Genomic DNA, 72,089 nt, shown 5'->3' on the forward strand with positions numbered 1-72,089 from the left:
GAAAACTTTATACAAGATCTTTATTTATTTTCATGTATATCTAATATTAAACAAATTAATACGCGATAGCCTAAAACATGTTTCTAAAATTGAATTCAAAGAGAAACAATGAATAGAATACTTACAGTATACGCAGCAGAATGAAACAATCCTTCATTAAGTTTCTTTAACTCTTGTATCCTCTCTGTCGCAGAGTATTATTAAGAAACTGAATCGATCTTCTATTTTCTTCACAATCTTCCAATGTATCCTTAGAACCACCTAGACTAGTGTGGGCAATTATCAACACATGATATAGATATAGAGAGAAGAAGAGAAAATAACAAAGAGGCTTAGAAAATGACTTGAGTTTAGAGAGAATCTAAAACTATCAGAAAACCAGTGATTAAACTTATCTGTCGTCTAAGAAATCTAAACTGATGACTTCTCTCTAAGCACTCCTTTTATAGAATCAATTAGGCCATTTAATTTAATTAAAAAATCAATAAAATAATAGCCATTTTAAAGCCCTAGGTCGAAATTATCATGGGCTTTAGGCCCGTGAAATTTCCCATTTGATTATAAGCCCATTGGACATAAAATCAAGGCTTGTATTATTTTCTATTGATTTAATTAAATAAATAATTATTTAAATTATTTATCAAATTAATTATTTATAATTTGAATCTTTATTTAAACTTATTTATTAATTTAGATATCAATTTATCTTAATTAATAAATCTACCGTAATTTCTCTTTTCTTCTCAAAATTACATAACTCTGTGAAACTATCCAAAATTGACCTGGTCGACTTTGATAATTCTAATTGATAATTAAATAAATTAATTGAGACTATCTAGATGATTTTATCCAAGGTACAATGGGGACCATGGGCCTATGAAATCAAGCTCCAATATGTTATCATAAATCTAACAAATAAATTTACTAACTTATTAATTTCTCTTGACTCCACTATAGACTCGGCATTGCACTCTTGAATTCATAGAACGCTCTATAACAAATATAGATACGCTATTAATTATCCATTGTTACAACAATAATTGTCACTCAATCCTCTATAGATGGTCTACAATGAGATATGACTAAAATACCGTTTTACCCCTCATTGTATTTTATCCTTAAAACACTTAGTTCCTTGTAAATGATATTTCAGTAAACTAATTTAATTACTGAAATGAGATCTCTATCATTTAACACCTTGAACCAAACTAATTTCACTTCTTCATCAGAAGCTATAGATGTTCATATCTATGATTAACACTCCCACTCAATTATACTACCGAGTTCCCAAGATGTAAGTATGGGCTAGTCCGTAGGGTAAGCTGGTAATGAACAAGTCAAAGAACTCAAATAATACAATCAGTTAGAATACTAACCACTCAGAATTGAGATTGAATTGACCTATGGTCAACTATATGATATGAATAGAATAGATAATAACAGTATGTTTACTTATCTTATCAACTGTCAATATCGGTCTAGTCCGATGTAACAAATACATCCGATCTTATCTACTTTGCTAATGTTCTGGAAAGAACATAACACTGTAATGTGTAAGTAGATCATATCGTAGATTGTCAAGTCAGTGTAAATCCTATGCACTGACTAATCTTAGGACTAACTTATTTTGAACATATAATTAGATTTATATTCCACTGTGATTACATCACTATAAATAAGATTAGCTATATGCTCGGGATTTAATAGAAGTTTATATTAAACAAATAATCATGAAAATAAACACATGTGAGCAAAGTGATTGACCAAGTCAAAAAATGATTTCTATTATTTTATTGATAGTAAAATGAGATTACAAAGAATTTGGGTTTTAATTAGGGCATAAATCCCCAACATAAGGATGTTCAGAGCTTAACTGGACGGATGGCGGCACTAAGTAGGTTTATTTCGAAATCTACAGACTGTTGTCTTCCTTTTTTCAACCTTTTATGAGGGAGAAAAAAGTTCGAGTGGTCAAAGGAGTGCGAGCTTGCATTCCAAAACCTAAAGAATCACCTCGCCGAACCACCAATCTTGTTGAAACCTATCGCGGGAGAAGTCTTGTATTTTTACCTCGCTACAACCGAGCACACCATTAGTGCGGTGCTCGTCCAAGAAGAGAAAAAAGTACAAAAGCCTGTGTAGTATGTTAGCAAAAGGTTACTGGGGGCAGAATCGAGATACCCGTTAATGTAAAAACTAGCTCTTAGCCTGATACATTCTTCTCAAAAGCTCCGACCCTACTTCCAAGCACATCCTATTCACGTGCTAACTGACCAGCTACTACGACAAGTTTTATCCAAACCAGAGGCATCCAGAAGATTGTTAAAGTGGGCTGTCAAACTCGAAATATTCGAAGTCACATACCATTCGAGAACGACCATCAAGGGACAGGCCCTGACGAATTTCGTTGTTGAGTGTACTGGGATTTTGAATGACGAAGTTGTAACCACAGCCCACGAGTTATGGAAACTTTATGTCGATGGATCTTCCAACAAAAATGGATTGGGGGCAGGCATTATACTGATCACCCCAATAGGAAATCGATTCCACTCCGCTTTAAGGTTCAACTTCGAAGCGTCAAATAACGAGGCTGAATACAAAGCATTACTAGCAGGACTCCGAATAGCCAAGGAACTCAAAGCAAAAGCTATACACTGCTATAGTGACTCACAACTGGTAGTCAAGCAAGTTTTAGGGGATTACCAGGCTCATGGCGTAAAAATGGCTGCATACCTAGAGAAAGCAAAGGTTGCGCTCGGATAGTTCGAATTCTATGCTATATAGAAAGTTCCCCGAGAACAAAATTCAAATGCAGACGCGTTGGCTAGGCTCGTTACAACCAGCGAGACTGATACATTGAACGTGGTCTCGGTATAGTTTCTATTGACCCCGAGTATCAGCGAGCCTAACGAAGAGGACGTATGCATGATTGATTCTCAACCTACCTGGATGACCCCAATAGTCGATTACCTCAAAATCAGAATTCTCCCAACAGAACGGAACGAGGCTCGAAAACTGATGTATTAGATCCCAAGGTACACTATTGTGGTATCGAAAAGGGTATTCTATACCATTACTCTGATGTGTAACTCCACCCGAGGCGAAGAAAATTTTGGAAGAAATTCATGAAGGATTTTGTGGAGATCACACTGGGGGGCATAGTCTATCAAAAAAGGTGATAAGATAGGGGTATTTCTAGCCCACAGTCAAGGCAGACACATTCAAATATGTCAAGAGATGTGATAAATGTAAGCAATTTGCTTCAATTCCATGAGCTCCACCTACCGAGCTTACTATGTTGACCTCCCCATGGCCATTTACGGTGTGGGGAATCGACCTTATAGGCTCGCTGCCAACAGGCAAAGGTGGAGTAAAGTACGATGTGGTTGCGGTCGATTATTTCACGAAATGGACCAAGGTTGAACCCCTAGCCACTATTACCTCGAATTTTTTTTTAGGCTTTGTGGTAAAAAATATCATTTGCTAATATGGGATGCTTAGAAAGAGAGTGTCGGACAATGGTACTCAGTTCGACACTGACTTGTTTACCCATTTCGGCGAAAAAAATGGGATAATAAAAAGCTTCTCCTCCGTCGCCCATCCCCAATCAAATGGTCAGGTCGAAGCAGTCAACAAAACCCTGAAAAGCTCCATAAAGAAAAAGGTTAGAGGAGGCTAAGGGAAGGTGGCCTGAAGAGTTACCTTACGTTTTGTGGGCTTATCGAACCATAGCTCGAAATTCAACAGGGCATACTCCATTCTCCCTATCATATGGATGCGAGGCCATGTTGCTGATCGAAGTTGAAATACCTACAATATGGATCCATGCCTACAATCAGGCCTCGAACCAGTCCTAGCTCGAAGAAAGTCTAGACCTCAATGAAGAAAGACATGATGAAGCTCAATTGAAAAATGTTGTATACCAGCAACGAGCTACTAGATATTTCAATAAGAGGGTTTGAGATAGAAATTTTGAATTGGGAGACCTGGTATTAAGACGTGTATTTCTGGATACACGAGACCCATATGCTGTTGTACTTGGACCTAATTGGGAAGGACCTTACCAGATCGAGTCTGTCATCTGGCCTAGGGTGTATAAATTGGTGAGATTAAACAGGGAGTTGGTCCCGCGAGCTTGGAATGTTGAACATCTATGACCTTATTATCAGTAATATAGGAATGATGCTTTCATTAGAACCAAGCATGTTTATTTTTTTTTTCTTTTGACAATAAAGTACTAAGTTTTGTTGAAAAGTTGTATCATTTTTCAATATTGTATTTTTTCCAAACTCTCTTAATTCAATAACCTAAGGTCACACTCATATGATATTAAGGGGGCATCAGTTGTATACAATTATACCATAAGTTTGAAAAAAATAAATGACATAATAACAAAAATGTCTGGATCTAACCTGGCATAAATGTCTAGATCTAACCCGACCTGAATGTCTGGATCTAACCTGACATAAATCTCTAGATCGTTGACTAGATTATAAAAATTACAACTGTATGGATTCATAACCAAACACGCGAGCTAAGATGGTCTGGACATAACCAAATTATAAGATGGTCTAGACATAACCAAATTATAAAAATTATAAGTGTATGGATTAATAACCAAACATGCAAGCTAAGATGGTCTGGACATAACTAGATTATAAAAATTACAATTGTATGGATTAATAACCAAACACGCGAGCTAAGATGGTTTGGACATAACCAGATTATAAGATGGTCTGGACATAACCAGATTATAAAATTATAAGTGGATGGATTACAAACCAGACATGAGCTAAATAAGTTTGGAACAAACGAGATAAAACTAATCGACAGAATGTTGGAATGTAAATAAACCTACTTCGAATTAAGTCGAGTCCGAGGCTGGAAAATTTTGCGAAAATTAGTTTCGACCTCACAACCTCGAGGGCCTACTCGAGGATGAGAAAAGTAACTAGAAAAGCAAAATATAACTAAACTACTAAAATTACATGCCATATAAGTACTTTCAAGTACATGGTAAAAGTAAGGTTCGACCTTGACAATAACGAGATCGGACATGGATATATCGAGTAAACTGCGCATGAATGCATTGAAACTCAAGCTTAAATCCAAAAAATGTGTTTGTACATATAAACAAACATAAAAGCAAGCCTTTAGTATAACATGCTTGAAATATTTTGACCCAAAAAGGTAAAACAAAAATATTAACGCAAAAGCTGAATGTAAAATCAAATGCATAAAAGTTTTCGAGCAAGAAAATCATGTGCATAAAGATTTAAATTACTATCTCAATAATAATAAAATAGCCCTAAAATGAGCTATGTATTGTCTTTTCCCCAAGGGCATATATATTAAATAATGTATTATAAAAATGTTGATGGGACGCAGCCTATGACCTCGCTTTCATGAAGCAGACACCTCCCCCTCGGTAGTTATGGAGTTTCCCGCCACCTTTTCTACCTCATCCTTGGCATCCTCTTCATCAAGCTGATCCTGCCACCTCTTAAGGAACTCATCTTCGAGGTTGTCCAAAAAGTTGGTGTCGAGATCAGCGTTGTTGACCCAGATGCGATACATGGCCATGTCAACAGCGTGATCCTTCTTCTGCTTGAGCTCCTCAAGAAGGCGAGCCTTCTCACCCTAAATTTTATCAAAGGTCGCCTTCTTATCCTCCTCAAGCTTTGCATTCAGCTCCTAAAGTTCCTTGATTATGGAGTCTTTCTCCTTGATTTCAGAATCCTTGGTCTCCATCTTTGACTCGAGTTCAAACATCATCGACTTCGTAGCCTTGAGCTCGTCTGCGAGTTTTATCTGGAGGTTCTTTGCCTCCTAAGCGTAGGACTGGCTCGCGTAAAATTCGTTTTTAAATTGAAGTTAAGCTGAGCAAACGCGGCGATAGCCTGTACACATAAACAAAAGTGGGTTATTAAACATACAGGATAAGTTCGTATAAGCAACGTTATAGAGTAAAAGGACTTACCGAGGTGAAGAGCTCGTTGCCCTTCTCAAAGAGGGTGTTTTTGTTGTGGAAGGAGGTGAGGAACTGCCATTGAGGAGCACCAAGGTTGTTGAGACTTCGCCCAACTCAAGATAATATATCCTTGCCTAGATAGACCCCATGTGTCCCCGCAGCATTATCGATCACATAGTCGGGGACGTGGGTCGAGACCGACAACAGACGTTCCCGTGTGGGAACCTGTTTCTTTGAGGCCGGAGTAGTTTGTTGGGAAACCTAGACTTCAGGAGGAGTCAGGGGCTGTAAGACCTCGGGAGATACCCTGATCTCGGGGTCTGCAGCAGTTGCTTGGCTTGGGCAATGAGTATCCGAGGCAGGAGGAGTCGCCTAAGATTTCTTCAAGACTTATGAGGGGCGCCCCCCTCTTTGCGACGCCGTTGGGCGTTTACTTTGCTTGGCTCCTAAGCGACGGTTGAGCATGTTGTCTAAGTCAGATTCCATGTTGCCTACAGATACACAATTTAAACATTTGTGATCGAGCCTAGACTACAAAAAGAAGCAAGGCTAAGGTCAAAAGAAACCTAACTGGTACTCTCTACCGAGCTTGTGCTCGGCGACCAAGAAATTCTCCTATCTTCAGAGGATGCTGGGGGAGTCCCTTTTCTATATGTAGGTGACAGCCTCGAAAGGTCTCTATAGATGTTGGTTCCATATTGAATGATGACCCCATCCCAAACTTTTTTTAAACTATACATGGTTTGGTACTGACCTAACTAGCTATCAAACCTACGTACCCTCTCATCTACCCAGGACCAAGCATGAAAGTTATCCCTAGGATTCGAAAAGAGGATCAGTGTGTCGGGCTTATGCTTAAGCAAAGAAGGGGACCATATGGAAGAGCTAAGTATTACTTTACCTTCACCACCCAGGCTCGAGGCCTCGTCTTGGGCTTCATTTCCCGAGCTAGGTCGATCATAACAGCGAGTCACAGGGGGGCAGGCCAGTGAGCTCGAAGACCTCCATCTTGGGGGAAGTTTCTCAGTGAGAAGTGGCACATGCCCCCACTTGAAGTCCTTGCAGTAGACAACATTGTCTGTCGACTAGTCTTGCTCCAAGAGGCCACAAACTCGGAGCCATTCTTCATGAAGAAGATAGAATAAAGAACGTTGGTCGTATGGTAGTTGGAGCAGAGCTATCTTGTTCTCCACCATCGCTCTGAGGGGTTGGGACGGTGATAGTTGGCTGAAGAAAAGGTTACATGTTATTATTCCGAGCCTAGTCATTAAACGAAAAGGAAAGGGATAAGTGTGAGTACTTACGGATGCGTTGGAATGAATAGAATTTAGAAGGAGTGAGGCCATTCGTCCATAAGAATGCCAGCTTGAAGTTTGGGGGATGGTTTGGCATGTCCTCAAAAATTTTCTTCTCCTTTGGATAGCTCGACAAATAATAGAAGCCATCCCTTCCACGAGCTTGGGATGGGTTTCTTTTGAGACATAAGAGATACATAATCTCTTGTGGTGAGGGTCCTTCCCACTTCAGTTTGTGGTACAGGGACTTAAGGGCGGAGAGAACCCTATATGAATTGGTCTGGAGTTGGAATGGAGTGAGCCAAAAACATCCTTAAAAAAGGATTTCAGGGGAAGTAGGGCCCCTGCCTTCATGTGTTTGTGACTCCAAGCTGTGAGCTTAATCTTGTTGTCAGGGTTGCCATCACTCAGGGCGAAGCAGCTCCGCTCGTTTGGAGTTGCAGGTCGACACATCAGAGCGCCAAAAAGTTTTAGGTCGTGGCAAGATATTATCTTAGAGATTTGGCTCATTGAGGTGACTGAGCTCCAATAATGCTTAGCCTCGAAAAAACCCTCTTGTAGTGTCGGAATAGATACAGCTCGAGAAGTGGAGGGGCAGTTCGAAGGGTCCTCCATCAGCGAGAAGGAAAGTGCACCAAGCTCGTAAGCAACGATGACTTTGAGTTTGGGATCGAACGAGATAGGTCTGAGCTCGGGGTCCAGATCTGGATAAATCGCAACCCAGAGTATCTTCCTTTTTCTTTCATCGACCTCGTCAATCTGACGTCGAAAATGGTCTTGGATGTCCTCTTGTTCGCACCTCTCATGGTGCTCACGTATCAACCGCTGGTTTTGAGTGAAGGGAGACTCTGGACTAGGAGTTGATGGAGAGTAAGGAATTGCGAGCACTGACCCCCACTGATTCTTAGAGTTCTACGACATCTAACAAGAAAGGAAAGGGTGAGGGCCAGGCATGCAAGAAATCACAGAATACAGTTTTGGTGATTCGAGCTCGAAAGCACGAGATCACGGAGTAAACTCAATCGAGACCGAGGTCTCGAGAGGATAAATTGAGTTCGAAGTGGAACCTCGAATTGTTGTAAAGTTCGGGCTTCAAGCATGTACTTAACACGAGAGTGGGGAAGTTTGGATTTATTTTAAGGATCCCAGATTTTCAGGGATATAGCTGACAGTTACCCAAAAGGGTGATAGTTTTGGGATTTGTGCAGTTGAAAACCCTAATTTAGAACCCCCATTTCTTGGCTTACACGATATGCTATTATTCAAAAAAATCCTACCTTTGCATTTTTTGCACTAAAATTTGGGTTTGGAACCCATGATCGAATATTTTTTAATCCTAATTTTATGTAATATCAGCTAAGCAATATTACTAAAGCTACTGACTAGTGCATATATTCATACAGAAAGGAAGAACATAAAAATGCATGAAGAAATAAAGATTGAGAAATCAGAGAATGGAACTTACACACACAAGCTTGCGATTACAGCGACGTTATCGACTGAAGGACCGGTTGCAAAGATGATCTCACAGAGTCAAAAATACAAAAGTTGTTTTATCTTCTCGGTTTGGAGAACATGCAAAGAAGAAAAGAGAGTTTTTTGCTCTGGTTTTTTCTTTTTCTCTGAAAATTCGAATGTGGAAGTCGGGAAGATGAAGGTGATGCGACTATATATATGTCCCAGATGGAGGTCAAGGGTCGAACTAATCAAGGCCTTTGGTTTGATTTGGTGCTTGATCTAACGGATGGGTGCAAATATGACAATGGTGACAAAAAGTTGAAACGTGTAAAGACGTGGGCATGTAAAAAAAGTACTCAAGTACTATGATTGAACAATCTGTGGCTGACGCGTGTCCACACTCGAGTGTGGTAGGTGGCTTGATTTATGAAAGTGGCAGTTCAAAAGTTTCCTTCTCATAGGATTTGAACTGATACTTTTGAGAGGGCAAAATGTTACACCCAAATTTTGAGAATAGAAGTTTTTGAACTCGAAAGTTAGGCTCGTAAGGTGCAAGCTCGAAATAAGCCAATTCGTCATAATCGACTTTAATGAAAATATCAAAGACAGTCTCGCTGAGCAGTAAATGCGACAACATCGGAATTGGGGAGCTTAGAATCTATGTGGTCTCAGAGGAGTTCCAAGGTTATAAGTTAGGCTCGAAGCCACAATGGCAATAGTTCAACACTTGTATAAATCTCCTACCATCAGACAAGACGGTTCGAGCTTGAGGATTGTGAGCTCGGAAAGGATGATCTCGACAATGTTACTTGTTAAGAATATAGGTGAACTGAGGTATCTGTGATGGGTGAACGGTCTTGAAGACATGTAAGTCTAGTATTCAAGCTCATAAGCTGTGTGTGAACATGTTTATTGTTATAAAATCCCTATGTTTAAGGAATCAAATGTAATCTGTATGAACAGGCAGACATATATATATAGTTACATACACACACATACATATATGTACACATAGAAACACACACAGAGACATATATATAGTTGTTACACAAGACATATTCATATATATATACACACACAAAAAGTCAGAAACACACAGACATATATATAGTTATACACACACATTAAAGAACACACTAAAGAATAAAAGCATAAACCGATTTATAAAAAAAGGAAAAACTAGAAAATTCAAATACTTCTTTAGACTTTTTTATGCTTGATTTTTCAAAAAATATCATAAAAAGAACAAATCTAGGTCAAAATCCATAAACTAATTTACAAAAAAATCATAGAAAACTTAAATTCTTAAAACAAAATACACATGAAAAAATTTAAAAAATCAAAGAGAGAAAGAGAGATACCATTCCTCATGTTCGAACCATGGGATGACCCACGACAACACTCAACACCTCCACGGCTAGAACCACGGCGATACCCACCACCACCATTAGGGGGATTGGGGTTGTGGGTGGTCCAGGGTCATGAGTTTGGGGTTGTGAGGTCAGGGGGATTTTGGAGTTGGGGTTGTGAGCAACGAGGCTGGGAGGGTTCTGGGTTGGGGAATTTTTTGTAAAAATTTTTTGGGTTAGGGGGTTTCGGGGTTGGAGTTGGGAGCAATTTTCTGGATTGGGGCTTTATGACATTAATTTTATTTTGTGATTGTAGATAATTTTTTACTATTGTTTGATTTAATTTGGAGTCTGAAATGGTAATTTAGTTTTATTCTTTAAATGATATACTTTTTAGGGCTATGAATTGGCCTTTAATTTGGTTTACTCTACATGACAGGGAAGGTTTCATTGATGACCAAGAAATTGAAAAACAGAAAAATGTAGAATGAAGATGAAAGTTATTTTGTTTCTTCTATTTTAGACTTTATGTGTATTAGATTATTATTTGTAAATTTTGTGTATATGGTTTTAAATATTGTATTATGGGAATATTGAATTTGAATATGCTATATTATTGGACTAATATGTGTGAGTTTTTGAATTTTCTTGAACTATATTTTGGTGTAATGGTTTTTTTAATTAAAATTTTGTTTTAGAGTTTTATTTTTATTTTTTTAATAATATTTGTGTTAGTGCAAAACTGACACAAACGATGCCACAAATGTTAAGGTAGTTTGCGTCAGTGGAGAACAGCCACAAATGCCACACTTGTGATAGTTGCACACTGATGCAAATGTCAAGCAAGTTTGTGTCATGGAATTCCGCGTCAATTTTAAAACTGATGCAAAAAATCGATTGCGGCAGTTGGGAATTGTCACAAATGACCATTTTTGTAGTAGTGTGTTTCTCTCTAGAACGAAAATAGCAGCTTGGAGGCTCTGAAAAGTGTTTGAAAGATGACGAAAATGACTGACTGAAAGGTCCTATTTATAGGCTTCAAGGACTGAAACTAACTTTCATTTCAATGAATAAATAAATGATTAAAAATAACATTTTCCTCTCAACAAATGCCCATAACTTAGTCAAAATCGTTCCAGAACAAGTCCAAGCTGTTGAGGGTTGTTTCTAACTTCAGTTTCCACGAATTTTCAAAAGTGACCACAGGAGTCGATATATTTCCCCTATAGGCGATATATTCTAGTATAGGGCTCAAGACGATCCTAGTGATCGGATTAGCGAAATAATCACAACGGGGGTTAAGACCCGGCTCGAGGGAGCCTTGGGGTATTTTGGGGATTTGGAGAATATTTTGGGATTTATTGAGTAATGAGAAAGTATTTGTGTTGACCCTTGTTTTGGTCAACTGACACGGAGTCAAATGATTGATGTGATGGAAGGTATTGAAATAGATCTAATGGAAAGAACAATAAACGACACAACAGATTATAGTGGTTCGGCCCCACGAATTGGTAATGAACTACGTCCACTTAAGCTATTATTGATATTGATTCTCAAAGGAGTGATCAAAGAACTAGGGTTCTCCGAGTTTCACAAGCCTTAGAGGGATAAACAATACAATTGAAAGATAATAGCTATAATTCTCTTGTAAAGCACAAACTCAAATCAGCCAAAAAGTCAAAAGTCCCTCCCTTGAGCTATTTCTTCTCTATTTATAGGCTCAAGGAGGATTACATAAATTTGTTACAGATATTCTTTCCTAAATAATCAGATACTCAGGAATTATGGGAGATAATCTCAGATATGATTACAATCGCATAAGATCTTCTCAAAATATACGGAGTATACGACCAAGCTGGTCGTATATAAAATCCAAATGTTATGCCAGGGGAACCTCCCTAGTCGATAGTTGAACAGAACCTTTGCCAGGTGTCAGCCACGTGTTAAAAATGTCTGCCACGTCATCCACGCCTATTTTTTGGATAACATTTGCCCCCCAAGATTATTTATTGCGACCAGCAATAAGTAAACTTAGGAAAACAACCTTTCACATGCCCCACGAAATCTGTCAGAACCCTCGTGCGTTTTTGAAAACCGTGACCTAATCACATCTAATCAAGCCTTTTCAGTTTTCAAGAAACCACTCCGACGGCTGTTACACTCCCCCATGCTTCGAAAAAGGGAATTAATGATTACTACTTGTTGTCACACTTCGGCTTCTATAAGTAACCCCCTCATTCACCTTTTAATCTTTTACTCGCCATTTCCTGCCAAGAACTCTCAAGAACTCCATCCCAGAACTCAGAACTTCGAAGGTTTCCCGTCATTTTGCTTAAGGGTTCTTTGTTTGCAAGCCCAAATTCGTCCCGTTTCAGAGTCTTCAACCTTCATCCAGGTAAATTTCTTCGTCTTTTAAACTCTTTGAGATGCCATGCATACTGCTTTTGAGTTCTGAAGCCTTTTGCATTCATGAGTAGAAATTTGTGAGGATTCTGTATATGCCTTTGATGCTTGATAGGGTAGTGTAATTTTGCTCTATATAAGTTAGGAATTAGTTTGATAGTTAGGATCATAGGTTTAGGGTGTAAAATCGACGTAAAAATTCGATTTTTAGGCTAGTTGAAAAACTGAGTTTTTCCCACTCCTTTGGAGTTGAAAAAGCTTCTTTTCAGAAAACTTTTTACTTTCACTTTTTGATATGTTTTTCAAACTGTTTTTCAAACTATTTTTCAACATAAGCTCCCAGATTGTGCATCTTATCTCCTCCTTTGTTTGTTTGCAGTTCATATGTAAGACCCGTGGGGAGGAGAAAGACCCATCAACGACGATCTCTTAGTTCAACTGCTTGAAGACGAAGAACACCCTTCGACCTTGATATCAGATTTTCCTTTTTCTCGCGTTAACCTAAACACTTCCCCAGTTTTGAATCAAAATATGGCTCGTACCAAAACCAAAGCTCGAAAAAGAAAAAATCCCAACACTTTTCATCAGCCTACTGCTGATGCTCCTTCGACCAGTGGTCGAGACGAAAATGCCCTCGATCCAAATGTGCAAAGGCATGCCCGCCTTCGATACGCTACTCAGTCGAACGTCGAGTGGCATGTAGTTTCTGAAAGTAGGGTGACGATCAGAATGATCGCCAACTAGTTAAACAAATACAATGTGACAGGGGTGACCCTAGTTAAATCTAACCCAAACCAAAGGGCTAATCTGCCTGGAGGTGCTTACAGCGCCTGGTCGCAGTTTCATGTTGAGGCTGGAGCCACGTTGCCTCTTCATTTATTCTTTCAGGGGGTGGCCAACTATTTCGGAGTTACCCCCTTCCAAATTACCCCAAACGGATATTGAATGCTTGCTGCACTCTATATCCTGTATAGCCAGAAAAAATGGCCTGTGCCGTTGCCACATGAGGTCAACTACCTGTTCGACCTCAAGTCTAACCCTAACCAAGAAGGCACGGGGTTCTTCCATTTTTGTCATCAGGAAACCGGGCGCACTTTCCTAACTGACAAAACTCACATCTCGAACGTAGGGAGGTACCACCAGGAGTACTTCCTTACTCCCGACCTGGTCGCGGACAATCTAGCCTTCGCTCGTGGAGGTAAAATTTTTTTATCACTAGCTGAATTCTTCTTCTTGGTGTTTTCCTCCGCTATATCTTAAACTCTTGACGTATCCCAAGCCTGTGGCTGCGACCAGACCCAACTCTGGCAATGATGTCGAGGGCGGCACTCTTAGCTGGCATGCCAGATGCTGAAAAGAGTGTCAAGGCTCTGGTTACTGAGGCTAACCTTAGGTTGGTCGGCCTTTGGGCCCCCCAATCAGAGATGAGGGGGCCTTCGATAGGGAAAGCTCGCGCCGAAGGGGAACCCAAGTAGCAACCTCAGGCGTCTCCTCCGCAGAGGAGACCAACTGGGGTTACAATCAAGGAACCTGCTAGCACTCCTCGAGTAGAGAGGCCCTCGGCTTCCAAAGGAAATGGAAAGCAGAAGGTCGCTGAGCTTATCGAACTCTCTGACGAGTCATCGGATGATAATGGTATAGTAATTTCGCTTTTAAACAATTTGCCAATTCCCTGTCATCTGTTCAACGGGGATGGCAACTTTAAGAATGCTCCAATCTTAAATTCAGATTTCTTCCAGGCAGTAAGTAGTTCAATAAATAATGTAGCGACCAATAGTTGTAGCGTGGGTACTTTACTTGTAATCTTTTCTCTTTCATTTTTTGGCCCTGTGTGACTATCTTGTCTTACTGCTCACTTTGTTTCCTTTGTGTAGATATGGACTCTGAGGACGTGTTCGAGCACTACAAGGCTGCTGCCGCCTCTTCTGGCCAAAAGAAAAGCAACAAGAGGGCTCGGGGGGAGAGTAGTAAAACTGCCCCGAAGAATGCTCGAACTGACGACCCTCCGGTTACCACCCCTTCGATGGAGAGCTCACCACCTCCATCGCCTCTCGAGCAGCCAGCCTCAACTCCTTCGATTGGCCAAGCTTCCAATCCTGCCACATCCGCTGACCAACAGCCTTCTCCTAAGGCTCCTAGCAGCCATACATTGCGTACTCCGCCCGAAGGCTCCCTGCCCAGCCTTGAGGTCAGTTCTGCCAAGGAGAGAATATACAAGCTCTCCAAGCATAGATGCAGTCAGGCAGCCATTAACTGAAACTACCTCTATGGAGGCTGTTCAAGTTCTCAATAGAGGACTGAAGAAGATAGTTATCCTAAGTCAACTCCTGCTGATGTAACATTTATTTTCGATTCCCTGCCTTTACTTTATCTTTTTCTATTTGACTTCAGGGACTACTGACCATAACCGCTGGCTGGCGCCGTGCTGGGGAGTTGGTGTCTCGGGGCAGGAATTTCGATGTCAGGCTTGCCGAGGCCAAGAAAGCACTCGAAGCCACAAACAACGAGCTTACCAAATAGAATGGCACGTTGCTTGCGGAGAAGACGGAGCTGTCCAAGCAGAAAGATGAACTGCTCGAGGACAAGGCTACTCTAACCAAGGAGCTGCTAGAAACCCGGGACGCCTTGAAGAAAGCCAACGAATCTAGGGAAAAGTTCAGGGAAAGCGCCAAGCTCAACTATCAACAAGATGTACAGCTCGAGCTTTATCTGATCGCCACCAGGCAGGAGGCGGAGGAACTCGGAAAACGAGTGCAGGAGCTTGAGGAAGCTGGAGCTAAGAACTTGGAGAAATACAAGGAAGCCACTCATCTTTGCTTCTACGAGTTCTGGAAGCACAACTGGGAGGCTAACTTCAGCTATCTATCAGAACGCTTGAGGAGGACTTTAATGACGCAGTGTGCCATTCGCCTGGAAGAAGAACAGAAGGCTGAAGTGCCTGCTTCCCCAGAGATTTCCCTGGCAGCAGGGATAGATGGCGCAGACACAGAAGCTGGCCCAACCATCGACCAAGGCATTCCTCAAGACCCTCCAGCTCCTTAATTCTTTTTTTCTTTTGTTTATCTCAACTACATGACCCATGGGTCGTGATGTAAAGACTATTTTTTACTGCTACAAGGGCAGCTATTTTACTTTTTTTTGAACAATTACATTCGAGCAGTACTGCTCGCGGTGTAAAAGGATTCCATTGACATTATAATATGTCTGCTTTATTATAATATATGTTTGCATGACCGAACCTAGCATAGTACTTTGGCTTGATTTAACAAAATATAAATTTTGAAAAATACTCTAAGTACCGTAGTATGCTTTCACTTATTTTGTTCATGTGCTTACATACCTCTTGGTATGCTTTGCTCTCTTTATGCCTTATATGCCCCCTAAGTGATCAAGGAGCTTTAGGTCCTTGGTCACTTGCCTTGACCATGACCTGTACGAACATTACTGCTCGGTATAAAATGTAAAACTTATAATACAACAAAACAACACACGTAATGAACAAATACTTGTAAAAAATTACAAAGTTTGTCAAGAATGACTGGCTGCGCACAGTCCTTTATAATTCTCGTATTTGAATGGACTAAACATGTCTTTACGAGTGATCTTTGAAAGATCTTACACTTATAAGTGATCAGCCATATAACATGACTAACCCTTTTTCCAAACTTGTAAAAAGTAAAAATTAATACAAGCCAGTCCTTTAAGAAGGACTGTTTATTGATAATACTTGCGCAGGTGTTCTCCATTCCAATAACATGGAACGAGATCTCCATTTAAGCGTGCAAGTTTATAGGTGCCTGGATGAAGGACTTCTTCAATCTGGTAAGGTCCTTCCCAGTTTGGTCCGAGTACTCCAGCAGCTGGGTCGCGGATGTTTAAGAAAACTCTTCAAAGCACTAAGTCTTCGACGCTGAACTTTATTTCTTTTACTTTGGAGTTAAAATACCGATCGACTTTTTGCTGGTACGTAGCTACTTGGAGTTAGGCTTTTTCTTGTTTTTCCCAGATCAAGTCTAGGGACTCCATCAACAGTTGGCTATTTTGGTCTTGGTCATATGTGATTCTACGATGTGAGGGCGGATCTAACTCGACAGGCAACATAGCTTCATACCCATATGCCAAGGAAAATGGGGTATGACCTGTTGCTATTCGGTGAGAAGTTCTATACGACCAGAGTACTTCAGGCAGCTGTTCTGGCCATGCTCCTTTAGCTTCTTCGAGCCTTTTCTTCAGGGTATCCTTCAATGTCTTATTTACTGCTTCGACTTGCCCATTTTCTTGCATATGAGCAACTGAAGAAAAGCTCTTGATTATGCCATGCCTTTCGCAGAAGTCTGTGAACATGTCACTATCAACTTGGGTGCCATTGTCCGAGACAATCTTTCTTGGCAATCCATATCGACAAACAATGTTCTTGATGACAAAATCAAGTACCTTCTTTGTCATTATGGTTGCGATTGGCTCAGCCTCGGCCCATTTGGTGAAGTAGTCGACCGCCACGACTGCGTATTTCACCCCACCTTTTCCGGTCGGCAAGGACCCAATTAAATCGATACCCCATACTGCGAAGGGCCATGGACTTTACATTTAATTTAACTCATTAGGAGGTGCCCATGGGATCTTGGAAAATCTCTGACACTTATCACATTTTCGCACAAACTCCATCGAGTCTTCGTTCATTGTTGGCCAGAAATAACCTTGCCTTAGAATCTTCTTTGATAAGCTCTGCCCCCCACTGTGGTCTCCACAGAAGCCTTCATGTACTTCCTTCATCCGCTCTTTAGCCTTTTATGGTGTAACACACCTGAGCAGTGGCATTGAGTATCCTCTTTGGTAAAGAACACCATCGACCAGTATATACCTAGTAGCCTGCTTTGAAGGGTCTTGGCTTTGTTTCTATCTGCTGGTTGTATACCGCTCGTGAGATACTCCAGGTATGGTGCGATCCACGTATCTGCTAACCGGACCTCCATATTGGTTTCGTCTGCTCGTATGCTTGGCTCGCGCAGCCGTTCAACTTGCACTATATTTAAAGTGTCAGCATCCTTTACACTCACGAGCTTGGCTAAGGCATCTGCGTTTGAATTCTGATCTTGAGGTATTTGCTAGAGGGTATATTTTTCAAATTGCGCCAACAGATCTTTGGTTTTGTTCAAATAGGCCACCATTTTCAGACCTCGCGCTTGATACTCCCCTAAGACCTTATTCACTACCAGCTGTGAATCGCTGTAAATATCCAGCACTTTAATGTTCATGTCTTTGGCTAACCTTAACCCAGCGAGTAGGGCTTCATACTCAGCTTCATTGTTTGAAGCGGTGAAATCAAACCTAATTGTGTAGTGAAATCGATGCCCTTCCGGCATTATCAATATCACTCCTACTCCTGCGTGAGATTCGTTGGACGATCTGTCTGTGAATAACTTCCACGAAGGAGCTTCAACTTGAGGCTCAGGCGCACTAGGTTTTTCACCCTGCTTGCTGTCTGGGAGTTCAGTGAATTCAGCAATGAAATCAGCCAAGACTTGTCCTTTTATTGATGCTCACGGTGAGAATGTGATATCAAACTGCCTGAGTTCGACTACCCATTTCAACAAACGACCAGCAGCCTCTGGCTTTTGCAAAACTTGCCAAAGGGGCTGATCAGTCAAGACTGTGATTGGATGGGCTTGGAAGTAAGGACGTAACTTCTGTTAGGCCAAAATTAGGCAATAGGCTAATATTTCGATGGGAGGATATCTCAATTCGGCCCTGATTAACCTCTTGCTTACATAATACACCGCCTTTTGTATGCCTTCTTCTTCCCTTACTAGCACCGCACTAGCAGCATATTCGGTGATCGCCAAGTATATGAACAAAGTTTCCCCATCTATAGGCTTTGATAAGATGGGAGGCTGCGCTATGTGGGCTTTTAAGGCTTGGAAAGCCTGTTCGCAGTCCTTAGTCCACTCGAACTTCTTATTGCCCCTAAGTAGATTAAAGAAAGGGACGCACTTATCCGTCGATTTTGAAATAAATCTACTGAGTGCGGCAATTCTTCAAGTCAAACTTTGCACATCTTTGATCTTTACTGGCGATTTCATATCGATCAGGGCTTTGATCTTTTCAGGATTAGCCTCGATTCCTCTCGAATTAACGATGAACCCCAAGAACTTCCCTGATCCTACTCTGAAGGAACACTTGAGAGGATTTAGCTTCATTTGATATTTATTCAGAACATTGAAACACTCTTGCAAATCCTTCACATGTCCTTCTGCCTTTTTTGACTTTACCATAATGTCGTCAACGTACACCTCCATGTTTACTCCGATTAACTCCTTAAACATATGGTTAACTAGTGGCTAGTAAGTCGCACCAGTGTTTTTCAGTCCGAAGGGCATTACTTTGTAACAGTATAGCCCTGTATCGGTCCGAAAGCTAGTGTGATCCTCATCAGGGGATGCATACTAATCTGATTGTATCCTGAGTATGCATCCATGAAAGAGAGGATCTCATGGCCTGCAGTTGCATCGACCAGCTGGTCAATCCTTGGGAGTGGGAAACAATCTTTAGGGTAGGCTTTATTCAGGTCTGTGAAATCCACACATGTTCGCCATTTTCCATTCGGCTTGGGAACCAGTACTAGATTAGAGACCCACGATGGATAAAACGCCACCCTGATGAACCCATTCTCCTTTAGTTTTTCAACTTCTTCTTTCAAGGCTTTCGATCTGTCTTTATCGAGCAGCCTTCTTTTCTGTTGCATGGGTGGAAAGATTTTGTTGACATTCAGGACATGGCTGATTACTGCAGGATCTATCCCAGCCATGTCTTTATGTGACCAGGCAAAAACTTCCTGGTTCTTCCTCAAAAATTCCACCAGTGCGTGTTTGGTTGTTGCTTCTAAATTTTTGCCGACCTTTACAACTCTGGTCGGAAACTCTTCGTCAAGCTAGACCTCCTCAATGTCCTCGACAGGTCCCACATCTTCTTCAAAATCCTCAAAGTGAGGATCTAAGTCTCTATCCTCAATTTGGGCAACACCCTATTTGGTGACTTCATCACCTGATTGGGCTTGTACATCAATGGCCATCTGCAACTTTGCTGGGGGAGCACTCCTCGACATACCCTTCTTGGCCTTAGTGATTAAGGCATTGTAGTACTCCCTCTCTTCCCTCTAGTTTCCCAACACACGTCCTACCCCTGCATCTGTTGGGAATTTCATGGCCAGGTGCCATATAGAGGTGACGGCCCAGAGGTCAACCAGTATGGGCCTTCCAATTACAGCATTGTAGGCTGAAGGACAATCGACTACTATGAAAGTAGTGAGTAATGTCCTGGTAGCGGGCGCTGTACTTGCTGTTACTGGAAGCTTGATTGACCTTGTTAGAGCGAGTCCCTCACCAGAGAAACCATAAATTGTTTGGTAGCAGGGCTCCAAGTCCTTGACGGACAACTTCATTCGTTCCAGCGAAGATTTATACAGGATGTTAACTGAACTTCCTGTATCGACCAGCACTCTTTTCACCATCATGTTGGCAATCTTTACATCCACGACCAGCGGATTGGAATGTGGGAACTAGACATGCTAGGCATCGCAATCAGAGAAGGTTATTTCACCATCCTCTGTCCGAGCCTTTTTTGATGCCCGGTCGTCCACAGTCATCATCTCGATTACCTGGTCATGGTGTAGGGTCTGAGCATATTGTTCCCTTGCCTTTCTGCTATTTCCTGCAAGGTGCGGGCCTTCGCAGATGGTGAGTAAGGTGCCAGCCACGGGGTCAGGCTGTAAAGGTGGCGAGCGTTGGCGCGTAGGCGCCTGCTCTTTGCCACTTGGAGCCTCTCATTGGGAAGTTCTCGAGGCCTGCACGTATCTTCTTAAGTGTCCTTGTCTAATAAGGAACTCGATTTCATCCTTTAGCTGGTTACACTCATTTGTATCGTGTCCGTAGTCGTTGTGATAACGACAGAACTGGGTGGTATCCCTTTTCTAAATATCCTTTCGAATGGCAGCGGGTCTTTTGTATGGCATACTGGAACTTGTGGCCTGATACACCTCTGCCCAAGACTTGACAAGGGTAGTGTAGTTGGTGAACCGTTGCTCATAACAGTTGCCCTTAACGTGCTTGCTCTCGGAAGTAGAGGGTTTGTTATGGGGCCTCTTCCCCCCATTCTTGTCGTTTCCATTCCCATTGCCTTTGCCGTTGGGCTTTGACCCATTGGCGGCTTTGGCGGAGTCTTTAGTCCCCTTATCTTTATTTGGGGTCTTTCCCTCGCTGGCAATCGCATCCTCGAGCTTGATGTATCAATCAGCTCGATCAAAAAATTCTTGGGTAGTTTTAACTCCATGCTTCCTGAGGCTACTCCACAGAGGCGTACGGCGCCTAACTCCTACAGTTAGGGCCATCATTTTGCCTTCATCACCCACTATTTTGTCCCTAGCCGTGGCTCGCATAAAACGCTGGACTTAGTCCTACAGTGGTTCTCCTTCTTGCTGGAATATCTCGACCAGTTGGTTTGCCTCAGTTAGGTGCACACGACCCGCATAGAATTGTCCATAAAACTCCTTTACGAACATCTCCCAAGATTCAATACTTGCAGGAGGGAACTTAAAGAACCACTCCTGTGCAGCATCAGAAAGTGTTGCAGGGAAGATCCTGCACCGAGCATCTTCAGATACCTTCTGAATGTTCATTTGTATCTAAAATTTGTTGACATGAGATACCAGGTCACCATACCCGTCAAAGTTCAGAAGTGTGGGTATTTTAAACTTATTGGGAGTTTCTGCCACAGCAATCCTCTGAACGAAAGGAGTGCCCCTTCTCCTGTCGTACTCAATGTGAGACGTTCTTCCCCCGACCAGTTGTTGCACTGCTTGGTTCAGAGCATCTATTTGGGCCTGAACGGCTTCAGGAATTTATGGGGCCTCTGGTGCTGGGGGAATGTACTCGTCATGCCGTTCTCGGCGGTCATTGAGTACATCTCTTAAGTCATCGTCTCTCCGCTGTTGCTCGCTAGCTCCGAGATGGCTAAAGACGTTGTTTTGTCTGGGCTGCCCCCCAACATTACGTTTCGCTTGTTGGTCTTCTCTAGGTGGTGGGATTCTGCCTCCACCTCTCTCCTCATTCAACCGATCGGCATTCCCTCTAACCTGAGTCGGCCTCATTGTAGCAATGGCCATCCCTGAACCTCGATTTGCTATGGTGGGACCGACTATCTCCTCGGTTGCCTCCTCGGACTGGAACTTCCCGAGCGTTAGGGGGAGGCCTTCGCTGGTCAGTAGGTCCCCGTGCATTATCATGCCGTGGGGGGCCCCTGACCGCAGAGCCTGTCTCTGAGTTCCTTCTGTTGCTAGAAGGACGCTGTCCCCTGCTCGGTGGGTGCGGCTCTTCACCCCCTTGGCGTCTAGGGCTGCGGGGCTGCTGCCCGGCCCTATTCTGCCTTGGCTGTGGGGGATTGCCTCCACCAGCCTGGGATGGAGGCTGCACCTCAGGGTAGGTAGGACATCATCCTGAGGCATTGGTGGCTGCTTCAGCCTTTGAAGGCTCATCGGCTGGATTGGAGGGCTAGGAATGGGACCCCTTTGAGGTGGCCCATTTAATGGTTGATCAGGCTGTGAGGCAGGTGCAGCCTGATTTCTAGCCAATTGGAGGGCTGCCATGGCCTCCCTCTGACGACAGTCCATCTCTGCCTGTCTTTCACTCAGTTCTTGGCGCTGACGCTCTATTTCTTGCTGCTGTCACGCCATGGTCTCCGCAACACTTTCTTGACTGGCCCTCAAATTGGGCAATTCATCTTGCAATACTCCCAGAGTATTTCTCAGCGTTTTGGAATCCAGTTCCTCCTCATAAAACTCCAAGTGTGGCTCATCCTCAGCTATGTTCGGAGGAGGAGGTTGAGATGATGCAGCGCCAACTGCCTGCCCAGTCTTCCTTGTTGTCTTTGCCATTAGTGCTTCAACAACCTCATCTCAAGCTCTCAATGAAAGCACCAGAATGTTGACCCTTGTTTTGGTCAACTGACATGGAGTCAAATGCTTGATGTGATGGAAGGTATTGAAATAGATCTAATGGAAAGAATAGTAAACGACACAACAGATTATAGTGGTTCGACCCCACGAATTGGTAATGACCTACGTCCACTTAAGCTATTATTGATATTGATTCTCAAAGGAGTGATCAAAGAACTAGGGTTCTCTGAGTTTCACAAGCCTTAGAGGGATAAACAATACAATTGAAAGATAATAGCTATAATTCTCTTGTAAAGCACAAACTCAAATCAGCCAAAAAGTCAAAAGTCCCTCCCTTAAGCTATTTCTTCTCTATTTATAGGCTCAAGGAGGATTACATAAATTTGTTACAGATATTCTTTCCTAAATAATTAGATACTCAGGTGTTGACGCCGTTTTTCGTCAACAGATAAAAGAAGAGAGCACGAAAACAATTAAAGACAATGGCTAAAACAAACAAACGAATCAGACACACGGTTTTTACGTGGTTCAGCAGTTAAATCTGCCTAGTCCACGAGTCTCTGTTATTAATCTCAAGATTATCTCTGAACAATTCTTTAGCATGAATTCTCCAGAGTTTTCTCTCAAGAATCAGAAATTCGGTCTATTACAATGGTGCATCACTTCTCTATTTATAGAGAAGGATGCAGAATACTATCCCACATATTTTGGGTAGTTACTCTTTTGTGAATAAAAATAAATGGCCTTAAATGCCAATAATCAGATATAGAAGGAAACGTTCCCCAAAGATCAGGAAACGCATAACTGACTAAATAATATCCCACGATTTTTGGGGATTTACATCAATAAATGAGGATCATATCCCATATCTACAACACTTGTAGATATTCAAGGTAGTCATTGCGTATCTCTAAGGCTTCACGTCATTGTGCGAGCCACTGACACTTCCCGAGCTGACATTTCTTTCGAGATGGCATATCAAGCTCGAGATCCTGGCTCTGAAGTTGTTTCTGAAGATGAGGGGCTCACAGAGCTATCCTTCGAGATCGAGATCATTTCGAGGTCACCACATTCGAGGTCTGTACCATACTTTGTAGGCTCCGATTTACAATCGTAGAGCATACCCTAACCCCCACGAGACCACTTAATGCGAGCTCAGCTTTCGAGGTCATATTTGCTACGACTCGAAATCTGGGTATAACATTTTGCCCCCTCAAAAGTATTTGTTCGAATCCTAAGAGAAGGAAACTTTTGAACTACTCTTTTCGGGAACCATACCGTCACACTCTTAAAAACGGACACGTGCCAGATGGGTATTGCTCACTTTAGGTACTTGAGTACCTTGGGAACATGCCCACGATCGTTCGTCTGACAGCTTTTCGGCGCTATCTTATCATCGACTCCCCTCCATTCGATCTGTTGAGGATTTCAATCAACGCTCCTGATTAATTCAGTTTTCCCACCTATTTATGCAAGACTCTCTCTTCTTCTTCTTCACATTTTCTCATCACAGACCAGAAAAAAGAAACACTCCCTAAACCTCTTACCACAGTTTATGCTCATTGCATGTTTTCCAGGCCGAAGAAACAAAAGAATCCTGGTTTGTACGAGTCAGTGAGTTCTTTCCTGCAACCTCTTCTCCACTCGATGATTTCGCTGCACTCCCCATTACTGTGTAAGTACGCCATTTTTGTTGTTCCTTTTATACTGTGCTTGCTGTGTATGTTAGTTTACGTTATTAGCATGATGCGATAGGAGGGTTTGAACCGATAGGTTTTTAGGCTTTCTGGATTTTCACTCTGGAAGTTCGTCTTTGGTTTATATCCAGATTCAACGTTTGAATGTGGTTTCAAGTTTCTGGGTTTTGAAAATTTTAGGCTATGTTTCTTGTACACCAAGTTTTCGGGTAAAAACCCTTATTCTTGACAATTACACGAAACCCGAAAAAGCCCTTTCCTGGCTAACCGCCACCTTTCTTTCCCTTGAACTTCGGGATTTTCAAAAAATCATCCACGTTCTTTTTCTTCCCTGTGGAATACGCGCTTTGACTCTTTAGTGAGGGTCTTAATATTTAGTTTCTTGCCCTTAGTTATCCGAGCTTATCTTATCGAGTTCGTGATCCTTGCATGCATGGCCCTCACCATTTTTTCTTTCTCGTTAGATGTCACAGAATCTGGAAAGACGGTGGGGGTCATTACGAGCAATCCCTTACGAGCCCAAATCTCCGAGCCCGGAATCGGTCTTTGTTCGGAACCAGCGTTGGATTAAAGAGTACGAGATCGCACGCGAGCAAGAAGACATTCGAGCCCACTATCGCCGCCAGATTGACGAGGTCATCGAAAAGAAGAGAAGGGTACTTCGGGAAGCCATCTATCCGGAGCCGAACCCCGGACCTAGGCCAGTTCCCCTCGACCCCGCGTTAAAAGTCACGGTAGCATACCATCCGAGGGAACTTCAGTTTTCCTTAATGGCGGAGCCTTCGTCTTCGCAGCCTAGGAGGGAGATGTTTGAAGCCGAGTTCTACCAGAGCTCGGTTACCACCTCCGACCAGATAACTGACATCCTGGCCCTTCATGGCCTTAGCTCGTTGGACACACTGAACTGCCGATCTCCGACAAGGCATGAACGGAGCTGCTTCGCTCCTGGGGGCCGTGATTCCAGTGTGAAGTACGCGGCCTGGAGCCAGGAACACCTAAAGGCAGGAGCTTTGCTGCCCCTGAAGTCCTTTTTCAGAGATTTCACCGATTTCGTTGGGTTGGCTCCATTCCAACTCAACACCAACTCATACAGGGTGCTATCTGCCCTGAGGTCCTTATTCCACGAGCTGGGGTGGATAGGACCTTCACCCCAAGAGATTTTATACCTCTTTTGTTTGAAGAGTAATCCCTCCCGAGCTCGGGGAGGAGATGGTTTTTACTATCTTTCGAGCTATCCCAAAGAGACAAAAATCTTTGAAGACCTTCCGAACCATCCCCCTGACTTCAAAAGGGCTTTTTTCTGGACAGACGGTCTGTTCCCGTCTTGACATCGTTCGTTTAGGCGAATTCGTAAGTATTCTCGTTACTTTCTATTTTTGAGCTCGAATCTTTAGCCCCATGTTTAGTTGAAGTGTATCTCGCCTTTCAGCTAACTTTCAGCGTCCCACCCCCGACGAGACAATGAAGGAGCACAGAGGGAGCCTGCTCCGACTCCCTTATGGCAGGAGGTCTCTCTCATTTCTGCTACATGAGGACAAGCTTCGAGCTTGTGGCTTGTTGGGACAGGGCCAGTCAACCTCTGACTGGTCCAGTAAAAAATACGAACGCTGGGAGGAAGTGCCTCTGCCCACAGGCATCCTTCCCCCGAGGAGGGAAAGGAAAGCATCTCTCCCAATTCGCTCGAGAAGTCCGCGGTCGGGGAACGAGGCCAATGATGAAGCCTCGAGCTCGGACTCCGGTGGAGGTAAAACCCTTCCTACTTCGCGAATGTGGTCCCCCACTTTATTAAAACACAGGCCCAATAGACTAGTCTCGTGCCAACAGGATAGATACCACTTCTACATATGGAGTTGGGTAGATGACTGTGTCCATAGGTTTGATAGTGGGCTCGGGAAATACGACACTATGTATACCACGGACGAGATGTGGAATGGGATAGCTGTGCAGTATGGGACCAATGATTATAGGGACCTTTCGAGGTTATCACCAACTTATAGGGAAGGCCCTCCCCCCGCCTCTTCTGAAGACGGGGGAATTTCATGGTCCCCAAGCTCAAGCTCGGGGGAAAGTTCCAGTTAGGTTTTTTCTTCAACTGGTTTACATCTTTTCCCAAAGTTATTATCATTGTTTAACTCACTGTCATTATGCAGGTGCCATGAATCCCGACCTCGACGCCGTGCTCTTTAGTGATGGGGGAGCTGGCGCCCAGAAAAGCAAACGCCCGAGGATACCAAAGAGGCCCGACCGACAGTCCAAGGTACCTAAACGTCACGAGACGACTCCCACGGCCCAGATCACTGCGGACACCTCCAAGGAGCCGACTGCCCAGGTCGATGGGTCAGGCTCAACTGCATCCATCTCTCAGCTTCCCACCGAGACCCGGTTAATAGTTGCTCGGCCTCCGAAGAAACCTTCTACCTCAACGGTTCAGCTGCCAACGGCCCGAACTCATACTGAGGAATATGTACTTGATGGCACCGCTGGGGCAGAAGGGACGCTTCTCAGCTCGGACGTCCTTTCTCGGGTAGGTCAGAGCTTTTCTGGCTTTGGTGCCGACCACTGGGACCTCGTGCGCAAGGCCTCAGACTGCAACACTCTTTATGAGAAGAGTATCGAGCTCTCCGCCGCGGTAGCCTTCTCAAACACTCTATGTCTTAGAGTATTTATGTCTCTGATTATATTTCTGATTCATTCTTTGTGTTTCAGGCCCTTGTTGTTTCAGCGCAACTCAACTACAAGCTGACCAACGAGGTGCAGACGAGCTTAAATCTGGCTCAAAAGTCGAAGGATCTCGAGCTGAAGATGATTGACGAGCTCAAAGACTCGAAGTCTGAAATTGAAAGATTGAAGACCCGTCTCGAGGAGCTTGAAAAGTCAAACGCTGAGCTCGAGAAGGCCAAAGCCAAGCTCGAAGAGGAGAAGTCTGAAATTGAAATATTGAAGACCCGTATCGAGGAGCTTGAAAAGTCAAACGCTGAGCTCGAGAAGGCCAAAGCCAAGCTCGAAGAGGAGAAGTCTGCCACCTTCGATTTCATGGAGAGCGAGAAGACCCGCCTCCTGGATGAGGCTAAGGAGCAGAGGGAGAAAGCGGTCGACCAGGCCATGTACAAACTTTGGGCCGACAATGCCGATCTTGACACCAGCTTCCTGGGTCCTCTCGAAGCCACATATGTTGAGCGGTGGAATGCCCGTCTTTTGGAAAGTACAGCTGCTCGAGAGGCGACCCAGCAGGATAGTCATGCTATTCGTCCTAGAGGGTCTGGTGATATTGATGCTGAGAAGGCCAAGGATACTCTTCTTCCTTAAATCCGATCTCAGAGAGATCAGCTATCGGGGCTGCGTCCCCTCATTCTTGTAACTATTTAAATTTGTGCCCACAGGGCTGACACAATTTCTTTATATGCTTTACATTTCTTGGCTCGAAATATTTTGCATTTTTCTTGCATTGATGAGTTATGTTTATTTAATTCATACAAACATAGTTTAGATTTAGGCTCGAAATTCGATGCATTCATGCATAGTTTATTCGAATTATCCGTTTCCGACCTCGTTATTTATCAAGGTCGTACATTACTTTAACCATGAACTAAAAAGTACTTATATGGCATGTAATATGAATGATTTGGTTAATCTTTTAGTCACTTTTCCTCATCCTTAGTATCTTAGCTCCGAGGTTATGAGTTCGAAACTATTTTAAGATGTTCCAGCCTCGATCTCGACATATTTCGTGATGGGTTTAGGCTCCCATTTATCATTGATCGATAATTTGGCTGGTTTGTTCCAAACCTGTTATGCTTGCACATCTGGTTAACTCCAAACGTTTTTGGTTTTTGGTAGTTCGGTAATGTCCGAACTATCTAAGCCCGTGTACTTGGTTATTTCCAAATATTATGTTTTTGATAACTCGGTTAAGTCCGAAATATCTAAGCTCGTGTACTTGGTTATTTCCAAATACTTAATGTTTTTGATAACTCGGTTAAGTCCGAAATATCTAAGCTCGCTCGGTTAAGTCCGAACTATCTAAGCTCGCGTATTTGGTTATATCCAAATACTTTTTTGTTTTTTTTATTTCTTAAGCTGGAGGTATGTGTATGTATACCAATGATGCCCCCTTAATATCCTATGAGTGTGACCATAGGTTATTAAATTAAGAGAGATTGCAAAAATAAAAATAAATTACATGTGAAACAAAGTAGACCCTTTATTTGAAATTCAAAAACAAACTAAGTACAGAAAATCATGGTTACGGGCGACACTTCCTTCACTATTGATAATATGGTCTAAGGTGTTCGCCATTCCATGCTCGTGGTATGAGGCTCCCATATAATCTCGCAAGTTTGTATACGCCAGGGCGGATGACTGATTCTATCTGGTATGGTCCTTCCCAGTTTGGCCCGAGTACTCCTGCTGCTGGATCTCGGGTTGCTAAGAATACTCGTCTCAAAATCAGGTCTCCCACTCCGAACTTTCGGTCTCGAACCCTCTTATTGAAATATCTCGTGGTCCGTTGCCGGTAAGCAGCATTTTTCAGCTGGGCCTCTTCCCTTTTTTCTTCGATCAAGTCTAGGGTTTCTTCGAGCTGAATATGATTGGAACTTTGGTCGTAAATCTGAGTTCGAATTGTCGGAATTTCGACCTCAATGGGCAACATTGCCTCGCAGCCGTATGCTAGAGAAAACGGGGTATGCCCAGTTGATGTCCGAGCTGTAGTTCTATATCCCCAAAGGACTTAGGGTAATTCCTCAGGCCATCGTCCCTTTGCTTCTTCCAACTTTTTCTTCAAGGAACTCTTGAGAGTTTTATTAACGGCTTCGACCTGACCGTTCGCCTGAGGGTGAGCCACTGACGAAAAGCTCTTTATTATACCGTTCTTGTTACAAAAGTTGGTAAATAAGTCGCAATCAAACTGGGTTCCGTTGTCAGACACAATCTTTCTTGGCACTCCATATCGGCATACGATGTTCTTTACCACGAAATCCAGGATCTTCTTCGAAGTTATGGTCGCCAATGGTTCAGCCTCCGTCCATTTTGTGAAGTAATCAACCGCGACCACAGCATACTTTACTCCTCCTTTTCCAGTTGGGAGTGAGCCTATGAGGTCGATGCCCCATACTGCAAAAGGCCATGGGGACGTCAACATGGTTAGTTCGGAAGGTGGAGCTCGGGGTATCGTGGCGAATCTCTGGCACTTGTCGCATTTTTTCACGAACTCGAAAGAATCCGTTTTAATGGTTGGCCAGAAATATCCTTGGCGTATAATTTTCTTGGAAAGGCTATGCCCCCCGGTATGATCTCCGCAAAACCCTTCATGAACTTCTCTAATAATCTTCTTTGCCTCGGGGGGAGTCACGCATCTGAGCAATGGCATGGAATACCCTCTTCTGTATAGCCTTCCATCCAGGATGGTGTAACGAGGAAGTTGATACATTAGTTTCCGAGCCTGACTTCGATCTTTTGGAAGAATTCCATTTTCGAGGTATTCAACGATCGGGCTCATCCAGGTCGGTTCTGTCTCGATCATGCACACATCTTCCTTGTCTGACTCAGTAATGCTGGATGCTGACAAATGTTCTATGGGTATAACATTCAGCTCCTCATTTTCAGTGGAAGTGGCGAGCCGAGCTAAGGCATCTGCATTTGAGTTTTGTTCTCGGGGAACTTGTTCGATTGCATAAAACTCAAAAAACTCCAATGCGTACTTTGCCTTCTCCAGATAAGCAGCCATTTTTGTGCCACGAGCCTGATACTCTCCCAAGATTTGATTAACTACGAGCTGAGAGTCGCTGTAGCAATGTATAGCTCTGGCCTTGAGTTCCTTTGCTATTCGTAGTCCCGCCAGTAAAGCCTCGTACTCAGCTTCATTATTAGATGCTTTAAAGCCGAACCTTAATGCAGAGTGAAATTTTCTCCCTGCAGGGGTGATCAGAATAACTCCTGCCCCCGCTCCATTTTCATTTGACGACCCGTCGACGTAAAGTTTCCACAGCTCGTGGGCCGTGGTTGTTACCTCGTCGTTGGCTGTACCGGTGCACTCCACTATGAAATCCGCCAACGCTTGTGCCTTGATGGTCGTCCTCGGATGATAGGTGATCTCGAATTGTCCGAGCTCAACAGCCCACTTTAGGAGTCGACCAGACGCCTCTGGTTTAGACAAGACTTGCCTTAGTGGTTGATCTGTTAATACGTGGATAGGATGTGCCTGAAAGTAAGGGCGGAGCTTTCGAGATGAGTGGATCAGACTGAGGGCGAGCTTCTCCATCAGTGGATACCTTGACTCTGCCCCCAGTAATCTTTTACTGATGTAGTAGACGGGTTTCTGTATTCTCTCTTCCTCTCGGACGAGCACCGCGCTTATCGCGTGTTCGGTTGTTGAGAGGTATAAGAACAGTACTTCTCCCGTCTCAGGCTTCGATAGGATGGGTGGTTCGGCTAAGTGCCTTTTGAGCTCTTGAAAGGCTAGCTCGCACTCGTCTGTCCATTCGAACTTTTTACTTCCTTTCAATAAGTTGAAGAATGGGAGACCGCGGTCCGTTGACTTCGAAATGAACCTGCCCAGAGCTGCCATCCTGCCAGTCAAGCTTTGAACATCTTTATGCTTCCGAGGTGAAGGCATATCGATCAGGGCCTTTATTTTATCGGGATTAGCCTCGATTCCACGAGAGTTGACAATGAAACCCAGAAATTTCCCTGAAGACACCCCAAAAGTGCACTTCTGAGGATTCAACTTCATGTTGTACTTTCTGAGCACGCCAAAGCACTCTTCGAGGTCATCAACATGGTTCTTGTTAAGTTGAGACTTTACAAGCATGTCGTCAACATAAACTTCCATGTTGTTCCCTATTTGCTCTGAGAACATCATGTTTACGAGCCGCTGGTATGTGGCTCCGGCATTCTTGAGTCCGAATGGCATGACATTGTAGCAGTAGAGCCCTTTATCTGTAATGAAGCTCGTATGCTCTTGGTCGGGGGCATGCATGGGAATCTGGTTATATCCGGAATAGGCATCCATGAACGACATCAGACCATGCCCCGCCGTGGCATCCACGAGCTGATCAATTCTCGGTAGTGGAAAACAGTCTTTCGGGCAGGCCTTGTTGAGGTCTGAGTAGTCAATGCACGTCCTCCATGTCCCATTGGGTTTTGGGACCAACACTGGATTGGCCACCCAATCAGGGTAAAAAGCGTCCCTTATAAAATTATTTGCTTTCAGCCTGTCCACCTCTTCCTTTAGTGCTTTTTTTTTGTCTTCATCCAGCTGCCTTCGCTTTTGCTGCTTCGGGGGAAAGCTTTTGTCAATATTCAATGCGTGGCTTGCTACATTAGGGCTTATTCCCACCATGTCAGAGTGGGACCACGCGAAGACATCCTGGTTTTTCTTCAGAAAGCAAATTAATTGCTATTTTGATTCGTCTAGGAGGTGTTTTCCGACCTTCACCTTTTTTGAGGGATCAGATTCATCGAGCTGGACCTCTTCGAGCTCCTCCAAAGGTTGGAGGTCAATCTTCTCTTCAATCCTTGGATCGATCTCCTCATCAATTTCTAAAACTGTCCCATCTTTATACTGTATGACAACAAGTGCTTGCGCGCTTGTTTGTTTCTTTCCCCTTAAGGAAATGCTGTAGCACTCCCTTCCTGCCAATTGATCTCCTTTCAATGTTCCGACCCCGCTTGGAGTTGGGAACTTAAGGGCTAGATGCCTTACAGATGAAACTGCCCCCAGCCCGACCAGGGCGGGTCTCCCGAGCAATACATTGTAGGCAGATGGTAACTCTACTACCACGAACTCCATCATCTTGGTCACCGAGACTGGATAGTCTCCCAAGGTCACAGGGAGTTCAATGGACCCCATACAGGCGGTTCCTTCTCCAGAAAAGCCGTACAAAGTGGTTGCACAAGCCCTCAGGTCGCGAAGGGAGAGTCCCATTTTTTCTAGGGTTGCTTTATAAAGAATGTTAACTGAGCTCCCATTGTCTATGAGAACTCGGCGCACTCTTTTGTTGGCAAGCTGTAGGGTGATGACGAGTGGATCATGATGAGGGAACTGGACGTGAGAGGCATCCTCCTCGGTGAAGGTTATAGGCTGAGTCTCAACCCTTTGGCTTTTTGGTGCCCTTGGTTCGGGTTCATATGGAGACCCGTCCCCTGTCTTCAGCTCATTCACATATCATTTTTGAGCATTTCTGCCCCCTCCTGCGAGATGAGGACCTCCCGAGATGGTTATTACGTCCTCTCCATCTATCGGCGGAGGCCTATCCTCATCCCGAGATCGGGAGTTATTATTCTGTGTTGCCGGAAGCGCGGCTACTCTCTGGCTGGCAGTAGCCTGTCCAGTATTCTGGTTTTTGACATACTGCCGGAAATAACCTCTCGAGATCAATCCTTCGATCTCGTCCTTCAGCTGTCGGCACTCATCAGTTGTGTGGCCGGTGTCCCTATGAAATCGACAATACTTGCCGGAGTCCCTCTTGGACTTTTGATTCCTCATAGGATCCGGACGCCTGAAGGGGACCTGGTTTTCATTAGCCAGGTATATGTTTTCCCGAGACTCGTTGAGCTCGGTATGCACTTTATATACGGAGAAATATCTTTCTCCTTTTTTCTTCTTTCCTCCATCAGCCTCGGGATTATTTCCCTCACTTTTTTTTCTCTTGGAAGGATTCTCCGAGGCAGGCTGTGTAACTAGAGGGTCAACCGAGGTTGAGGCGGAGTTAATGTTTATCGTTGTAGTTTCGGTCTGCGAGGTCGCTTTGAGTGTTGACCTCGCTTCCTCTACATTAACAAATTTCTGCGCCCGTCTGTTAAACTCGGTTATCGACCTCACTGGTTTCCCTTGTATGTCATCCCAAAGGGCACTCCCGGGTAAAACACCAGCTCGGATGGCCATCAAGTGCCCGCTGTCATCCACGTCACGAGCTCGGGCGACCTCTAGATTAAATCTTGTCAGGTAGCTTTTTAGTGTTTCGCCTGGTTGTTGTCGGACGTTAGTCAAAGTGGATGCTTCGGGTCTGACTCCCACCATAGCCCGGAACTGCTTCTTGAAGTCTCTAGACAATTGATCCCACGAAGTTATAGAATGTCTCTTGTACTTCTCGAACCAACTCTTGGCAGGCCCGGCCAATGATGTCGGAAACAACATACATCTGAGCTCGTAACCCACGTTACTAGCTCTCATGATAGTGTTGAATGTACTCAGATGGCTGCATGGGTCGGTTTTTCCTTCAAACGCTGGGACGTGAGGAATCCGGAACTCTTGGGGGAACTGAGTGTTAGAAATATTGGGAGCAAACGGCTCGAGCTCCTCATCAGAGTCCTCATATCGACCGTTTCCTCGCTCATTCTTCAAAAGCCTAAAGGCTTTTTCGAGCTGATCGATCCTTTCTTGTACTGGGTCCTTAGGCGGTGTTTGGAATTGATAGTCATTAATCGCGATCCCAGGCTCGCGTCTCCGTGAGGGATCTCTACGCCCATTCAGATGATTCCTAAGATCCGGGTTTGTCTGATCTCCCTTTCCCCTGCTCTGATTCAGGTGATTGCGCAGGTCGGGATGGCTCTTGTGATTCCCAGTATTTTTACGACCCCGGTCGTGTTTACTGACAGACCTTGTTTCTCCGGACTCATCGCTAGTGAAACTCATCGATCGGTCATTTCGTGGTGGATCCTTTCTACGTCGCCTCGTCTCTGTAGTGCGAGATCGGGATGTCTGACTTCTCTCGGATGGCGCGCCTTTCCGCCCCTGGAACGTCTCCCTGTCTCCTTGTCTCTCCCCTGTACGCCCTTGATCCTGATCTCGACCAGGTTGAGCGTTCCTGCGGGGAGGTGAAGGATATCTTATGGGAGACGGAGGAAACCGTATAGGTGACGGTGGTTGCCGTCCTTGCCTCGGCCTGGAAGGTCCAGAATTTGCCCGAGATGGGCCGGTTGCGTTTGGTGCGCTACCAGGAACCTGAGTCCGAGCTTCGACTGGAGCTCGATTGTTCTCAGTTCCTGCAGGCACTTCCACAGGTGGATTAGGCGGGACCCGAGCTCGGGTACTCCTCTGAGGCCTAGAAGGAGCAGATGGCTCTGTTGGTGCTGGAGGTTGCGCTGGCCTCCTTGTGTTAGCATTTTTTCGTGGACGCCCATGGGGCCTCCGGGGAGGAACGTGCACGTCCCTTGGAGGAGGGACTTGGTCTTCGCGCGGAGGTGGGGGCTGAGCCACCTGCGCCTCCGTGGCTATCCTAGTCAACTCCTCGTTACGTTTGTTGGCATCTGCCAGCAGTTGTTTCAGCTGCCGATTCTCCAATTCTACAATAGGGACATAACGCTCAGGGTTATAATACATGTCCTCATCCCTTGGTTGTGGAGGTGGTCCCCGGGAATCGGAGGATCCACTCCTTTCTTCAGCGTCCGGGTTCTCCATTGGTTGTTTTCCAGGACGCCTTGGGTAATTTTCTTCAGGAGTGTTCTGATTGTTTGTAGCCATGAATCTTTCTGGGATGGATGCTTGGGGCTCTCAATGAAAGCACCAAACTGTTGACGCCGTTTTTCGTCAACAGATAAAAGAAGAGAGCACGAAAACAATTAAAGACAATGGCTAAAACAAACAAACGAATCAGACACACGGTTTTTACGTGGTTCAGCAGTTAAATCTGCCTAGTCCACGAGTCTCTGTTATTAATCTCAAGATTATCTCTGAACAATCCTTTAGCATGAATTCTCCAGAGTTTTCTCTCAAGAATCAGAAATTCGGTCCTTTACAATGGTGCATCACTTCTCTATTTATAGAGAAGGATGCAGAATACTATCCCACATATTTTGGGTAGTTACTCTTTTGTGAATAAAAATAAATGGCCTTAAATGCCAATAATCAGATATAGAAGGAAACGTTCCCCAAAGATCAGGAAACGCATAACTGACTAAATAATATCCCACGATTTTTGGGGATTTACATCAATAAATGAGGATCATATCCCATATCTACAACACTTGTAGATATTCAAGGTAGTCATTGCGTATCTCTAAGGCTTCACGTCATTGTGCGAGCCACTGACACTTCCCGAGCTGACATTTCTTTCGAGATGGCATATCGAGCTCGAGATCCCTGCTCCGAAGTTGTTTCTGAAGATGAGGGGCTCACAGAGCTATCCTTCGAGATCGAGATCATTTCGAGGTCACCACATTCGAGGTCTGTACCATACTTTGCAGGCTCCGATTTACAATCGTAGAGCATACCCTAACCCCCACGAGACCACTTAATGCGAACTCAGCTTTCGAGGTCATATTTGCTACGGCTCGAAATCTGGGTATAACATCAGGAATTATGGGAGATAATCTCGGATATGATTACAATTGCATAAGATCTTCTCAAAATATACGGAGTATACGACCAAGCTGGTCGTATATAAAATTCAAATGTTATGCCAGGGGAACCTCCCTGGTCGATAGTTGAACGAAACCTTTGCCAAGTGTCAGCCACGTGTTAAAAATGTCTGCCACATCATCCACGCCTATTTTTTGGATAACAATTTGATAATTATACGGACATGTAGGGATTAATTGCGAATTGATGGAGGACTTGAGGAATTAGCGGCAATTTGGGAGAAAGACCATTTTACCGTTGGAGGCTATTAGAGGGCTGGGAAAACTTGAAGGGTATTTTGGTCTTTTTAGCTAAGGTATTTGATCAGCTGGGTCTTAGGAAACTATCAGATCACTCTTGGAACATTTAGACATTGACTCTCTCACTCCCTCCATCTCACATTTTCCTTCCTCTCTCTAGAACTAAAGGGAAATTTTGAAACTTGAAGGAGAAAAAGCTAGGGATTCAAGCTGGGAGAAGTTCGGGAATTAAAGCAATAACTAGCCAAGTAAAAATATGAGGATCAAGCTACAATTGAAGTGAGAAACCTTGTTCTGTTCTGCTAGAATTCTAGGTTGTTAGGCTGAATTGTCAAGGTTTTTAAGTTTGGTTTGTAGTTTAGTTGAGATGATAGGTCCAGCATGAATTTCGGTGTTTACATGTTTAAGATATGTAAGTAAGGGACCTAGACTTGTTTCTAGGATTGGTGAGATTTTTGGGTGTGTACTTGAGGTTGAACTTTGAGGTTACAGCTAGGGAAAAATGCGGGGAAGAGAAGAATTTTCTGGGTTTGGGGGCTCGGGTCACGTCCCTGTTCTTCAGGCACCGCAGCCTGCATGCTTGAAGAAGCTGGGATGCTTCTGATTCGCTAGGCACGCCGCGACCTAGGGGGGTGCAAGTCGTAACCCGTGTCCTCCAGCAGGGAGGGCTGGGCTCTGTCTAAGGGGTGGGTCATGACCTTTATGGGCAAGTCACCACCCTAAATAGAAAATAAAGGGCAACAAAGGTTTTAGGCTCGGGGTTTCAAACCTAAGCACTCGGGACGAATTCTAGTACCCGATTTAGTAGAATTCGAGGTACCGGAAGCTAGTATTTGTTTCCAAAACATTTATTTGAATTAGAGATTCATAATTATCCATGATTATTTGTGACTAGGATTATCATTAAGGCTCGAGGCTGAGGATCGTGCTCAGGATTGCTCTTTATTTATCGCTCAGGATTCAGGGTAAGAAAACTGCACCCATGTGGTTGTGAACGGGACTGAGATTCCCTGTAACTGAATATATGTGTGTTTTGTAACCTATATGAGTATTATGTGAAGTATGAAAGAATGACCTAAGAGTGCCGAGGGTTGATGATAAGCGTATTGAATGCAACTCAACCTAAGTGAGTCGGGATCAACTATATAAATAGAGGGCTCGACCGAAGGGCGCCGACACCTGAATAGTTGTATTAGTGATTGAGATGTATTCTTTCAAATACATGTTTACCGTTGTTTAGTTTAATGCTTGAGCTCTGCTGAATAATTGAATTAATTGGATTAAAGTTGTTTGAATGCTACTGCTGTTATATGTGTTTGTTGTTTATGTGCTACGTGGTGTAGGTAAAGGCAAAGGGAAACTGGACCAACCATGAGTTGGAGAGCTCTGGGGGCGGAGTGTACATCGTCAGCTGCTCGACGGCCATGGCTGAGGGAAAGTTACTGGAAAAAGCTCTAAATTGTATTTTTCCGTTAGACTGGCTTTGGTTGTATCAACTTTTGAGAGTTGTATTTACCACATAAACACTGTTTTTGGGATCCCATGTATTAAACATTTGTTTTAATGAAAACTAACCGTTTATGATCAAAATATTTTAACCCTAACCTGTTAGTGCCTTTAGAATCACATTTATGTTCAAACGACTTAATTAGCAAGTCTTGCACTATTTTAAAATACACAGTGTAACGGTCTTGGTTATCCAGGGCGTTACAATAACATAACTTATTTATACTAATCATATAATATCATAAAATCCTAGGTCATAACATATCTTAAGTCATAATCATAAATCATAATCTAAATCATAGTTCATAGTCATAAATCACATGTCCTAATAATAGGTCATAAGTCATAAGTCATAATAATAGGTCATAGGTCATAAAAACAAAACATATATAATAAACAGATAAGTGATTATACAGGGGTGGAAATTAAGCCCCAGATATAAGTCTGTCATACACCGGACATCAACTTAGGTACGTCATAAAATTTTGGCAACCGAGCCTACCGGACATAAGTCTGTCATACATCATTGGACACCTTAGGTCCTGCCACACTTATCCCTTTATTGTACAAATATTGTTAGGTCATACAAAACATAAACTAGGTCATAAACTAAACTACCTAATTTTCCTTACCGAATTCGGGATATTGGAGACAAGTGCGGGATCGAGAACTTCTAAAACCAAACATTAAAAACCATAAGTTCTCTAGAGAAAAGAAGATGAAGATAAGATCTAAACCATTGGAATAAAGACTTACCAAAAACCTTAAGTTTCAAAGAAATCGAGCACCTAACCAAAAGTCATTATAACGAGTTAGGATTGAACTAAAAGAAAGGAATAAGAAGAATGGAAATGGACTAAACATGAAGATTAAGAGCACCTTAGATAGCTTAGAACTTTGATCTATACCTTAAACACTGAAATCGCACAATAGATTACTTCCCAAGTGTTTAGAAAAGCTTAGATTTGAAAGCTTTAATCCCAAAACCCTATTGTTTCTCTCTAGAACGAAAATAGCAGCTTGGAGGCTCTGAAAAGTGTTTGAAAGATGATGAAAATGGCTGAGTGAAAGGTCCTATTTATAGATTTCAAGGAGTGACACTAACTCCCATTTCAATGAATAAATAAATCATTAAAAATAACATTTTCCGCTCAACAAATGCCCAGAACTCGGTCAAAATCGTTCCAGAACAAGTACACGATGTTGAGGGCTATTTCTTTCTTCGGATTCCATGGATTTTAAAAAGCGACCACAAGAGCCGATATATCGCCCCTTATAGGCGATATATTGCCTGCAATGTATTCCCGAGGATCTGTGGTTTCGTTCATGCAAAGTCGACGTGTTTTTCTGTAAAAGCATAGGCTATATATCGGCCCCTATAGCTGCGATATTTCAGCTTACGCTGATATACTAAACAATATTTTTTCACATTTTAAGCACACTTAAAGTTTCTTTAAACTAATTTGATTGAGTAATACGAGATCCTAGCGTCTGAGGGAAGGTTCTGGACTTCCTAGGCTTATCCTTGATTATTTTTATTCATCTAAAATCCTTAAATCCTTAATAAACATACAAGTGACAAATGTAACATTCTTAATTATTCTATCTAATCCTTAGGTTATAATAAATAATATTTCTAGAACCATCTACATTAATCAAACCTTATGATAAAATTAATATTACTAAACTATAGGCTAAACTTTATAAAATTCATAACTCGCTCTACGAGTTTCTATCTAATTCCGTGCTTTGAACCAATATCCACGAAAAATAAAATACTACAACATAAGATTATACTATCTAACTAAGTAAAATTTTGAGGAGCTACACTTAAGCTAGGTGATGCAACGCCTCTCAACAGATGATGCAACGCCTATTGCACTTACTTTTGACCCGGTACCTTGGCCCAAAACAGCTTCAAATGCACCAAACTTTTTGGGTACTCTTATATAATCCAAAGAAAAGATTTGGACCTAAAACGATAATTTTAAAGTGCCTACAATAAAATTCAACTCGCTCATGTTGACTTTAGTGAAGTAGTTATGATTTTGCACCTCTTTGTGTATAACTAATTTCACCATGTATTTAATCAATCCTAACAATCCCCACTTCATTAAATACATCATCCACCTCAAAGCCAAGGAACATTAGTGAATAAAATAAAGTGCTTTTTGGTTTAAAATTCATCTTAGTGAAAATACAACAAAGCTTTATAAAAATGCTAAGTATTCTTAAGAGATTGAACCCAACATTCTTAGTGATAAAAAACTAATAATGTCTCACACATCTCTATCTGATTACTCATGTATTTCCCACTTTTCACGCTTAGCACTTTTATGGCCTTGTGTTAGATCCATTCATGAACCATCCGGAGAGAAAGATCCTACTCTCTTGAGAGGTGGCACCACCTCTAGGTTCACATAGGTGAAATTCTTACAACATCTTTGCTGCCTTTAGAGATGCTTGTTGCTCTTCAACTGAATCTCATTAAAACCCTTTGTCTTAACCTTCATGTCTAGTAGCAACCAGCATTAATTTCTTCTAGATGGGCCTCTAATTTGTTAATGATGTCAACTATTCCCTTATCAACAATTTTTTCTTATCATTTGAACTCTGCACTTGATGTATGCAAGCTTTGAGTTGGGTTGCCATCATTGGGGAATCTATTTGTCAAGGTGTAACATCCTACTAATCAAGGACCGTTACACCGTGTGTTAAAATTAGTGCTTAACTCGTTAAGCGAGTCATTTGGGATAAAAATTGTACTTAAGATTAAACAATAGTTTTGGTATTAAACATTTCGTTAAAATTTTTTGACTAGATACAAGGGATCCCAAAGTTTTCTAAATAAAAATACAAGTTTATCAAAATTATATGATTTGCTAACCTAAGCAGAAAAATCAAACTAAACCCTTGTTTGTCAAAAGTATCTCGACCATGGCGGCTGAGCAGGTTGAGTATGCACACGTTGCCCCTTTAACTCTTCAACTCATGGCTGGTCCATCTTTCCTTTGCCCTTACCTGAACCACGAGCACTCGTGAGCCAAGGCTCAGCAAGAAAACCCAAACAAGTAAAACAAATATCCAAATAGACATTATCATGTACTACATACTTTATAATTTACACAGGTTCACATTAATTTACCAATCAGTATATGACTCATGCCGAGTAGATGCATATCACACCCCTGCAATGGCCCAGCCACTATGGCGCATATCGCACACTTGTAATGTCTGCGCCACTACGACCTACATTATGCATGTAGTGTCTATAATGGCCTCACGGCCGATCGATCACGATCACCACCAATCAGCACAAGTAGTTATACCAATAGAGGTTTATAGAAGAAAGACATTTAACTTTAAACAGATTCATGACACGGCCATCCCCGTGTCCTATATCAGGGCCCATGCTTTACACTAGTTGCAAGTGCCACTTTTCTTACCTCAAGTCCTGAGCGATAAAGCGAGGCAAACCCGAGAACGATCTTTTCCTCCTGAGCCTAGCGAAAACCCTTAGTCACAACACATTAAGGAATATTCATCAAAACTGAATCAACAGAGGGCTTCAAGACCAAGCCTTAGCCCTCGGGACCCTGAATTCCACTAAACCGGGTAGTGGAATCGTGCACGAGCCCTTTGATTCGGTTTCCAATAACTCAAACTTAACACATTCTAAAATCTCCATTTAGCACCATGACACCCACAGTTGCGTCATAGCCCCACACTAGGCCGAGAGGCCACCCTGAAATTCAAAGCATTTTGCGCCAGGGCGGCCACAACTAAGGGTCACGACACCCTACTTTATAGAAAGCTAAACTCTAAAATTTCCCCATTTTGCGCTACGACGCTACCCATTAAGGGCACCAGCGCCAAGGCAGTTCGAGGGAAACCCACCCTCGAAGAGATTTAAGCGGGCAGCGGTGCACCTACCAAGTGTCGCGACGCTACTGCTAGAAACCCAGGAATTGCGATTTCAAAAATCGCAATCCGTACCAAATGACCTAAAAATGAACCCAAATCAACTAGACAGTTCACATACAACATCATTAGATAAAAAACACTCCCAATAAAACCCTATAACTAACAATTAACAAACATAAAGTCTAAACTAAAAGAATCCACCATGAACACCATTAAAGAAGAAAAGAACCAAAATATTACCTAAGAATCTGAAAATCCTAGACTGAATGGTGGCCTTTAACAACTTATAATCCCACTGCACCCTTCAATTCCCACTAAAGATTGCTTATAGGCTTGATGTTCTAGGAAGAATTCCTCAAAATCTGAAAGTGAACAAGTGAGAGGGAGAGATGGAGAGAGAGTACGGGAAACGGGAAGGGAAAGCTTCTGACTTTACTAAGTCTTTAGATAAATTAATGGCAAAAGACCATTTATCCCTTGCCTTAAGAAACCTCAAAGCTAACCCCCAATGGCGTTTTGGCCATTCGACACAAATTCCCACCAAACCTCAAATTACACTTAAAATTCCCAATTAATCCACTAAACCTCCAAATAATAATATCTTTCTCGAATAAATATTCCATATCACAATAATTCACGATAATTCACCAAATTAATAAAATACCCCTAGGCTCACCCCGAACCGGGTATTTTTCCCCGTTGTGACTTTTCCGCTACCTTGCTCAAAATGACCAACTTGTGCCAAATATCTCAAATATATCCACATAATAATGTGGCCTCAAACATATAAAACATATAATTATAATCATACCCTCAACGAGTTAAAATTACAAAAATGCCCTTTTTTAACAAAAGCGGGCCTTTAAGCACATTTAATACACTTAAACATGCAAAGACAGTCATATCATAATATAACTCATATATTTTATATAATCACATATGGATTTTCAATAAAATCACATAATAACACATATAGATCCAATTATGCCCTCTCGGCACACTAATCAAGGCACTAAGACTTATTAGAAAGTTTGGGACATTACACAAGGAGTTTTAGTCTCATCTCTCTATTTGAAGAACTAACCAAATATCTCCCTAGAGGTTCGGTAAGTGGATCTGCTAAGTTCTCACGCGATTTGACATATAAAATTGATACGACTTCCTTATCAATGTATTATCTCAAGTAGTCATGTCTTAGACTTATGTGTCTAGACTTCTCATTGTACATTTTATTCTAAGATATAATCAATGTGGCTTGATTATCACAATGTATCGAGATTTTTGATAAATCAACTGCGGTTAAAGGCATCTTCATCATGAGATCTTTAAGCCACTCGACCTCTTTGTCGGTTGCTGCTAGAGCTACAAACTCAGACTCCATGGTTTAGTGCCATATACATGTTTGCTTCTTAGATCCCAAGAAACCGCACCCCTACAAAGAGTGAACACCCAACTGGTTGTAGAGAGATTATCTCCTACATCGGATATCCAACTTACATTGAAATATCCTTCAAGTATCATTAGAAACTTAAAATATTGGAGGTATAGTTATTTGGTCCTTTTGAGGTATCAAAAAACTCCTTCAATGGCCTTCCAGTGTTTAATACTTGGATGGCTAGTAAACCTACTTAGTTTACTAGCCAGAAATGCAATATTCACTCTTGTACAATGTGTGACATACAGTAAACTCCCTATTGCACTTGCGACTATAATTGAGCCACACTCTCCCTTCATTCTTTTCAATATTTTGACATGAATCAAAGGTTGTGTTTACCTCTATGATATTAAGATGACTAAATTTGATAAGCATCTTCTCAGTTCTTGAATGAATTGCAGACTTTTGAGACATTAAATAAGATTGTGACCAAAGAGGACGAAGCAAGTGTTGCTGAGAAAAACCAATCTACCTCTCATGATAAATCAAAGAAGGGGAAGAAAAACAATGGTAAAGACACTAATAAGGACCATAAACCAAAGAAGGGCAATAAGTCACCCAAAGACAAGGAGAATAAGAAGGACAACAACTCCAAGAAAAAGAAACCTAAAGGAAAATGTTTCTACTATGGAGTTGAAGGCCATTGGAAGAGAAAATGTAACAAGTATCTCGCTTAGCTGAAAAAGAAATGTAAATTTGATTTACTAGTACTTGAAGCTTGTATAGTGGAAGATGATATGTCATCTTGGGTTGTGGATTCAGAAGCCACTAATCATGAATCTTCTTCTATGCAAATAATTGATCCATCAATGGAACTTGTTAATGGCGAGGTGACTATGAGGGTTGGAAGCGGTTCACTCATTTCAGTGAAAGCAGTGGGAACAATCCGTTTAATCTATGGAAATAATTATCTTGTTTTGAACAATGTTTATTTTATTATGGGATTTTCAAGAAATTTAATTTCTTTATCTTTATTGCATTAACATACTTTTGATGTTTCTTTTATTATAATATGATTTCTATTTCAAAGAATGGTTTCAATATCTGTAGATCAATATAAACAAACAAGCTATATATGATAAATCCTACAGAGCGATCAAGTAGCTAAACCGAAAGGCAACAAGAGACAAAAAGTTTCTCAAGATGATGACACATATCTATGGCATCTAAGATTGGGTCATATTATTCTAGACAGAATAAATCAATTAACAAAAGATATACCTTTGAAAGAACTAAAAGTGGGAACTCTTCTGGTTAGTGGATCTTGTCTAGAGGGTAAAATGACCAAAAAACCCTTTTTAGCAAAGGGCAATTGTAACGTCCTACTAATCCAGGACTATTACACCGTGTGTTTAAAATAGTGCTTAACTCGATAAGCGAGTCGTTTGGACTCAAAAGTGTAATTAAAATTAAATGATGGTTTAGGCACTAAAAATTTTGGTAAATAAAATTAAACTTTTCATTAAAAGGTTTGAACATATACATGGGATCCCAATAGTTTACAAACAAAAGATAGTTATATTAAACATTACAAAAATAGCCGACCTAAGCTAAAAAATCAAACTAATGTTTTATGTTCCTCAAAATAACTTGACCATGATGGCCAAGCAGGCCGAATATGTACATGTCGTTCCAAAGCCCTCCAACTCATGGCGGGTCCAACTCTAGCTTGCCCTTACTTGCAACATAGAGCACCCGTGAGCCAAGGCCCAGGAAGAAAACCCCACATGGCATAATAATAATCAAATTATTTATAAACAATAAATACATGCTTCATAGGAAAAAAGTTAATTTATTCCAATTATATAAATTATAAACATGTTTCACAGCTCACAAGTATATTTATTTCAATCACATGGATCATTTGCATGGCGTAGGAAAACAACCTTGCCAAATGACCCAACCGAGCGAGGTGCATACTCCAGTGCCAAGCCTATGGCCCATGCCTGGCGAGTGAGGATTGTACCCTTAAACTAGACTCGCCTTCATGGCCCATGTTACGCAAAATAGATGATTGGCCCATGTTACACACGACAACCGAATGTCAATTTCACCATTCATTCACAGATAAGTCAATGCTAGTATGCATGACAACCAATCTGCTCTATGTGCATATACTAGTTTTCTTACGTGGAATTCTGTGCAAATAGTGGTACGACCTCGAGTACGATCCCTATCCCAAACCTTGCGGATACCCTAGTCACAACATAAATGAAGCGCTCATTAGGGAATAAACGAGATATTGAGTACCAATCTAAACTCTAACCCTTGTAACTACTAACTTTAGTTAACGAGGTACTAAAATGTCCCCCGAGCCCCCAAGTGGGCCCCCAAGACAGACCCTTGGAGCTAGTAGCCTTACTGCCAAAATTCAGAAATTCCACATTTCCAAGCACCTGGCATGGTCGCGCCCACATAAATTTTAGGGTTTCCGTGGCACTGGCGCAATCACGCCACTAGCCTCGAAACCCCAAATCAAATTCAATATCCTACCAATTCTGGGATACTAGCGCGGTCGCGCAAGGTTCCTAGAAACCCAGGATTCAAGTGTTCTTCCCCAATACAAAAGTATGACTTCCCCTACTTAACCAGACCAAAAATCAACCCAAAATAGATTTTCAGCAGTTTTCTAACCACAATTCCATAGCATAAATCATATGCCACTTCTAAATACCTACAAAAACCTTTGAAACACCTTAGAACTATGTAGTGTCTCATAATTTTACTTAGCTAGATAGTAGTAGTAATAGCTAATAGTAGTCTGTAGTATGTCAGTTTTCGTGGATTTTCGTTCAAGCCAGGACTTAGTTGGAAACTCATAGCAACAGTTATGGATTTTAAAATTTTAACCTATAGTTTAGAAATATTAATTATAACATAAGGTTTGATTAATATTGCTGGTCCTATAAATATTATTTATTATAACCTAAGGTTTAGATAGAATTATTAAGAATGTCACACTTGTCATAATCATGTTTATTAAGGATTTAAGTATTATTGATAAATAGATTAATTAAAAAAAGATCTAGAAGCTCTAGAACCTTCCAGCAGGTGTTAGGATCACGGTTTGACTTAGTCAAAGTTGTTTAACCAATTCAAAATATGCTGAAAAAGTGCAAAAATGTGTTTGATATATAAATGTATGCCAATATATTGTAGCTATAGGAGCCGATATATCTCCTACGGGAGATACGAAAAACACGTCGACTTCGCAAGAACGAACAAATGGGGCTCGGGAAATAGGCATAGGCGATATATTGCCCAATGTAGGCGATATATCGCCCTTGGGAGTGATTTTTTGAATCTTGAGGGTTTAAATTTAAAAACAGTCTTAACTGCTTGGACTTGCCTTTGAACGATTTTTATTGAGTTCTGGGCATCTGTTGAACGAAAATTCAAATGTTTTTCATTTTATATTCATTTAGTTATTCAAATTAAAAGGGGTTAGTTTCACTCCTTGAACTCTATAAATAGGACCTAGTACTCAGCCATTTCCTTCATTCTTCAGAGCCTCCAAGTTGCTAAGATTTCTATAGAGGGAAACACTTGGGTTTTAGGATAAAAGCTTTTCCAATCTAAGCTTTTCTGAACACTTGGGAAGTAAGACATAGAGTTATTTTTGTATCGAGGTATAGATCAAGTCATAAGATCATTTAAGGTATTCTTATCCTTAAGTTCAATTCTTCAATGGTTCTTTAGTTTTCATTTATTTTCTTTCAAATCCTAACTCTTATTTATGATTCTTGGTTAGGTGTTTAAGTTCCTTGAACATTAAGGTTTTCGGTAAGTTTCTACTTGGATGGTTTAGTTCTCTTTTTCATCTATTTTCTTTAGAAGCTCACGATTCTTACTGTTGGTTTTAGGAGTGTTCCAAAATCCTGTTCTTGTCTCCATATCCCAGTTTTTGTAAGGAAAATAGGATAGATTATATGTGTTTATATGTTTATGTTATGATATGTTTTATGCTATGTATATATGTATGAATATGTTTCTAGTCACTTGGGGCTTATAGTTTCTTAGATAGAAAACTCCAAGATATTATCACTATATGAATATGTTTTTAGTCGATTGGGGCTTAAAGTTTCTTAGATAGCAAACCCCAAGAATTTTTATCATTGCCATAGTTTAGAGTTATGATTTACCCTACTTTGACTAGTAGACAGAGGACCTAGATGGGTTATCATATACTACCGTGTGATCTAACCTACCTCGATTAGTAGATAGAGGACCTAGATGATTTTATCACATGCTAGGGTAATGAGTTAATGGCCATTAATATTTGTTACACCCAGATTTCGAGACCTGAGATTGTGACCTCGAAAGCTGGATTCGTCAGGTGTGAGCTCGTGATATCTAAAGTGCATGTTCGTGGTCCAGGTGCAAAACCCTCGAAGCAAGGTGGCAACCTCGAAGATATGTAACCTTAGTGTTCTATCTAAGCTCGAAAGACGTAGCATCAGAGTATATCCATTGTCAGGTGTCTCGGATCAAGTAGCCCAAGCTTGGTATGGGTATGAGCTCAGAATGTAATAGCCTCGGTGATATTTCCCGCTTCGAACTGGTCTTGAGGAAAACTGCATAGCTCATAATTTACCTAAAGACATGGACTGGCATGATATTGATTGCCGACCTCAAACGACTTAGTGGGTCATCTGATGAGACGCAGTCCATACATCCAAAAGATATTTATTGTTGTAACTTCCTTACATTAAAGGGATATTAACTAGTCTGTTATATGTCCCCTGGCCTTCAGGGGACGTTTCCTTGTATATAGGAGTTACAGAATTTACTCTCATTATTCTTATTAATGAAGAGGAGTATCTTCTCGAAATATGTGGGAACGAACTCTGAGAACCCTCCATAAATAGGTAGATCATGGACGCTTAGAGGGGACAAAATTTTGTTATCTTGAGAGAATTTCTGGAGAATTCATCCCTGAAGGATTTCCAAAAAACTCCAAAGTCCTAATAAAAAAGACTCGTGGACTAGGCAGAGTTAACTGTTGAACCACGTAAAAAATCCTCATTGTTATACTATACTATTCATATTTGCCATAGTTTTTATTGTTTACGTGCTCTACATTTTAAGTTGATGAAAAACAACATCAATAGTTTGGTGCTTTCATTGAGAGCCTTAAGCAATACAATCCCTGGTTATGGCTGCGAATGATCACAATATTCCTGAAGAAAACTATCCACGGCGCCTTGGGAAGTAGGCGATGACGAATCCTGAACCTGATGAGAGAAGTGAGTCCTCCGATTCTCGCGGACCTCCAGCACCTCCGGCTCCAAGGGAAGATGAGGACATGTACTATAATCTTGAACGGTACGTCCCCATTGTCGAACTTGAAAACTGACAACTAAGAAAACAGCTGGCTGAAGCCAAGAAGCGGAACGAAGAGTTGGCTAGGCTAGCCATAGATGCGCAGGTGACTCAGCCTCAACCTCCACAGGAGAACCAAGATCCGCCTCCGCGAGACGTTCATGTTCCTCCCCACTGGCCTCGTGGGCGACCTCAGAAAAATGCTGCCACAAGAGGAGCGGAGCAACCTCCGCCACCAGCAAAGAAACCTGCACCCTTGAGACCCCGAAGAAACACTCAAGCCAGGGCTCCAGCTAACTCAACTGCGGAGTAACCAGCAGAAACTGGGAATAACTGAGCCCCTGCAGAGGCTCGAACTCAGGTTCCTGGTAATACGCAGAATGTTACCGAGTCAGCACGGGCAAACTCGGGGCCATCCAGGCCCCGAAATGGTTGGCAGCCACCGTCACCCATACGGTTCCCGCCGACACCAATAAGATACCCCTCACCACCTAGAGGAACGTACAACCAACTCGTGGTGATGAGGCGAGGCGAGTAGGATGGAAACAGGGGAATAGAGAGGCTACTAAAGAACGGAGAGGAGATCAGTCTGTGAGAAGCCAAATGTCCCGATCTCACACTGCAAAGATGAGGCAGCATGAAAGAAATCCGTCTCGGAACAATCATGCGACAAGCCTCGCCAGTGACGACTCCGTAGACGCCAGATCAGTCAACATGTATGATCAAGGACGAAGAAATATTGGAAACCATAGGAACCACTCCGACCTGCGGGAGCACCTGAATTAGAATCGGGGTAGTGGTAACCCATCAAACCCGGACCTGAAAGATCACCTAAATGGGCGCAAAGACCCTCTGCGAAGGCGCGAGCCTAGAATTGTGATCAATGATAGCCAATTTTAGGCAAGACCCCCTGCGGACCTGGTTCAAGAAAGAATTGATCAGCTGGAAAGGGCATTTAGGCTCTTACAAAATGAGCGAGGTCGGAGTCGGGATGAGGATTCCGATGAGGAGCTCGAACCATTCGCTCCCCATATTTCCAACACCCCGTTTCCTCAAGGGTTTCGGATTCCTCATGTCCCACCTTTTGAAGGGAAATCCGACCCATACAGTCATTTGAGTATATTTAATACTATAATGAGAGCAAGTAATGTGGGTTTACGAGCTCAGGTGCATGTTATTTCCAGCATCGCTTACAGGACCAGCAAAAAATGGTTCGAAAAATACAAGAGGCATTCAATCACTTCTTGGGATTAGCTATGACCGGGGTAAGACCCGAGGCATCAACCCTGACCAACGTTCAGCAATAGCCAAGTGAAACGTTGAAGAGTTACCTTACAAAGTTTAATTTGGAGGTTGCCCGAGCTCGGGATGTAGATGACAGCAGTCATCTAATGGCCGTCCAAGTTGGGGTAATGCCAGGAAGTCCCCTCTGGGATGATATGCAGAGAAAGCCTGTGAGGTCCTTAACCGAGTTTAATAGACGAGCTCAGAGGTTTGTCAATGTAGAAGAGGCGAGGTCAATGCTAAACATGACCTCTCAGCCCATAACTACAACGATAAACGTAAACTCTGCCTCAGCCTCGGCGGACCTATCAGCCTCGAAACCCCCTGCAGAAAACCCTTCTAAAATGAAGAAGAATGAAGGAAGTAACCCCGAGGCGAAAGAGGGAAAGAAGAAGAAATGGGAAAGGTATTTCTCTGTGTACAAAGTGTACACCGAGCTCAACGAGTCTCGGGAGAACATATACTTGGCTAATGAAAACCAGGTCCCTTTCAGGCAACAAGACCCCATGAGAAATCAGAAGTCCAAGAGAGACTCCAGCAAGTACTGTCAATTTCACAGAGATACTGGGCATACTACTGATGAATGCAAGCAGTTGAAGGACGAGATCGAAGGACTGATCTCGAGAGGATACTTCAGACAATATGTCAGGAACCAAAATAATAATCAGGCTTCTACTAGCCAGAAGACAGCTGCGCCGCAGCCTGCTCAAAACAATAATTCCCGCGCTAGATAAGAGGATAGGCCCCCTCCGATTGATGGAGAAGATGTGATAACCATCTCGGGTGGGCCTCATCTCATAGGGACGGGCAAGAATGCCCAAAAGCGATATGTGAACGAGCTAAAAACAGGGGATGGGTCCACCTACGAACCCGAACCTAGAGCTCCAAAGTGCCAAAAGATTGAATCTCAGTGGATAACCTTTACTGAGGACGATGCGTCCCATGTTCAATTTCCCCACAATGACCCACTGGTCATCACTTTCCAGCTCGCATATAAGAGAGTTCACCGAGTTCTCATAGACAATGGGAGCTCAGTGAACATTCTCTATAAGGCCACCTTAGAAAAGATGAGACTCACGCTTTGAGACCTAAAAGCTTGTGCAACGACCTTGTACGGTTTTTCAGGAGAGGGGATTGCCTGTATGGGGTCCAGTGAACTCTTTGTAACCTTGGGAGACTATCCAGTCTCAGCAACCAAGATGACGGAGTTTATAGTAGTGGACCTGCCATCGGCCTACAACGTGCTGCTCGGGAGACCCGCCCTAGTAGGGATGGGGTCAGTCTCGTCTGTAAGGCATTTGGCCATCAAGTTCCCGACTTCTAGTGGTATCAGGACATTGAAGGGAGACCAGTTGGCTGGGAGGGAATGCTATAGCATTTCCATGAGAGGAAAGAAGCAGGTAAGCACACAAACGCTCGTCATTATTCAAAATAAAGATGGGACAATCTTGGAGATAGATGAAGAAATCGACCCAAGAGTGGAGGAAAGAGTTGATCTCGAACCATTAGAAGAGCTCGAAGAATCAGACCCCCCGAAAATGGTAAAGGTCGGGAAAAACCTCCATGAAGAAACTAAATAGCAATTAATTTTCTTTTTGAAGAAAAACCAGGATGTCTTCGCGTGGTCACATTCGGACATGGTAGGAATAAGTCCAAATATAGTGAGCCACGCGCTATATATCGATAAAAGCTTCCCACCAAAGCAACAAAAGCGAAGACAACTGGATGACGATAGGAAAAAGGCCCTAAAGGAGGAAGTAGACAGGTTAAAGGCAAACTGATTCATTAGGGATGCTTTTTACCCCGATTGGGTAGCCAATCTGGTATTGGTCCCGAATCCCAATGGAACGTGGTGAACTTGCATTGACTACTCGGACCTCAACAAGGCCTGTCCTAAGGATTGCTTTCCTTTACCACAGATTGACCAGCTCGTGGATGCCACGGCAGGGCATGGACTAATGTCATTTATGGATGCCTATTATGGATATAACTAGATTGCCATGCATGCCCCTGACCAGGAACATACGAGCTTCATAACAGATAAAGGGTTTTATTGTTATAACGTCATGCCATTCGGGCTCAAAAATGCTGGACCCACTTACCAGCGGCTCGTGAACATGATGTTCTTTGAGAAAATAGGGAACAACATGGAAGTTTATGTTGACGATATGTTAGTCAAATCTCAACTTAACAATAGCCATGTTGATGACCTCGAAGAATGTTTTGCCGTGCTCCGGAAATATAACATGAAACTTAACCCTCAGAAGTGCTCTTTCGGAGTATCTTCAGGATAATCCCTGGGTTTTATTGTAAATGCTCGAGGAATAGAGGCTAATCCGGATAAGATCCAGGCCCTGATTGATATGCCTTCACCTCGAAAACACAAAGATGTCCAGAGTTTGACAGGCAGGATGGCGGCACTAAGTAGGTTTATATCAAAATCTACAGACCGTTGTCTTCCGTTTTTCAACCTTTTAAGGGGAGGCAAGAAATTTGAATGGACAGAGTAATGCGAGTTGGATTTTCTAGAGCTCAAGAAACACCTCGCAGAACCCCCTATATTGTCAAAACCTGTTACAGGAGAAGTTTTGTACTTATATCTTGCTACAACCGAGCACACCATAAGGGCAATACTCGTACGAGAGGAAGAAAAGGTGCAAAGGCCCATGTATTACGTTAGGAAAAGGTTACTGGGGGCAGAATCAAGATATCCCTTGATGGAGAAGCTAGCCCTCAGCTTAATTCACTCATCTTGAAAACTTCAATCCTATTTTCAAGTGCACCCGATCCATGTACTAATTGATCAACCACTAAGACAAGTCTTGTCTAAGCCAGAAGCCTCAGGTCGACTTCTTAAATGGGTTGTTGAACTTGGGCAATTCGAGATCACCTATCATCCAAGGACGACCATTAAGGGGCAAGCCTTGGTAGACTTCATAGTGGAATGTACTGACATGACAAACGATGAAGTTACAACCCCGGCCCACGAGCAGTGGAAACTTTACATCGATGGGTCATCTAATGAAAATGGGTCGGGGGCAGGAGTAATTTTGATCACTACTGCAGGCAGAAGATTTCACTCTGCCTTGAGATTTCACTTCAGCGCGTCGAATAACGAGGCTGAGTACGAGGATCTACTGGTGGGACTTCGTATAGCCAAGGAGCTCAAAGCTAAATCAATACATTGCTACAGCGACTCCCAGCTAGTGGTTAACCAGATCTTGGAAGAATACCAGGCTTGTGTTACGAGAATGGCAGCATACTTAGAAAAGGCAAAATCAGCATTGGAACATTTCGAGTTCTATGCGATAGAGCAAGTCCCTCGAGAGCAGAACTCGAATGCGGACGCCTTAGCCAGGCTCGCTACCTTTATCGAAAATGACGAATTGAATGTCGTGCCAATTGAACATCTCTCGGCACCTAGTATTAACGAGCCATAGCATGAGGACGCGTGTATGATCAACTCCAAGCCTACCTGGATGACTTCGATAGTTGAATATCTCGAGATCGGCATCCTTCCGAAAGAAAGGACCAAGGCTCGAAAGTTGATGTATCAAATCCCTCGTTATACCATTATAGATGGAAGGCTGTATAGAAGAGGATATCCCATGCCATTACTTCAGTGTGTGACTCCGCCCGAAGCTAAGAAAATCATAGAAGAAATTCATGAAGGGTTCTGTGGAGACCATACTAGGGGGCATAACTTGTCCAAGAAAATCATACGCCAAGGTTACTTCTGGCCTACCATCAAATCAGACTCGTTTGATTACGTAAAAAAGTGTGATAAGTGCCAACGATTCGCCATAATTCCTCAAGCTCCACCATTCGAGCTAACTATGATGACCTCCCCATGGCCATTTGCAGTATGGGGAATTGACCTCATAGGCTTTCTTCCGACTGGCAAGGGCAGAGTAAAGTACGCTATAGTTACCGTAGATTACTTCACAAAATGGACAGAAGCTGAACCTTTGGCGACAATAACCTCCAAAAAAGTCCTTGACTTTGTGGTGAAAAATATCATATGTCAATATGGAATGCCGAGGAAGATTGTGTTCGATAACGGAACCCAGTTCGACAGCGATCTGTTTACCAACTTTTGCGAAAAAATGGAATAATAAAAAGTTTCTCGTCAGTGCCCCATTCCCAGGAAAATGGCCAAGTCGAAGCTATAAACAAGACTCTAAAAAGTTAGCTGAAGAAAAAGTTGGAAGAAGCTAAAGGAAGATGGCCTGAAGGATTGCCCCAAGTCCTATGGGGATATAGGACTACGGCCCGTACATCGACAGGACATACCCCGTTCTCTCTGGCATACAGTTGCGAGGCTATGTTGACAATTGAGGTCGAAATTCCCACAATTCGAGCCCTCACTTATGATCAAGCCTCGAACCACTCTCAGCTCGAAGAAGCTCTTGACCTGATCGAAGAAAGAAGGAACGAAGCTCAATTAAAAAATGATGCATACAAACAACGAGCTACCCGGTACTTCAACAAAAGAGTTCGGGATTGAAAATTCGTTATGGGAGATTTGGTGGTAAGGCGTGTATTCTTGGCAACGCGGGATCCAGCAGCTGGCGTGCTCGGGCCAAATTAGGAAGGACCCTACCAGATAGAGTCAGTCATCCGACCCGGTGTTCACATGTTGGCGAGATTGGATGGATGTCTAGTACCATGAGCATGGAATGGAGAACACCTACGACCTTACTATCAATAGTATAGGAAGGATGTTGCCTGTAACCATGCTTGTTTATCTGTACTATTTTTCTATTTTTGGATTTTTTCAAATAAAGGTTGATTTCATTTAATATGTTGTTTATTATTATTATTTCTTTTTGCAATCTCTCTTAATTTAATAACCTATGTTCTCACTCATAGGATATTAAGGGGGCATCAGTGGCACATATACCACCAGCTTGAAAAAATAAAACGGTATATACGAAATACATATAAGTACTTGGAAATAACCAAATACACGAGCTAAGACAAGTCTGGATATAACCAAACTGTCAAAAGTACACAAGTACTTGGAAATAACCAAGTGCGCGAAATAGGATAAGTTTGGAAATAACCAAACTGGCAAAAAGATAAAAATGTTTGGATGTAACCAAATATGCAAACTAGATTAAAATGTAAGTGTATGGATTACAAACCTAACACGACCTTAATAGGTTTGGAAAAAACCTGCTAAAACTAATCGGCAGTAAGTTGGAGCATAACCCACTTCGTATAAGTCGAGATCGAGGCTGGAGTATCTTACAAAACAATAGTTTCGACCTCATAACCTCGGAGAGCTAACCGAGGACGAGAAAAAGTAACAAAAAAATAAGATATAACTAAACCATTTGCATTACACACCATACAAGTATTTTCGGGTGCATGGTAAAAGTAATATCCGACCTTTACAAATAACGAGATCGGAAGCGGATAATTCGAGCAAACTGTGCATGAATGCATTGAACCTCGAGCTTAAATCCAAACTATGTTTGTGTGATTAAACAGGCATATATGACACTTTAATATAAAATGTGAAAAATATTTCAACCCAAGAAATGTAAAGCATATATATTAAAATGAAGTCAAAAAGAAAGAAAAATTGTATCAGCCCGAGGTATCATCTAAAGAGAAGGAGCAATCTCCTTGGCCTTCTCAGCATCAGCATCCCCCTCGTCTCCCTCTGCGTCATCTTGAGCAGCCTCCTCCTCATTAAGCCGAGCCTGCCATTTGGCCACCAACTTTGCTTCAAGATGGCCTAAGAAGCTGGTATCGAGGTCGACATTGTTGGTCCATATTCTGTACATGGTCAGGTCGACCGCCCGATCCTTTTTCTCCTTAAACTCTTCAAGAAGATGAGCCTTCTAATTCTCAATGATCTCAAAAGTGACGACTTTATCTTCTTCAAGCTTGGCATTGACCCCCTCGAGTCGAGCATTCTCCTTCTCAAGCTCTGCGAGCCTGGCGTTCTGCTTCTCAAGCTCGGATATCTTGACCTTAAGCTCATCGGCTCCTGCCTCTACCTTTGCCTTTGTTGCCTTGAGCTCATCACTCAGTTTGAGCTGAAGATCCTTTGCCTCCTGAGCAAGAGTCATGCTCGAGTGGACTTCATTGTTCAACCTATAATTAAGCTGAGCATTGACAACAAGAGCCTGACATACAAAAAACACAAAATTAGTATATGGACTAAGTGTAAATGCAACTAACTGGCGGGGGAAGAAAGATTACCACAGCGTGGAGCTCAACACTCTTCTCGTAAAGAGTGTTGCAGTCTTTGGCATTGTTCAGAAACTGCCACTGAGGAGCGTCAAAGCTCCCAAAGCTTTGGCCCACCCAAGACAGGATGTCCGAGCCTAATGTTGCCTAGTGGGATCCAGCAGCATTGTCGATCACATACTCATCAACATGAGTAGAGATCGAGAGCAGTGGTGTCTTCGAGGACGAGGGTTTCTTCAGAGGCAGGCCAGCTGGGGGATTGACTTGGGATGCAGAAGGAGCTGGGGGTACGGTCGACGAGGAAGTCCCAACCTGGGCAGATGGACTTAGAGCTGAGCTCGGAACAACCGGAGATGGGGGAGGTGGTGTTTTCTCGGTCCTCTTAAGGACCTTGATAGGCCGGTCGGTCTTTCGCGAACCCCTGGGATGCTTACTCCTCTTGGCTCCGCCACTCTCAAGGATGTTGTCAAGATTAGAATCCATCTCGCCTGCACAGTTACACCACAAAATGAGTTATCAAAAAATAAAGTAACTCAGCACAATGCAAACATACATGGGATAAAAAGACAAGTAGAGAGAAACCTAACTGGAACTCTCCCCCGAGCTTGAGCTCGGCGACCATGAAATTCCCCCATCTTCAGAAGAGGCGGGGGGAGTACCTTCCCTATAGGTGGACGTTAACCTCGAAAGGTCCCTATAGTCGTTGGTCCCATATTGGACGGCTATTCTGTTCCATACCTCATTTAGGCTATACATGTTGTCGTATTTCCCGAGCCAACTACCAAACCTATGAACCCGTTCATCTACCCAAGACCATACATAAAAATTGTTCTTATCGTCCTCACACAATACTAAACTATTAGGTTTATGCTTTAGTAGGGAAGGGGACCACATATTCGAGCTAAGGATGACTGTACCTTGCTCATCCGAGCCCGAGCTGGAGGCCTCGTCGTTGGCCTCGTTCCTCGATTGTGGACTCCTATGACGAACTGGAGGTGGAGGCCTCACCTCTCTCCTGGGGGGAGGTTGCCGGTTGGCAGAGGAACGATCTCCCACCGATCGAATTTCTTATTGGACCAGTCTGATGTAGAATGATCCTCCCCTAAGAGCCCACATGCTGAGAGCTTGTCTTCATGCAGGAGATAGGAAACGGATCTCCTGCCATAAGGGAGTCGGAGCAGAGACTCTCTGTGCTCCTTCATCTCATCAGTGGGAGTAGGGCGATGGTAGTTGGCTGGAAAGTTAAGCACATTTTAGCTAAGCACGAGCCTAAAACAAAGTTCAAGCATAAAAAAGAATGAGGTTGAGATACTTAGGAATTCGTCTGAATGAGTAGTATCGAGACGGGGCCAGGCCATCTGTCCAGAAGAAGGCCTTCTTGAAGTCAGGAGGGTGATTGGGAAAATCCTTGAACAACTTCTTCTCCTTCGGGTAGCTCGAAAGATAGTAGAAGCCGTCCCCTCCCTGAGCTTGGGAGGGATTTCTTTTCAAGCAAAAGAGATACAGGATCTCCTTTGGCGATGGTCCTTCCCACTTTAGCGCGTGGTACAGCGACCTCAGGGCAGAAAGAACCCTATAAGAGTTGGTGTTGAGCTAGAAGGGGGCCAACCCAACAAAATTTGTGAAGTCCTTGAAAAAAGACTTCAAGGGCAGTACCGCCCCTGCCTTCATGTGCTCCTGGCTCCATGCTGCGTATCTCAGCTTGCTGTCAGGATTGCCATCTCCCGGAGCGCGGCAGCTTCGCTCGTGGGAGGTCGAGGCTCGACACCTTAGCGAGCCTGGTAGTCCTATACCATGAAAGGCCAGGATATTGGTTATCTGGCCTAGTAATGTAACCGAGCTCTAATAATGCTCGGCCTCAAAAAATTCCCTCCTCGGTTGTGAGGTAGAGGGTTCCCCCATCAGTGAAAACTGAAGATCACCTGGCTTGAAAGCAATCGTCACTTTAAGCGAAGGGTCGAGTGGACTCAATCTAGGCTCGTTGTCCGGATCTGGATGTAAGGTGACCCTTAGTCTTTTCCTTTTCCCTTCTTCGACCTCATTTATCTGACGTCGGAAGTGATCTCGAGTGTCCTCTTGCTCGCGCCTCAGTTCGTGCTCCTGAATCAAACGTTGATTCTGAGTGAAAGGAGATTCCGGGCTCGGAGTTACCGATGAGTAGGGAATTGCGAGTTGTGACCCCCACCACTTTCCCGAATTTTGCGGCATCTAACAAGAAAGTAAAAGGGTGAGGGCAAAGCGAACAAGAAGTATAGAGATAAATAATACCTAAGCTCGAATGATCGAGGCTACAAGGCGAGCTCGATCCAAAGGACGAGACCAGTCCCAGAGCGTGTGTTCCACCGAAGGGAAGGAAGGTGGATATGTCATGGGAAATCCTGAAATATTAGGGAAGAAAGGTGGCGGTTATTAAAAAAGTGATATTTTTCGGAATCGTGCATTCCTTAAAGACACACCCTAATTTTGTACTCGATGTCTTGGTGTACAAGATACGGTTCCTGAAATTTGAAAACCCAGAAAAGGAACCATTTTTGGACCCTTTTTTGCAGAAACTGGGTTTGAACCTAATGTCACCGTAATCCTAGTGCGTTAAAATAGTGAACGAACAAATGGGACGAGAGTAAATCCTAATGCCTACGGTGTAACAGAAGTATAAGCATGCATAAAAAAAATGTGTATGTACGTAACGTAAAGAAACCATAAAATGAAAATTTACACAATGAAATCAGTGGAAATAGAGAAATGGATGATTGGACGAGCGGTTGCAAATATGATCTCACTGAGTCAAAAAGTCTAATGTTGCTTTGTCTTCTCGGCTTGGAGAACATGCAAGAATTGGGCAAAAGTTTCTGGTTTTTTCTCTCTGAGAATTTGAACGTAAAAGAGAAATGAAGAAGACGATCGGAAGCTTATTTATAGGCCCATGGGGATGTTAAATCGAACTAATCTAGGCCATTGGCCAGATTCCGTATTAGATCTGATGGCCAGGGACAAGTGAGATGATAGTACACAAAAGGAGGGCAGGCAGATAGACATGGGCAGAGTTTCAAGGCACTCAAGTACCTTGAATAAGCAATACTCAACTGACGCGTGTCTATACTCGAGTATGTGATGGAACGGTTCCCGAAGAAAGTAGTTCAAAAGTTTCCTTCTCATAGGATTCGAACTAATACTTTTGAGGGGGCAAAATGTTACACCTAGATTTCGAGACCTGAGATTGTGACCTCGAAAGCTGGATTCGTCAGGTGTGAGCTCGTGATATCTAAAGTGCATGTTCATGGTCCAAGTGCCAAATCCTCAAAGCAAGGTGGCAACCTCGAAGATATGTAACCTCAGAGTTCTTTCTAAGCTCAAAAGACGTAGCATCGTAGTATATCCATTGTTAGGTGTCTCGGATCAAGTATCCCGAGCTTGGTATGGGTATGAGCTCGGAATGTAACAGCCTCGGTGGTATTTACCCGCTTCGAGCTGGTCTTGGGGAAAGCTGCACAGCTCATAATTTACCTAAAGACATGGACTGGCATGATATTGATTGCCGACCTCAAACGGCTTAGTGGGTCATCTGATGAGACGCATTCCATGCATCCAAAAGATATTTATTGTTGTAACTTCCCTACATTAAAGGGATATTAACTAGTCTGTTATATGTCCCCTGGCCTTCAGGGGACGTTTCCTTGTATATAGGAGTTACAGAATTTAATGTCATTATTCTCATCAATGAAGAGGAGTATCTTCCTGAAATATGCGGGAACAAACTCTGTGAATCCTCTATAAATAGGTAGATCATGGACACTTAGAGGGGACAAAATTTTGTTGTCTTGAGAGAATTTCTGGAGAATTCATCCCTGAAGGATTTCCAGAAAACTCGAAAGTCCTAATAAAAAAGACACGTGGACTAGGCAGAGTTAACTGCTGAACCACGTAAAAAATCCTCATTGTTCTACTATACTATTAATCTTTGCCATAGTTTTTATTGTTTACGAGCTCTACATTTTAAGTTAACGAAAAACGGCGTCAACAATATTGTAGTCCTATATGATATACATTTTTATAGTCATATGTTTTATAGTATATGTATATGATATAGTCTTATGTTAATGATTTATGATATATGTTGTTAGTAGATTTTCCCTACTGGGCATTAGGCCCATTTCTTTTCTTTTAGAATGATGCAGGAAAATGAACATGGAGGTTGGGAAAGATTCGTGGCAGCTTGGCATGTGTGTTGAGGATGAATGGATTTATGGAAAATCGAGGATGACGTTGTTTAAAGTCTTTAAATTTATGTTTTGATGTATTTCCACACTTAGTATTTTAAACAATTGATTTAAAGTTTATGTTTTATGTTTTATAACAATGGGATCCCATACCATATTTTGTATTTCGTACAATATTTTGGGTTTTAAATAAAGTTATGTTATTTATTATATATGTATTCAAATTAGTAGTTATGTTTAGTTGTTTTTAATGGTCCGAAGTCTAGAATTAGTCGAGGCCTTACAGTTGGTATCAGAGCCCACAGTTCATATGCATGAAGTTCTCCTTGATACACACGCACAAGCTCTGAATCTAACCGCCAATGTCAGTGTTTATGTTTATTATGCTTATGTTTATGTTATTAGCTAACGTTTTAGCCATTATGTTTTTAGTTAAGAATGGATGGAGCCTTGACCTATCAGGATATCCGAGCCATTAAGGCATTGAAAAGGATTAGAGATCCAAGGAATACAGTAGGAGTGTTAGAAAGAATCACTCAGAGATTGATCTTATTCCACAAAAAGATAGTTTATCTCCAGACTACGAAGGAAATTATGATGAGAGTTACAGACCAATATGTCATAGTAATTAGGCATTTTAAAGATTTTCCTTCTGTAATTTCAACATTAGAAGAAATATGGGAAAATATAGATGATGATGATGATTTACCGGTAACCATAAGATATTATTTTCTCATACTTAGGTTCACCTCTAAGTTGGAATTTCAATTCACTAATGAAAAAAAGCATAGAATCTTTATGAACCTTCCTCGAGATAATTTTGAGGCTCAAGATAATACTGATTATGAAGAAATAGATGATGATATGCTAGATGAAGGGTCAGATATAGAAGATCCTGGTTTTTAGATTTACCCTAGTTGTGTTAGTTTAGTTTATTTTTTTTATTATTTTTGCATTTATGATTTACTTAGTGAATTTTTTTTTCAAATGAATATTATTGTTATTTTTGAATGACATGTCTGAGTTTGATTTTTTTTTACAATCATAATAAATAAAAAATTCAATACATAATGACCAAGTTCAATGAGGGTGGATACAAATCAATGGACCAAGTTCTATATTGAGAGTTTAGGGGGCTATAGTAGTTGTAACGACCCAAAATCACTAGTATGGCCTAAGGGCCTTGATTAGTGTGTCAGGAGGGCATAATTGGCTTATGTGTGAATTTATTAATTTAATGCATGATTACATGATAAGAATGCTTGTATGATTATATAAATGTAAATGTGGTTATATGTTATATTTGTGAGAACCACATTATTATGTGGGTAAATCTACAACGGGTGACTTGTGGCGATCCTAGGGAGCTAGATAGCGAGAAAGTCACAATGGGGCCTAACGTTTGACTTTGGACAAGTCAAGGGGTATTTCAGGTATCGGGTGGTTATTTAGATTACCGGGTTATGAAAATAAATAATTGGAGATATATTTGAGGTTAGGAAGTCTAGGTGGGAACGTTGGGGAATTTTACCATTTTGCTCTCGGGGACCTTTCTGGTACCCCGAGCTTTGGGATTAGCTTTATTGCTTAAGGATAGACTTAAGAAAATTTTAGAAAACAGTGGAACATAAAATAGACCGACCCTCTCCATCCTTCTCTCTTTCTCTCTAAAAGGAAAAAAAAACAATAGAACATAGAATTGAGGCTGGAATTCTGTAGATTAAAGCTAGGATATAGAGGATTAGCACAAGGATTGTCAAAGGAACTTAATCAAGGTGGAGGTAAGCATTGAATCCCATTTTCTGTGGTTGAAATTCTGTGTTTTTGAGTGTGTTCTAAGAGGTTTTGGGTTTTTGGATTTGAAGATTAAATTGAAGCTAGAACCTTGGAAGTTAGCCCAGAAATCTCTTGGAGGAGTGGTTCTGCAGTTGAGGTAAGCTCGAAATCAAGGTTTAATGGCTGAATTATAGTGTTTCCATGGCTGGGTTTTGTGTTCTTGAGTTAGATAGTTTCGGTGATTAAAATAGGTTTTTGATGGGTTTCTAGTCTAGGGTTCAGCTGGGTTATGTTGCTGGAATCTAGTGGGAAGTTTTAGGATAATTGAGTTATGGAATTGGGATAGTTTTGGATGATTTTGCATGAGGTTTGAGAGTCAAAAGTGGAGGTTTTTCTGGGTTCGAAGGGGTCGGGCCGCGACATAGTTCTTGGTGAACCGCGACCCTTCGAAGCTGCTGTGTGTTGAGGAAGGACGGCGGGTTGCGGCATGGTCTGAGAAGGGCCGCGGGCCATGTTTGGTTTTTGGGCATTGGAAGGCCTCTGGTTGGGGCCATGCCGTGGCATGGGTAGCTAATGCCGTGGCCCTTAAGAGCTTTTGGGATTTTGAGAATCTAGGCTTGGGAATTTAACCTAGGGTGCTTGGGATTGAATCTTTTACCATGTTTGGTGAAGTTCAATGTTTCGGAGATTAGAACTTTGTCTAGAAGCTCTTTTAAGATTGTTGATGGTATCCTTTATCTTGGTTGTGACTAGGTGCTAAGCTAGGGCTCGGGGATCAGATCGCGCTCAAGGAGCATCGCTCGTAGCTAGTACACTTAGAAGCCAAAGGTAAGAAAACTGCACCTGATTCTGTATTTGTAATGGGACTAAGGGTTCCCTAATATGTATGCTTTGGAAAGGATGGTATTATGCCATGTAAACAGTAAACCAACGGCCTAAGAGTGCCAAAGGTTACACTAGCGCACAAGGCGCAGCTCGGCCACTGGTAGCCGAGGACAGCATATTATGCACTGAGCTCGGTTTAAGCGGGCCGGAGTCAGTGGGGTAAACAGAGGGTGTGGCCTAAGTTGTCGGCCCTAGTCATTATGTGACCTGACTGTTATTAATGATTGGTTGCATCTTTGTTCCAATTACATGCTATGTGTTTAATGTGAAATGTTAAGTGTTTGATCATGCTTAAAGGATTATTCTCTTGTTATGATTGTTGAGATGTGTATTATGTTTCCTTGCTGGGCCTTGGCTCACGGGTGCTACGTGGTGTAGGTAAAGGCAAGGGCAAACTTAATCAGCCCTGACTTGGAGAGCTCTGTGGGCGGAATGTACATGACCAGCTGCTCAGCCACCACGGTTGAGAGGATAAGAGGAACATAAGAGCTATTAATATATGTTTTGCCTTAGAGTGGTTGACGGTAGTCTATATTGTGGAAATTTAGTAAATCACTTTTAAACACTGTTCCTTTTTGGGATCCCATATGTAAATCTGTTTGAATATATGAAATGTATCTTTGAGACCGCAACCAGTTTAACCCTAGCACATTTATGGTTTAGTGACACGTTTTGACTAAATGACTTGATTAGCAAGTCCTGCACTTTTATAAGTACACAGTGTAGTGGTCCTGGCTATCCAGAGCGTTACAACTTGGTATCAGAGTGTCCTAGGTTTAAGGGTTCCTGAAGACCGGCTAGACATGTACATTCCCTGCTAGAGATAAGCTCGGTTCAGGGTTTGGTAGTGTGTATATGTGTTTATATGCATATATGCTTGGAATGAACTGCGATTGTTGTTATTTGTTGGATTAATAGGAAGAATGAGATACTGAGAGAGCCTGGCTCTTGACTGTTGTGTGAGAATATTGAGGCATGTTTATTAGCATCGCCGTGCATGTAAATGAATATTTGGATGATTAATTTCATATTGTGTATGGATGAGTGCTTGTTTCATAGCTATTGTGTGATGAGATTTGGGCATGCTTATTAGCAGCCAGTGCATGTTTATAAATGCCTATATGTTGATTGTTTATGATTGGTTATGCACCATTGGTGAACATTGGAGAAGCTTTTACCCTGTCATCATGGTCTGATTACCGAGTCGTTGATTGCAGATTGACTTGGATAGCTATGCGTCCAAGAAAATCTACGCGACTAGCAGGCACTAGGTCTGGGACCGGGGGTGATGACCAGGGCCAGATTCCTCCGTCAGTCCCTGAGTACTGGCAGCAACTCATGGCCGATATGCAAGCTTGGTTGCAGAGCCAAGATGAGCAGATCCGTATTCTGCTACAGCAGGCTCCATCAGGGAGTGCTGCCCCTATTGTACCACCTGCAGTGGTACCAGTTGTGCATTCAGGAGAGGTTGGGAACAGTTGGTAGCCATTGTATGAGTGGTTCAGGAAGCAGCAACCCCCAATCTTTGAGGGTGGACCAGACCCACTGAAGGCTGAGCAGTGGCTAACTATGATTACAACTATTCTGGATTTCATGAGAGTAGAGGGGCATGTGCCACTTATATGTTGAGAGAGGTGCCCGCATCTGGTGGGAAGTGGCATCGCAGTCCAGGGATGTTACCGCTTTGAGTTAGGAAGGCTTTAGAGACTTGTTCAATCAGAAATACTACAATGTTGCCGTCAGGGCAGAAAAAGTTAATGAGTTCGTGGGTTTGGTGCAGAGCAATATGACAGTTACTGAATATGCCCTAAAATTTGACAGACTTGTGAAATTCGCACCAGATCTTGTGCCTACTGATGCTGCTAGGCAAGATAGATTTATCAGGGGGCTTAATGCTATGATAGCCTGGGATGTTAGAATTAAAACGGTACCTGGAGGAACAACTTATGCCCAGGCTATTGAGAAGGCTCTTACCACTGAGGAAGCGGATAACAAAATTTGGAAAGAAAGTGCGGTGAGATGCGAGGGCCGCAGAGTGGTGCCTCCTTTTTCAGGGACAGGTAGGGGCGGAGGCCCCAGTGACTTCAATAGAAAGACTCCTGACACTTCGATCGCTACTGGTTCTAATAGGAGGGGTCGAGGTGGTCAGGGTGGCCGTTAGGGTGGCGGCGAGGCGTGGCGAACCTATCTAGAATGCCCGAGGTGTAAAAGATGCCACCTGGGCGAATGTCAGGCCAAGGCTTGTTTTGTGTGTAAAACAATGGGGCATCTCAGGAAAGACTACCCAACAATGAAGAAAGGTGAAGCAGGAAAGGTGGATAGCTTGACTCCAGCTCGAGTATTCACCTTGACTCAGGCAGAGGCCGAGGCTAGTCCCTCGGTAGTTACAGGTCAGTTTTCTAGCGCTGGCTCTCCTTTTACTGTATTGATTGACTCTGGTGCTACACATTCCTTTGTTTCTAGTAGAGTGATTGATAGATTGTGTAGGCCTAGTGAATATCAGACTGTAGGGTTTGTGACTTTATTGCCAACGGAGGAACTGGTAGTTTCTAGGAAATGGATTAGGGCACTGCCAGTGATGGTTGATAGTAGAGAACTTTTGGTGGATCTGATTGAGTTAGATATGGAGGATTTTGATATGACCTTAGGAATTGATTGGTTGGTCAGGTATGGGGCTACTATTGACTGCAGGAAGAAGATGGTGACTTTTGAGCCTAAGGGCGAGGATCCTTTTATCTTTATGGGTGCGGTGTCTGTACCTCGTGTACCCATGATTTCAGCATTGAGAGCCAGAGACTTGTTGCAGGGTGGATGTATAGGTTTTCTGGCTAGTGTAGTGGATATTACCAGGGTTATGCCAGCAGGGCCGGGAGAGACCAATTGGTGTGTGAGTTCTTAGACGTATTTCTTGAGGATCTACCAGGGTTGCCGCTGCGCAGGGAGATTCAGTTTAAGATTGAGTTAGCACCGGGGACAGAACCAGTATCACGGGCACCATATAGGATGGCAACATCATAGTTGAAGGAATTGAAGATATAGTTGCAAGAACTTCTGAATTTGGGATTCATCAGGCCTAGTTATTCTCCATGGGGCGCTCTAGTGTTGTTTGTTAAGAAGAAGGATGGGACTCTGAGGATGTGTATAGACTACGAATAATTGAACAAGTTGACTATCAAGAATAAGTACCCTCTACCAAGGTTTGATGACGTATTCGATTAGCTACATGGAAAGATGGTGTTCTCAAAGATTGATCTTCGATCTGGTTATCACCAGCTGAGGATCAAAGATGAGGATATACCGAAGACGACCTTTCAGACACAGTATGGGCACTATGAGTTTTTGGTCATGTCTTTTGGTTTGACCAATGCCCTGGCAGCTTTTATGGATTTGATGAAGAGGGTGTTCAAGGACTTCTTGGATCAACTTGTCATTGTCTTCATCGACGACATCTTGCTATACTTCAGTTCAGAGGCAGAGCATGAGCAGCATCTTCGACAGGTTTTACAGAGGTTAAGGGAGCATCAGTTATACGCCAAGTTTAAGAAGTGTGAGTTTTGGTTGCTAGAGGTGACTTTTCTTGGGCATATAGTTGGAGCAGAAGGGATTAAGGTGGACCCGTCCAAGGTAGAAGCAGTAATAGATTGGCTGAGGCCAAGGAACGCCTCGGAGGTGCGGAGTTTCCTTGGGTTAGCAGGTTATTACAGACGGTTCGTAGAGGGGTTTTCAAAGATTTCTTCACCAGTGATAGAGTTGACGAGGAAGAATCAGAAGTTTGTTTGGTCAGAGAAGTGTGAGAACAGTTTCCAAGAGTTGAAGCGATGACTTATTTCTGCACCTGTGCTGAGTCTTCCTTCGGAGGAAGGAAAGTTTGTAGTCTACTGTGATGCATCGAGGATGGCTTTAGGCTGTGTGTTGATGTAGAATGAGAAAGTTATAGCTTATGCATCGCGGCAGCTGAAGGAGTGTGAGCAGTGGTATCCTACTCATGATTTGGAATTAGCAGCAGTGGTATTCGCACTGAAGGTGTGGCGACATTACCTGTATGGGGAAAAGTGCGAGATATACACTGACCATAAGATTTTCAAGTATTTCTTTACTCAGAAGGATATGAACATGAGACAAAGGGGTTGGTTGGAGCTGGTTAAGGATTAGAATTGTGATATCCTTTACCACCCTGGGAAGGCCAATGTGGTGCCAGATGCGTTGAGTAGGAGGGGCCCAGGACAATTGTATAGTTCCACCTAGATCTTGAGGGAGTTAGCTGATGAGATAGCCAGAGCAAAGATAGAATTGGTAGTAGGCCCGTTAGCTAATATTACCTTGTAGTCGACCGTGTTAGAGCGGATCAAGGAGGGACAACTGGTGGATGCGCAATTGCAAGATGGTAGGCAGCATGTCTTAGCGGGGACAACTAAGGATTATTCTATTTCTGAGACTGGTATGCTTCGATATCAGGGACAGATTTGTGTTTCGGCAGATGAGGGGATCAGACGAGAGATACTGGATTAGTCTCACACTACACCATACTCGCTTCACTCAGGTACCACAAAGATGTATTAGGATATACGGATATTATATTGGTGGCCCGAGATGAAGAAGGATGTGGTAGAGTATGTGGCTAAATGTTTGACATGTCAGCAGGTAAAGGCTGAGCATTAGCGATCAGTGGGATTGCTTCAGCCTTTGGGTATCCCAAAGTGGAAGTGGGATGACATTATGATGGATTTTGTGAGAGGACTACCCAAGATAGTGGGACTTTGTGACTCAGTGTGGATGATAGTGGACAGATACACCAAGTCAGCTCATTTTCTGCCAGTAAAGTCAACGTACTCAGTGGAACAGTATGCGAAGTTGTATGTGAGGGAGATAGTTCGTCTCTATGGGGTTCCAAAGTCTATTGTATCTGATTGAGACCCTATCTTTACCTCCAAGTTTTGGGGAGCTCTGCAGAGAGCCATGGGGACTCAGTTGAAGTTTAGCACAGCTTTTCATCCTCAGACTGACGAACAGTCTGAGAGAACGATTCAGGTATTGGAGGACATACTTAGGGCGTGTGTGATTGATTTTGAGGGATCTTGGAGTAGGTATCTTCCATTGATCGAATTCTCATATAACAACAGTTACCAATCCTCGATTGGAGTGGCTCCTTACGAGATGTAATATGGAAAGTGCATATCACCCATCCATTGGGATGAGATGGATGAGAGAAGGTTTTTGGGGCCAGACATGGTTCAGAAGACCAATGAGGCTATTGAGAAGATTCGAGCCAGAATTCTTGCTTCGCAGAGTAGACAAAAAAGCTACGCTGATCCTAAGTGTAGGAACGTGGAGTTCCAGGTTGGGAACCACGTGTTTCTGCAAGTTTCACCACTGAGAGGGGTGAGGAGATTTGGGTTAAAGGGCAAGCTGAGCCCTAGGTTTGTTGGACCTTTCGAGATTTTAGAAAGGATTGGACAGGTGGCTTACAGGTTGGCCTTGTCACCATCACTGTCAGGAGTTCATGATGTATTCCATGTCTCCATGTTGCGAAAGTACGTTTCAGATACAACACATGTGCTAAAGTATGAGGACTTACAGTTGCAGACAGACTTGTCCTATGAAGAGCGACCAGTTCAGATTTTGGATCGGAAGGACAAAGTCTTACGGAATAAGACAATTCCGTTAGTGAAAGTGTTGTGGAGAAATAGCAAGGTCGAGGAAGCGACCTGGGAGTTAGAGACAGCGATGCGGATCAGTATCCCGAGCTATTCAGGAAAATTTCGAGTACGAAATTCTCAAAAGGAGGGGATAGTTGTAATGACCCAAAATCACTAGTATGGCCTAAGGGCCTTGATTAGTGTGCCAGGAGGGCATAATTGGCTTATGTCTGAATTTATTGATTTAATGCATGATTACATGATAAGCATGCTTTTATGATTATATAAATGTAAATGTGGTTAAATGTTATATTTGTGAGAACCACATTATTATGTGGGTAAATCTGCAGCGGGCGACTTAAGGCGATCCTAGGGAGCTAGATAGCGAGAAAGTCACAATGGGGCCTAACGTTTGACTTTGGACAAGTCAAGGGGTATTTCAGGTATCGGGTGGTTATTTAGATTACCGGGTTATGAAAATAAATAATTGGAGATATATTTGGGGTTAGGAAGTCTAGGTGGGAACGTTGGGGAATTTTACCATTTTGCTCTCGGGGACCTTTCTGGTACCCCGAGCTTTGGGATTAGCTTTATTGCTTAAGGATAGACTTAAGAAAATTTTAGAAAACAGTGGAACATAAAATAGACCGACCCTCTCCATCCTTCTCTCTTTCTCTCTAAAAGGAAAAAAAAACAATAGAACATAGAATTGAGGCTGGAATTCTGTAGATTAAAGCTAGGATATAGAGGATTAGCACAAGGATTGTCAAAGGAACTTAATCAAGGTGGAGGTAAGCATTGAATCCCATTTTCTGTGGTTGAAATTCTGTGTTTTTGAGTGTGTTCTAAGAGGTTTTGGGTTTTTGGATTTGAAGATTAAATTGAAGCTAGAACCTTGGAAGTTAGCCCAGAAATCTCTTGGAGGAGTGGTTCTGCAGTTGAGGTAAGCTCGAATTCAAGGTTTAATGGCTGAATTATAGCGTTTCCATGGCTGGTTTTTGTGTTCTTGAGTTAGATAGTTTCGGTGATTGAAATAGGTTTTTGATGGGTTTTTAGTCTAGGGTTCAGCTGGGTTATGTTGCTGGAATCTAGTGGGAAGTTTTTGGATAATTGAGTTGTGGAATTAGGGTAGTTTTGGATGAGTTTGCATGAGGGTTGAGAGTAAAAAATGGAGGTTTTTCTGGGTTCGAAGGGGTCGGGCCGCGGCATAGTTCTTGGTGAGCTGCGGCCCTTCGAAGCTACTGTGTGCTGAGGAAGGAGGGAGGGCTGCGTCATGGTCTGAGTAAGGCCGCGACCCGTGTTTGTTTTTGCACTTTGGGAGGCCTCTGGTTGTGGCCATTCTGCGACATGGGTGGCTATTCCCGCGACCCTTAAGAGCTTTTGGGATTTTGAGATTCTAGGCTTGGGAATTTAACCTAGGGTGCTCAGGATTGAATCTTTTACCATGTTTGGTGAAGTTCAATGTTCCGGAGACTAGAACTTTGTCTAGAAGCTCTTTTAAGATTGTTGATGGTATCCTTTATCTTGGCTGTGACTAGGTGCTAAGCTAGGGCTCAGGGATCGGATTGCGCTCAAGGAGCATCGCTCGTAGCTAGTACACTTGGAAGCCAAAGGTAAGAAAACTGCACCCGGTTCTGTATTTGTAATGGGACTAAGGGTTCCCTAATATGTATGCTTTGGAAAGGATGGTATTATGCCGTGTAAACAGTAAACTAACGGCCTAAGAGTGCCAAAGGTTACAGTAGCGCACAGGGCGCAGCTTGGCCACTGGTAGCCGAGGACAGCTTATTATGCACTGAGCTCGGTTTAAGTGGGCCGGAGTCAATGGGGTAAACAAAGGGTACGGCCTTAGTTGTTGGCCCTAGTTATTATGTGACTTGACTATTATTAATGATTGGTTGCATCTTTGATTCTGATTACATGCTATGTGTTTAATGTGGAATGTTAAGTGTTTGATCATGCTTAAAGGATTATTCTCTTGTTATGATTGTTGAGATGTGTATTATGTTTTCTTGCTGGGCCTTGGCTGATTTTCTAAGTATAGAAACACACCCTAATTATAAAGAAGGCTTAAAATAATTCTTCATAAGAAATCATAACTAGTAGGTCTGATTTATATTTGCTTAGACTAAGTTTTTTCTTAGAGCCTATTAGGGTAAGTTCTAACATGTTTTCTTGACTGTTAGAACTTTGTTGAAGATGTCACTCAGAAGATCTGCACGCAGAGCCGGCAATGCCTCGAACGCCGCCAATGAGACTAACGAAGCCCCTCTGGTTCGAAGAAGGGGAGCATGTGCTACCAATGCTTCTGCTAACAGAAGTGCACTGCCTCCGGTTGACAACACTGCTGAAATTGTCCAACTACGACAACAATTGGAAGAATTGTTGCAGCAACAACAACAACAGGCTCAGCCTCAGACTCAGCCCCAACCGCAGCCTCAGTAAATGGCTCAAGCACCCCAACAAGTAATTCCTTATAGGGGATAGCCAATGGCGAACTATGCACCTTACCCAGCTCAGAACATAGAGCCAATCTACGAGCAGTTTCATAAGCAACACACTCCAAACTTTGAAGGGACAACCGACCCCTTCAAGGCGGAAGAATGGCTTCGAAATGTAGAGCCGATCCTAGCACACATGAGCCTCGACAACGCGGATCGCATATCATGCGTTTCTTCTCTTCTGAAGAAGGATGCTAGAATATGGTGGGATTTAGTACAGCAGACTCACGACGTTACCACGATGACATGGACTAGATTTGTGGAGCTCTTCTACAAGAAGTACTACAACTCGGCAGTCATCGCTACGAGGGCAGAAGAGTTCACCAGTCTGAAGTAGGGCAATGTAACGCCCCAAACTCCAGGGACCGTTACGGTGTGCCTTGTAAATAGTGCTAAACTCGCTAACCGAGTCATTTGGCCAAAATCGTGAACTAAGTATGATTAGCGGTTTAAGGATTAAAAACTTTGGTTAAGATGTAACGTCTCACTAGAACGTTTAATATATACATTGGGATCCCGAAAATATAATTTCAGAGTTTATTACAGAAATTATTCACAACAAGCCGTTCTAAGCGGCAAAACAGGGTTCAACCCTAGTTCCACTTTAAACCTCGGCCGTGGCGGACGAGCAGCTGCATATGTACACCTCATCACCTAAGCTCTCCAACTCAAGGATGGTCCAGCTTCCTCTTTCCTTTACCTGCACCACGTAGCACCCGTGAGCCAAAACCTAGCAAGAAAACACAATAAAGTATGATATAGTATCAACAATGATCATAATAACCATCCAGGACTATCAGTCCAAGCAAGTAGGTGACAACAGCCAAAAGTCACAATAATGAGCATCGCTCCTTCTAGCCATGTGACGATAGGGTCACCAGGGCTTAACTGATAAGCGATCCTTTCGTAAGTTTGATTAGGACAGGTGCATGGTGAATGGTCACCAGTATAACCTTCCTCCCGACTCTAGAGTCGTGCCATGGACAGCGTCCCTTGGCCGTGTGACAAACAGTCACCGGGGTCATATACCTTGGCCATAAACATCTGGTCATAGACCAGGCAAGCGCTTATAAGTTCTTCGACCTTAGGGTCGGTCTGGCATTAATGCCATAGAGCCATTCAATGCATGATTCTCGACTTTAGAGTCGGTCCCTGACTAGTCAGTGTCATTCACAAGTAAGACATGCCACCAATCATATATCACATGTTCCATATCCGTAAACAAGGCACTTAGCATGCCTACTAAACAGGTATTAGTGCTATTAGGGCCATGCATAAACACAGAAGCTCAAGCTTTGAACAATATCATACTCAGTATATAAAGCATGTCCCAATCACATGTTTCTCATGCATCATATGCAATATATCCAGCAATCCAACATGCACCAATAACAGTCTTGCATGTCATATTTAATAGTCAACCAACATGCATCAATAATAGCCATGCATGTCATACATAATAATCAACCAACATGCATCAATAATAGCCATGCATGTCATACATAAACACATAGTGCAGTTTTCTTACCTTAAAGTCGAGCTAGAACGATTAAAAAAACAACCCCTGAGAACGATCAACTTTTAGTCCTTTAGCGGTCACCTAGTCATAACCAAATATAAGGTATCATCAATAAAAATGATCAACTTAAGTTCCCAAATCAATATCTAGCCTCCGAGACAAC

General features: G+C 42.7%; 1 protein-coding gene across 1 annotated transcript; it reads left to right on the plus strand.

The window, feature by feature from the left end:
- The first annotated feature begins 14,352 nt into the window (after positions 1–14,352).
- Positions 14,353–43,686, plus strand: LOC133817478 (uncharacterized). Its single transcript, XM_062250017.1, has 4 exons — positions 14,353–14,664; positions 42,984–43,200; positions 43,309–43,508; positions 43,633–43,686. The coding sequence occupies exons 1-4, from the start codon at positions 14,353–14,355 to the stop codon at positions 43,684–43,686; spliced, it is 783 nt and encodes a 260-aa protein (XP_062106001.1).
- The last annotated feature ends 28,403 nt before the right edge of the window (positions 43,687–72,089 follow it).

The sequence above is a fragment of the Humulus lupulus genome, chromosome 1 (assembly GCF_963169125.1).
Source record: "Humulus lupulus chromosome 1, drHumLupu1.1, whole genome shotgun sequence".
NCBI classification, from domain to species: Eukaryota; Viridiplantae; Streptophyta; class Magnoliopsida; order Rosales; family Cannabaceae; genus Humulus; species Humulus lupulus.

Excerpts from the sequence above, each read along its gene's own strand:
- LOC133817478 (XM_062250017.1), top strand. The coding sequence starts at position 14,353 with ATGGACTCTGAGGACGTGTTCGAGCACTACAAGGCTGCTGCCGCCTCT. Across the intron at positions 43,201-43,308 it reads AAAGAAACCTAAAGGAAAAT|TGGAAGATGATATGTCATCT; the intron begins GTTTCTACTATG and ends AAGCTTGTATAG. Across the intron at positions 43,509-43,632 it reads ATTATCTTGTTTTGAACAAT|ATCAATATAAACAAACAAGC; the intron begins GTTTATTTTATT and ends CAATATCTGTAG.